This window comes from Mya arenaria, chromosome 9 (genome assembly GCF_026914265.1).
Source record: "Mya arenaria isolate MELC-2E11 chromosome 9, ASM2691426v1".
Classification (NCBI taxonomy): Eukaryota; Metazoa; Mollusca; class Bivalvia; order Myida; family Myidae; genus Mya; species Mya arenaria.
This window is the reverse complement of record NC_069130.1, coordinates 6288172-6360260: the sequence shown is the minus strand read 5'-3', so window position 1 is coordinate 6360260 and position 72089 is coordinate 6288172. Positions and strand designations below refer to the sequence as shown.

The 72089-nt window shown below is 33.0% G+C and overlaps 1 protein-coding gene across 1 annotated transcript; it reads left to right on the top strand.

The window, feature by feature from the left end:
• Positions 1 to 21670: 21670 nt before the first annotated feature.
• On the top strand, positions 21671 to 47044 carry LOC128203640 (uncharacterized). The gene is made up of 2 exons (XM_052905144.1): positions 21671 to 22143; positions 46604 to 47044. Exons 1-2 carry the CDS (start codon positions 22006 to 22008, stop codon positions 46805 to 46807), a joined length of 342 nt encoding a protein of 113 aa, XP_052761104.1. The 5' UTR covers positions 21671 to 22005; the 3' UTR covers positions 46808 to 47044.
• Positions 47045 to 72089: the final 25045 nt, after the last annotated feature.

The window sequence follows — 72089 nt, the reverse complement described above, 5'->3', positions numbered from 1 at the left end:
TAATGTTTTGATAGCTGCCTTGCAGTAGAGAAAAGCATGGAAGTTTCTTCCAATTGGTTTAAACCGTGTTAATTGTTTATTTGTTTAAACAGATATAGCTGCATACTATGATCTCACATAAGGTATAACAAAATTACCTGATATTGACAAACGGCAAAAGGACGATGCTGACTCTTGAGCTTATTTCCTCCCTTGCCTTCGAGTATAATTCATTCGGCGAGCACGTAACAGTTAAAGTAGCAAGGACTGGTGCGGATCCAATACCCCTTTCCTTTTGTTCGGACCCATTTGACAAGCACGCATTTATTCAAGTTGCAAGGGCGGTTGCCGTCTGGTTAGAATCATTTGGTGAACACTTTAGTTAGGTAGCAAAGACATGTAGTGAGCTTATTTACTTTTTTGTGTAAGTCCCATTCTGCGAACACACAACTTTTACAGCTGCAAAGGCGGGTACTGAGCTTTTTTCCCCTAACCATTAGGTTGGAAACGAACTAACAATAGTTAAAAATAAAGGGGGTGTTGCGCTGTTTATCCTATCTTCTGGTTAGACACATTTAGTGAGCAAGCAACAGTTAAACTAGCAAATACGGGTTCGGAACTTAATACTCTTTCCTTCTATAAAGACCCATTTTGCGACCACGCAGCTGTTCAATCAGCTGTTATCATAATAATCGGCGAACATGGTACAGTATAAAAATCAAACCTCTCTGTCCCATTTTTATTGATCACCATACATGTGGTATTTTGATCACTCTTAAGCTACAAAGTACTTAAAGCCAAAAACCACATGGCAGAAAATTAATCGGTCCTTTGATTTTATTAAGGGTTATTGATAAGGGTTATTATTTTTATGTATGTTTGAGTTTTCTAGGATCCCGCGCTCAGTGTCTTTTAGGCTTTAATTTTGCGCTTTAACACAGGTTCGTTGTTATATTGCTTCTAATGTGAGTGTCACTGTAGTTATCATTGCATGAGTGCATTACTATACCAAAATTATACAAATCCCAATTTGGTTGCTACATATTCTTTCAAATCCAAACTTTTTTTGCGTTGCTTGAATGAGAGGCCCAACAAAGTAACGTATTCTTTGGACATTCAAGTTTGGCTTGTTTCATTTATGTTACATGTAATGTTGTGCTTGCCTTTTTTCGTTGTCAGCAATTGCAAAAAGACCTTAACCACTTATTATTAGGTTCAAGTGGTGGTTTCATCTATTTAAAGGCAAACCTAACACGTTATAAAAGAGAACATTACAGATTAGATAGTGACAGAATATGTATTATGTTTTGTGTTTTAACTACAAAATCGATTTTTCCAACAGTTTTAAAACAGGTGTGATTTTCAATAATTTATTGTGAAGAGGATACGAAACGAAAGGTGTAGGTTTGAGATGTTTTTGCACACGTCATCTAGGGATTTGTACTTTATACACGTTTTAAGTCGATATTGATGACTCATTTTATGGATTCTATGTAACACAGGTGTGAATAGGAGTGGAATTTAAAGAGTAAGGATAAGTGATCAGAGATCACACCACTTCACGTCGAAAGAGGTATATCCCCAACAACTCAATTACAACGTTTACTTTAAATATGGGTAGCCACAAGTGCAAGAAGAGTTTAGCAGCTTCTTTTATATTGTATATAAAAGCCGACTCATTCATTTCAAACACACATAAACCCCATGTTTCGATCCTTATAATATACTTAAAACATATGAAACTTTTCTAAATGTCAATATCCGATTCACACAAAAGCCGTCCCGAGTGCATGCCGAGGCGTTTGGTCTGTGGTCATCAACCCGGACAAGTGGGTTTCCTCCTGGTACTGTCAAATCAATCTTTATCAATACAAACTTGAATCCGTCTGAAAGATTAAATGTTTCAATCATCTAATTTCAATATATTCGACAAATATTGTTAAAAGTGTTTACTCTCCCGAACCCTTTGCGATCTCTTCCTCCGCTATCAAATCAACTCCACTGTTTTCTGTAAAATGTCAGTTGTGTTGAGCACATAAAAAGCAGTGATATAATCACAAATAATAACTTTACACTCGTGAACATTTCTGATTACTTGACGGACGGCTTGTACTCTTCAGTTGTCTAGCTTAGAAATATATTGGATTGCCAACATAATATATTTTTCTTTTTGCCAAGGACATACTTTAATGAAACATTAAATCAAAATCAAGTGGATCCAGGTGCATAAAAAACGCAAATTATAATTGTTCATTGCTACGAAGAATGACGCGTGAACAGTAATGCACGAATACATTACGTAGTCATATAAACACAAACAGCATGGGTTACTTGTCATTTATTTTCACAATTCAGTGAATTAACATATATAGAACCATTTACTCACATTCAGTATATAAACAACCATGCTCTCAAAATTTGAATCTTGACAAAACCAGTGATGCTGTTCGAATATCATTAAAATACTCTAGAATGAGCTTTTTCAATAACCGCCAAAAAACGGCCCAAAAACGAGAGCTTCGATTTTTCTTATCTTTCAACAATATGGTTACACAGATTACATGCAAATATTCTTAGCATAATTAATACATAGAACAAAAGTTGCAAACTTTCGACTTCAAAAAAATTACTTACCCTGTAGTGGTAATGCAACTGAGTCATCAGTGTGTAAGATCAATGCTATATCTTACCTTCTAGTATTGATAAAACTGATACATCAATGTTTAATATCAATGTATAACTTGCTCTCAAGCAATAATGATAATAATAATAATAATAATAATAATAATAATAATAATAATAATAATAATAATAATAAATGATAATAATAAATAATAATAAATAAAATAATACTTAAAATTGGTGTACTTCGTCGAAACGACCAAAGACATTGAGACATTGATTGATTGATTGAAATTCAAATGACTAACACTCTCAGGATTGGAACGAAACACATTAAAAACAAGCCATGCATACTTTATTGCACATTTAGTATAGAATAGACAAATGGAAATTTCATGGCTAATTTCAAAATCACGCCCACTAACGTGCTACGCATCTATAATTAATTATTCCGGTCTTTGATTAAAGTCTTTTTACAGATTCAGTTGACATTTATCATATCCCAAGAGGCCTTGACATGGTATTTCAATAGCCTTTATGATGCAATATAGTTTAAGCATTGTGTATTGATCCGGGAGAGGGAGGGGTGTGTCATCGACTTGCGTGGATTTTGTTGATTCGGATTACAAAAAATAAAATGGCAAAAGACCACGAGAGTCAAAAACGATCTCCCATATCACAACGCAACGCGATACCAGAAGCCTTTATAATTATATGCATTATTGACACAGCATTACCTAATAACATGCATTGTGATGATACCCTATTTTTATGACGACATTTTGTTGCACGATGATATTTGTTACGAAGTCACGTCCGCAGAGTAGAATTCAGCTGAAAAGCATTATATAAAATACGGACAAATGTATTTGGTGGTATTTATTGCTTCCAGAGATATGATGCGTATATAAAAATAATGTCGTTATTATGTTTCTGCTGATTATTTGATGTATTGTTAATCTCTGGGCTCGGGCGGACATCAGATCAGATAGGTTTCATTCTAATACTGAATTTCACCGGTTACAACATTTCACTGACTTTTTTCTGGTGTCAACCCAACACTTTTGATATTTTGGCTTTCGGGCAGGGTGAAATAAAGGAAAATCGTACAATGTAAAATCTAATAATATCTTTTCTTTCTTTACCTAATTTCTGTCATTTTTCACGGGCTATTCTTTTTCTCTTATATAAGGCCTTTTAAAGAGCTTTTTTGCATAAATTACTTGAAAGTCACTACATGGTCTTCAAATAGCACAGCCAAAACGGGAATGTTCTTAATTATAATTTTAATAATCGACCATCCAAATTAGAGACTCCACAAATATGTGATCAAATTAATGATTATCAGAGTTTAAACTAGAAACCGAGATTCATAAACGTCAAAAAATATTTAAATAAATGGCATTCACTTTTTATCTCACCACTTTTGATCGATGCCAAGTTCGCAAATAATCATAAGGATTGGTTTTATGAAGAAATCGTTGCTTTTTAAGTCGTTGAATAAATCTCGGTCAATTCATCGCAATGATCGCGACAAAATATGAGTATAGCATCATGAGTTGCTAAAACACTAACAAATTGACAAAATAACCTCAGTCGGCTGTGCATCTTTATACTACGGGCCCCAAACATTCTATTACATGTTTGTTGTTTAAATATGACACCCAAATTGTGTTTGCAGAAGCTATAAGTACACAAGTTGTCAAAATTAGGGTAACTGCAAAGAATATTTATTTTTTGTGAGGGTTTATAACAATTGAGAGGAACCTTGTTCATATATATACGTATTTTTAACTTATTCTAATACTTTTGTGTGATACTTAAGTAACAATAGCAACGCAAACATCTATTTGGCAGTATTGTATTCGTATGACACATAGGGGATACTATGACGCTTTTCTGACGTTCTGTATGACGTCGAGTTCGGTGTGTAAGACCTCTTGGCGGTCTAGGAGGGTGCATGTTTATACTCTGAATTTCACTGAATTAGACGTAAGTCAGGTCGTCATATCTTAGTAGTCATCGTATCATATATCTCCTTGGATTATTTTAGTGTTTAAACACATTGCACTTGGTTTAAATCAACAAAACATTACTTTGATCGTTCATATTCCCAGTCATTTCCACTCCGGAATTGACGCCCAAAATCTATCGCATAAATAGTGTTGGTCATTTTCTTTAAAATAAACCACAATCATCAATTAAATTCATCTGAAATAATTACTTTATGAACTATTATAATTTCCTGAAAATATGTTATTAAAAAGTGAATAATCAGGGTGAGGAATCACGTGACTTCAACATGGTTCTCACATGTTACCGCAGTTCAAAACTGATGTAAACAAACAAAAAAGTGACAGTTATTCCTAAATAACTTTTTTAGAGCAAAGATAGGAAAATATTTCTATATTACCTTTAAAAGACTATGCTATTTTCTACTTCTACAAGTGTGAAATATTTTGGATTTGCTTGCACTTTAACGATCTAATCCATGGCAAAATTTTTCAACTCGATGGAATTTTGTAGAACGATGCAACGCTGTGTGCGCCGTGATTTTATTTTTGCAAAAAACTGTCTATCAGTAATAGTACAGCTTCAACATTATATATACATGTACACCAAATGGAACGATGAAAACTAGAGGGAAAAGCCCAGCAGTCGAAAAAAAAATATAAACCCTGTTAAGATGCACAAGGCTAGGAACCAAACGACAATTAAAGAAAAAACACAAACATCTTAACACGCATCAAAAGAGCTTTACCGATAAATGATTACATTGCACCTAGACATGGTACTGTGTATGCGAAAAGCTATAGAAACAAGCTCAGTAGCAATTGTTTTAAACATAAACCCGGTTTAATAGCACTGGGTAAACGCCAAAGACATAGAACATGAAATCACAATCAAGAAACATGGAAGAACAGCACAAAACTCCACAAACAGCACAGTGCTAACATTTTTTTTCTCATTTATTTTTTACACAGAATACAAAAGAATACACTTACATTAAAGCATTAATAGCATTATAACTATTTTATATTTTTTTATTTATTTATAAGCCCTAATCCCCCCTCCTACACACACGCACGCCTACACACAAATGCACACAAACACACACGCATCCATTCACACGTACAAATTCTTCCAGTCTCTCAAGCTTTTCCCCCTTATGGATTTTACAAGCTACGTATTGTACGTACAGTGCATACATACTATATATAAAAAACTAGCTATGTTCATCAAGAAGTGTTAGGCACCGCCATTGAACGGTCAGTAAAATGTAAATTTACTGAACCATGATATAGCAACCTTGGCTTTCTAAGTCCATCATGTTTCATGATCAATCAAATGACAGTGAAATTGAAAGTGAAAATATTCGTTATTTTTCATGAGCGATGGGTTAATAGTGAAACTGAATGAAAAAAGATGATTATTTATTAAAAACGGTCAAATCTTTAAAATGTGACCTCTTAAAACGGTCTTCTACTAACCGGAACTCTTTTAAGTATAAAATAAGTCAACTACAAACAGTGCTCAGAACAAGATTTAAAATCGCTTACTTCAAAGTTGTATGATGTGGCACCTTACAAGATTTATGTCAGTTATTATCAATTGAGTTCGCTATTTTTTTCAAAAATGTATATCCAAAGAAATAACTTGAATTGAAATAATGAAGGTTGACGTGATTGACTTAAAGCAAATGCCAACCTTTCCAGAATATATTCTTGAGAATTTTCTGTATAATAAACTGCATTTTTATTACCTTAGTTCTGCACTAAATCTGATAATAATGCAATTTTTCATCACTGATAATCTGAGTGTGAGTGTAATGGCTGTATGAGATATCGTAACATCTTACTGAAAGAAAGAAAATATAAAAACAAAACGATGAATAATGCGGAACTAGGACAAAACGGACCTTTAAGACAAACTTTGAATGTGAATATTAAGAAACAAAAGAAGTTGAAAGGTTCTGACCACCATTCATATCATTTAAGCTTTTCTGATACATTAAAAAAAGTTATAGACAGTTGAATAAATTATAGTCAGTGTTTTAAGAATCAACGTTAATATTACTGTAAATAGTTGATGTTTAAATGCAAATTGAAATATGTGAATTGCACGAAATCATAATAGACACGGCTGTTATCTAAAATTTTCTCACTATATAAAAAAAAACAATAATTTCTCAAAATCCGTTCATGTAATTGATAGGAAATTTTGGATGCCAGTTCATCTGTTTTGTGTATATCAAACTAAAATCTGAAAGTGGTGTAATTTTACCAAAAACAATTTTATAATTATTCCAATATTTTGCTTAAAGTGTATGTTCATAAACAACAAAGTTTCAACAGCTCTGGCACAACTATATCTGTGCAAATTACCTTAAAACCCCATAACTAGCCGTCCAGTTAATTGACCTATACCACCATGTGCTGCAAATTTAAATATATTGTTTTAATTGGAATATTTGAAATATCTTTGAAATATTGCTTTGAGCCTCATTGTTCCGTTAAATGAATATACAATTAAATTTTGTTATTAATACGACATGTAATTTGATTTACTTGAGAAAATGTTAAAAAAGACACTGTTTCAAATGATACTGTTGTTGATCATGGATATCGATAATAATTCATGACGTTTCTACCCATTGAAATAATGGCTCGTCTCATCCTAGACAGGTCCATCGGTCAGCTTGGTAAACCGAGTGGACAGTAAACAATACAGGCTCGTTTCTGAACCTTGTTATAAAGTGATGCTATTAACAAACTTATATTTATATTCCGGAATGAGCAAGACATTTGCGATACCAATAGCACAAAAAAGAAATACCTAGTAACGTAACAAAGTTCGTAGCGTCATTTTCAATAACACAAAGATTAACAGTTAATAGGCTAAGAAGAGTCACAAAAGGCGCACAATCATCACAATCCTCATTACTAAAATATTGGGTAATATTTTTTTGTGAAATCAGAATTTATTGCAACTAATTAAGGGTTAAAATTATAATTAGGCAGCTGATCTCACTTATCAGTTTATCATTTATGCAAAAAACAACAACAATAGAATACTTAGAATGACCGTATGGTTCCTTTTCATTCAGTATATAAATTAATACTGTAAAAGTCCTCGTCGAGGCCAACATTATGCACAAAATGGCCTTAAAGCCTCTTTCCTTCACTGTATAATATCAATGCCATAACTTGCATTGTTGAGGCTAACATCATTCTCAGAATGACTGTAAGGTTCCGTTCCGTTTCGAGGTTTTTTTATTCAGTGTATAAGATCAATGGTTTACCTTGCAAACTTGCTCTGTTGAGGCCAGCATTATATACAGAATGGCCGTATGCTGTAACTTACCCGCTAGTTTTAATTCAATTCAGATTTCAGTGTAATACACAATGCTGTAACATGCCTTCTAGTATTGATACAAATTAGCCATCAGTATCATGATCAATGCTATAACTAGCCTGCTTAAATTCATACAATGTAGACTTAATTGTATACTATAAATATTATTACTTGCCATCTAGTTGTAATCAATTTAGACTTTAATGTATAAGATCAATGCTACTACTTGCCATCTAGTTTTCATACAGTTAATACTACGTCCTCATGGTAATTACACACTATTTACCTCGAATTGTTGCGATTATTTTGTGTATTATCATCTGCTATGTAAAGCCTGTACAAATAGGCAACATATTTATCATTGCAATTGAAAACATCAATTTTTAAAAGAACACACTAGTGGCCAATATGTGTTGTATTTATGATGTAAAGTTGCACCATTAAATATAAATAAGTTTAATACACAGTTAAATGGAACTCTTTATATGGTACGCTGAACCTATATTCACAATATATTTTTTACTTCTATCTTCCCCAAATGCTTGTTCATAAATGCTGTACCTCGTCGAAGCCATCGATTGCATTTTAATTGAGTAAATGTTAATTTTCGAAAACTATCATGATATACTGGACCTTTGGCATTTTGTGCATTGGCTATTTTGAGCACCAAAACTAAATCAATACAAACCATTAGCGCAACGTGCATTATTGACTGCACACTTTACATTAAACATAGAACAGACAAATAGAAATGGCATGGCATATTTCACAATCACGCCCATCACTTGAATTTAACTATTGAATTTGAACAGTACTAAATTAGTAATTTTTAATCATACGCTTATGCGGCCATGGTAGTTCATGTGCAACACATCTATTTTTTTATCATTACGATCGATGATCAGTCATTTGATATAAAAACAATCCAAGCGGTAAAAACTATCTTTCTTTAACAATAGGGTAATAAGCATTGCGTTTAAATAGATTGGAGTGTATTTTTGCTGATTTGAATTGCAAAATTCTAATTGTCAAAAGTCCGTGAGAGTCAAATACGACCTTCCGAATCAAAACTCAGTACTTATACTCCTTTAATTATATAAATCACTAGTATAATCAATTAAAAGAGACGATATCAAATACTGAAATGCATTTTGATGACGCACTATTTTTTATTACAACATTTTAACATCGCGCATTGATAAATGTTATGAAGTGACGTCGGCAGAGTTAAATACAGCTGTATTGTATATGATGGACCCCGGACAAATGTATTTTTAGGTATATATTGCTGAAGATTTATGGTGCGTAGATAATAGATGTAGTTTTAATGTTACTGTTCTAGCTATTTATCAGCTGAAATGCCTATTTTATATTTAGGGCTTTCGTAATATAGTTTGTTAGAAAGGTATTAAAGGCCATTGTTGATCAGTTCATGTATTTTTAATCTCTGATCTCTGGCGGACATGAGTTACGATATGTTTTATTCCTAAATTAAATTTCTCCCATCACAACGTTACATTTAGAGTTTCATTTCCTTCTTGGTGCCATCATCAAAAAGAATAAAATATTGGATTTTGATCACAGTGCCGTTATATAAATCACATAATTTGTGGTTTAATTTTGTGGTCTTTTCATTTTGTTTTTACAGTAATCATAAAATTGTTATTGCTCACTGGCTATTCTTTGCTCATACACGGTCTTTAATAGAGCTCTTTTGTGGCATACAATTTTAAAGCCAACTAATTGTCTTAAAATAGCACAGCTAAAACGAGAATATTCTTAAATCATAATTTAAATAATCGACCAACCAGTTTTGAGACACCTCAAAAGCGTGTTCAAATTATTTATTATGAGAGTTTAACCTAAAAAATAGATGCATTAACGTCTAAAATTGTTCCAATAAATGACATTCACACTTAGTCTCACCATAATTGGCCGATGCCTAGTTCACAAAATAACTGATTTATTTGCTAAGCCGATATCGCTCGTATTTTTAATCGTTTAAGAATTATAATCTTGCGATTACACTTTAAAGTTATAAAATTAGTTTAGTTGGCAGCGCACCTATATAATTCAAGCCCAAAACTTATTGTATTACATGTTTACTGTCACAAAACTACATGTGTATTACAAAACTGGTCAAAAGCAGTGACATTGGAAAGTTGTTTGTGTAAATATGGATATACAATCAGGTTTCGTACTGGCTTATTCAAATCAACATGAACCCTGGAATTCAATGCATATTTTTAACGTATTCCAATACTTTTGTTGGAAGATTACTTTCAGTTGCAGTAAAACCTTTAACATTTTTTGTCAGTTGACAAACAGGGGATTATCATATCCCCTGTTTGTCAACTGACAAAACAATGTTAAAGGTTTGACTGCAACGCTTTTAACACGTCTCGTATCGTGTCGAGTTCTTTGTTTAAATGCGTATCCGTCGCGACCGCATAGCGGCCGAGATTGATGCATGTTTATACGCCGAAATATATGCGATACACTTAATATAGATAAATGTTCTTTGTTAAATCCAACGAAACTACACTCTGGTTTTTCATAATCCCCGTAATTTCAATTCCAGAGATGACCTCATAAATCAATCGCATTCATAATTTAGTCGTTTTCTTTATTTCAACCCTGAATTAGCAATTGAATAAATCCAGAATAGTTTCTTATGGATCTAAAGTACGTTTCTGAAAGAAATTGTTATTGATAAGAGTATAAGTTATATTCATGCGAAAAGCTACAGAAACAAGCTCAGCAGCAAAAAGTTATAAACTTATGTCAAACTCCTCAAGAAACCTGTGTATGTTAAAGGTAGCACATGCTACTTATATTATTCGGGTTTGGGAAACGACAATTTTATTGTTTCTCCAAATAAAATAATATCAATAATACAGAACATTTCCTTTATAAAATACTTCTTTCTATGTATAAGAGAAAACACAGTGTTTCAGCAAAATATTTCAGATTTTATTTTTTTAAAAGGAACACGCGATATATAAGAATATTGCGAATTGCTGGTATTTTAGAAAAATGACAAAGCTATAATGTGAAATATCGTATAACATCATAACAAATTGAACTATTTAAGACAAACAAATAATGGATTGCTATGTCATGAGAGTATTGAAAATAATGTTTTAAAACACAATTATGTCAACATAGTATGCATTTATGACAAATTAAAAAATATATATTCACAACATGGTATTTTTTAGTATTTGTATATATTCATGTTATTGTTATACCGTTTCAAGGCTAGCTTGGAGATATAATTTTAAATACGGTTTGCCCATAAATATTTTAAAAAAATATGTTTTCCAAACGGTCTTGATATGGTTTCTCAATTATATTTCATTTACAATGTGGAAATTGGTACTGCATTTTTATTAGATTAGAGTTTATTTTTGCAGATTTGGATTGCAAAAAAACTTAATTTTAAAAAACGAAAGTCAAATAATACCCCCGGATCAAAACGCAATACTAATATTCATTTAACTGTATACATCATTAGTTAAATAATTTAAAACAGACCATATCACATAATAAAATGCATCTTGCTGACACACTTTTTGTTTTGACAGCAATTTAACATCGCTTATTGATACTTGTTATGAAGTGACGCCAGCAGAGATGAATACAGCTGTATTGCATTAGATGGACTCCGGATAAATGTATTTTTGGGTATGTATTGCTCGAAGATTTATGGTGCGTAGATAATAAATGTCGTTTCAATGTTACAGTTTTAGCTATTTATTAGCTGAAATGCCTGTTTTAGATATAGGGCTTACGTAAAATAGTTTGTTAGTAAGGTATCAAAGGTCATTGCTGATTATTTCAATTGGACATGTATTATTAATCTGGGATCTCAGGCGGACATGGGTTATAATATGTTTCATTATTATATTGAATTACTCCCATCACAATATTTCATTTCGTTTTTGCAGTAATCATATTATTGTCATTGTTCATTGGCTTTATTTTGCCACACAAGGCCTCTCATAAAGCTCTTCCGAGGCATACAATTTTAAATTCAATATTTTGTTTTAAAATAGCACCACTTAAACGGGTTTGTTCTTACATCATAATCTTAATAATCAGCCAACCAATTTTTGAACACCTCAAAAGCGTGTTCAAATTAATAATTATGAGAGTTTAACCTAAAATGTTTTAATAAATGGCATCCACTCTTTGCCTCCTCATAATGTGTCGTAGCCTTGTTCGCCAAATAACTGATTTATTTGCAAGGCAGATTTTGCTTGTACTTTTAATCGTTTAAGCATTATATCCTTGCGATTACACTAAAAAGTAACAAATTAGTTCAGTTGGCAGCGCACCGATATAATTCAAGCCCCAAATTATTGTATTACATGTTTACTGTCAAAAGATTACACGTTAGCTGTGTTGCCATGGGCTATTTCAAAACTGGTTTAAAGCAGTGACATTGGAAGTGAAAATATGCATACAAAATCAGGTTTCGTACTCTTTTATTTAAATCAACATGAACATTTTTCAATCATTCACATTAATAATTTATTCCATTACTTTTGAGGGACGTTTACGTTAAGCAGCATTAAAGACGTTAATTTTTTTGGCTAGAAGTTGAGTCGTATGACAGGGGATATTATGAAAGGACGCTTTTCCGACGTTGTATTACGTCGAGTTTTGTGTGCAAATGAGGTCCAGATAGACCAGATGCGATACATTTAGTCTACATAAAGTGTTTAGTTTTAAACCAACGAATTTACACCCTGTTTGGTTACACTCCCCGCAATTTCAATTCCAGAAATTACTTCATAAATCAATCGCATTTATGATGTAGTCGTTTTCATGAATATAACCCAAAATTAGCAATTATAATTTTCAGAACAATAGTACGCTTTGATGGTACGTTGAAAGTCAAAATTTTGCTAAAAATGAGAATTTAAAACCAACATTTCCTTATTCTTCACAATTTTAAATAAAGGGCACTCTATGACGCTTAAAGAGCTCCGCCTTCGTTTAATTACCGCATCTACACCAACTATTATTCAATCTCTACAAAAACATATATTCAATTAAATATAATGCATCCATATATGTTTCGTTAATATGTCTAAAACCATTAGAAAACATATGATGTAAAAGCTAATAAGTTCTACAATTATGATTAGTTTGCACCTAAAATACTATAGATGCCAAATTGATTAAAACCAATGTTTATAAAATCGAGATTCCCGAAAGATTGTTTAATAGTCCTTCTGACTCTGAAACCACTGGCATTAAACTACCAAAAGTCCTCAAGCGGCGGAGAAGTAACACAATCTATAATTTTGCATAAAATTTTACCGGTGTAATCAAATGAAAATAATAATTAACCATAACTTTAAGAATTATGAAAACTGCATTTATATATATTAAATGATCTACATATTATCGATTGCAGCAAAATTTTTGTAGGAATTTTTATTGACAATTATTTACATTAGACGACCTATTGTTTGACGTAGTCAGTAGCGCCAGCTAGTGGCGGCCTTCTTAAATGTTACAAAAACATGTTTCAAACTTCGATCATGTTAAACAGACATTTCTGTGTAACAAAAGGAATAATCAGATCTTAGGTATTCAAACATGGTAAAACATTGATAAACTTAACTTCCGTAAAACTTGCATTTATTGACAAATAAGTGACAATGAATTAACCACTTGAAAATACAACTGTAAACAATCACACCCCCACAGCAATACATAGATACACACTATCAACTCTAATAGCATAATATAAGTATGATAATATTATATCTACTGTTTTAATTATGCAATTACCCAAGGGGTTACATTTTGTATTAATATCATGTCCGAAAACAAATTTATTAGACTTAATGGTTATAAAGTTCATCGATATATATATATATATATATATATATATATATATATATATATATATATATATATATATATATATATATATATATATATTATACAGAGAAAAGTGAAAATGTGAATCTTTCAAACATATTTGGCTGTTATTTGTCAAGCTTTTGTATTGATAGCAACTCTCCTTACTGATTCTATCAGAAATTACCGTTTTGACGTGTATTCTTTAAAAAGCACTTCTTCGCATCAGATCTTTCGCTGATATAAGCGGCCGCTCCTATTAGGCTAATTGAACGTTTCAATATTTTCTGGACAAAACCCTGTATTTATGAATAGAAACTGGGTGGCGCAGACAAACTAAATGTCATGGGATTAATGCTGGAAAGAACCTTAAAACTACATTCTCACAGGTTTGACACATTTTTGTCGTTGAATGAGACAGTGGTTGTTTTGGATATAAGATTGGCGGCAATATATTAGACCTCAAGTTTTTATATTAACGTTCGAAAATTGATGTTTCATGGCCAAAAGCGTTCCAAACGCTTTAAGAAAAATGAAGTTTCCGCCAGTTTTCTTAACAATTAAGATATGTTCGTTTGTTAGTCATCTTATATAACTAAATTTTAAATATCCCTGTCAATCTGTATATTTAACATTTTCATACACATGTACATCCAAAAATACATTGAAAACTACAGGGGAAAGCCCAGTAGTCGAAATTTCAAAAAGAAAACCGTTTTTAAAGGAGGTCAAAACGACAATGAACCAGAGATATAAACAACACACATACACAAACTACAAACACATCAAAAATTCTTAATAGATAAATGATGTAATTTCTGTCCAGTCATTGAATACTCTGCAAGGGCTTGTTTTCTTTCATGCATATAGGTGAAAGAATGATAAAATTGGTTAATGATAATTTGATCATTTCACTTTGGCTCGAGTGAAATGATAACATGTGATCATTTGACTCTGCAGCCAACTCGGGACTACTTTTTCCATATTTATAAGATTTGCTTCTCTTGACATGAAAAAGTACATGTATGTAACAAGTAGAGTACATGTTTGTTGTCGTCTGTAGTGCAGTAATAGACACATTGGCCGGATCGTATAGATTTGTCAATATCAAATTATGCAATAGTTTTAATAAAACAAACATTTTTGCGATTGATTATAACTATTAAAACCGATTTAACCTACCGTTTTATGTATGAACTATTTCATGGAACATACTGTTACAATGAACCCGCTTGGTAGGTATCGGTTGACTTTTTACTTGGCCACGTGTGCAAGTAATATAGTTGATGGATCCTCTATTTGCTTTCTTACTCCATCTAGATAATGTCTCATTATCAGTCAAATGACAGCGAGACAGAAAATAAAATTAAGTATATTGTTACAGGATCAGTCAAATACCAGTGACACTGAAAGTAAGCATGATCATAGTGAAAATAAATATATACTCAGAAGTGTCAAATCTATTATATGTGATGCCTTGACACGTTCTTGTACAAACCGGCAACATTTTAGGTATTACATGTTGCAGCTTCAAATAATACTCAAAACAAAATTTTGACATGTTCCATTGTATTGCATTGATTTGATCACGGGTCATGTTGGTCAATTTCAAATATGTATTGAGTAATATATTTCTTTGAATGAACTTACTTCTTTCGTTTTCTTGATACAAGATTAATACCATTTATTACGAATAGAGATCTCTTAATTTTATCAATAAAGTCTAGTCAACAAAATTCATTGAATTAAAATAATGAAGGGTGTAAATTTAAGCAAATGTCATTATGTCATTTTTATTTCTTGAGAAATTAAGCATGCATCTTTATCTCTTCACTTTTGCATTAAATCTTCTGACTGTCTGGCTTTGAGTGAAATAACTACATATTAATATATTGTTAAATCTCACTGAAAGAAAGAAAATATGAAAGAGATGAATACCAATGGGGAAAAGGACAAAACCAACCGTGAAGAAATTAACAGACTACCAAGCCTACGACAAATTAATGTCCTGTTTATCGGATTTAGCGCAGCAAATGTTAAGAATTGAAAAATAAATGAAACACGTTTGCGCACGCATTAAGAATATATTTTTTTGCTCAAATTCGAAGAACAAAACATAAATACATATACAAAGGAGTAACAACATAATTCAAACTATGGATTTTTGCAATTTTCATGTATATATTGAGATAATAACTACGTAGTAGTGTCAACATACAATAATATTAAAAATTTGAATCAGTATTAAAGCAGCTTTGTTAAATTTTCATTTTAGTCATGTTGTCTAGTCTTGTTATATTGAAAGGGTTGAAACTGATGCCAAAGTAGCATGATTGTTGCAATTAAAAGGTTATTCCATTATACCATAGTGTGTGCTTTACATTTTGTTTTTGATAGGAAAACCGTGCTGTTTTGGGTGTTTTATAACAGGTGGTTACTTGTGCGTCTAGGTTTTTTTGTGAAAATGTTCTTATTTTGTGAACAATAACACTTGTTGAGCATCCTTTGTTTAAGTTATTATTGCCGCTATGACATATTTCAATTCTGTAGGTGCTCTAAAGCTAACTAAAATGAATACTTAACTAGAGGAGAAATGCCACAGGGTGAAAAAGTGTGCAGCCAGACCGGGGCTCGAACCTGAAATTTCAGGGCGGGTCCTCTACCGACTTAGCTACCGGACCGCTTACATACCTCCTCACCACATGTGTAGGTATCGGTACCGTGGCATACTTCCCCGCAAAAAAGACATTCGTCTTCGAATTTGAGGAACACCAGTGCTAAGGAATTCACATAATTAACACTGAGCGCGCGTTATGCTGCCAAACAGTGCTGCCACGGCCCCTCGTTGGGCGCCAAATGTCACAGGGTGCATCCAGATCGGGGCTCGAACCCGGGACCCCTCGCTATCAGAGCTAGTGCTCTACCGACTGAGCTACCGGACCCATACACACCTCCTCACCACATGTGTTGGTATCGGTACCGTGACATAAATTAATCTAGAGTGAATTTATTTGTGTCTAGAAGTTTATACAAGGCACGATGCAAATTTTATTTGTGACCATGTTCTTAGAAAGTTAACCTGCCCTTTATTTGATAATATTGATAAATACAACATTGAATCTTGTTGTGTATATGGAATAGCTTTAAAAAAATGAAAAAGATCTAAACATTATTGTTCACATATTAACATCTTCATTACTCCGAATAAAAAAAAAAAATAAAAAAAAAAAAAAACATTTTCGCACGCTTGCTCTATTCTTTTTAAAAGATCCGATGACAAAGACACCAAATAGGTGTGGACTAAAGTATACATAATGACAATAATTACAATAATTAGTTAGAAAGTAATGACAGTCATTAACATTATTTGAGTATTTCCATGTGGCATATTTATAAAAACGTATGAACAGTTGAATGTGCTGTTAGAAATAGAATTCAAGTAAGATTTTTTTTGAAAATATATAAAGGAGGATTAAAAATAGAAATAGAATGCCATAACGATTGTTAAGATATACAATATTGGTGTAAATAGCTGATCTTTGAATGCGTATTCCGATACGTACTCAAGGGAGACAATGTGGACAAAATCAAAAGTATCTTTCCATATTTAATCAAAGCGAGTAAAGCCTTGAAAGGCTGTCGGCCGGCTTCGTTTCGTGAGTATAGTTATATTATGCCAAATGGAACGGAAAGAGTTTGAATATTTCCTAATTTTATGTGTGTATAATCACATTATGGCTAATGGAACAGAAAGTGTGTGAATATTTCTCAACTTGCCTTAGTACGTTCAACTTAGTGTTTTCCATCAAATTTCATATGCAATATTTATAAACCACTGATATAAATATGTCCGTTGTGTCGGTAACATTGGTTTAGGGCAATATTTAGATACCTTAATACATATAGGGAATAAATAGTGTGTGGATGATTCTATCCCGATATATTTTGCATGAGGAACCTCTCATTGTAGATAGAATCATTCAACATTATCTACATGTCAAAAGAATTTGGTTTGATGGGAATAGTAAATTATTTACGTTTTATGTTTGAAGTATATAGTAGATTTCAACATTGGAATACTACAACATGCATAAATGCTTTATCTGTTGAAGTGCCTTGTTAATGGTGCCATTGTGCGAGAATAGATAAAGAACAACACCTTATATTTGGGAATAGTTTTTATAACCCATCTAGGCGAAGTAGTATATATGTATATATTGCATAAAAAACAAAATTGCGTACGTCTTTCCGTCAGCACTTTTAACCGCATATTCATTGCAGCACTACTTTAGCAGCTACACATGCATGCCGCATCTATAAGAGAAGAACTGAGGTTGATATGCCGGTAGGCGAATTCAAACATCCGATGTTTAGAATGTGATTTCGATTTCACGATGGTAAATACTGATATACGGTTATAAAAGTATGTAGACCAAAAGCGAAAAAACAAACCACTATCCCAAAATACGGCGAAAAATTTGATGCAAACTTTAAAAAAAAAAATATCTTTGTTTTAAAAAAGCTTTTTGTTAGAATGTTCTGTTTTGATCAATGTTCCAGCAAAAAAACCCCGACTTTATGGAGTTTTGTGCTGTTCTTCCATTTTTCTTGTTTGTGATTTTATGTTTATGTCTTTGGCGTTTACCCAGTGCCATTAAACCGGGTTTATGTTTAAACTTTTTGCTACTAAGTTTGTTTCTGTAGCTTTTCGTATAAATATTCATTATGAAACACTCCTTTCTCGCTTGCTTTTGGATCTCTTTAATGTAAAAGTATTCTTTTTCAGCAATAATTATGTTCCATATTTATATTTTTTCTGAAATTAAAAAGCACACAAGTTCTGCAGAGTATCACCACAAAATAAGAACATCTTAACACTAGTCTAAGAAAATAATATAATTACCCGAACATTTTACTTAAACGCTGTTTCCATGATTTTTTGAACAACTATATTTGTGCCCGACACCTACCTTCAAATCCATAACAAATGGAACTTAAACGGTTCGGCCACACTGCGTGTTTGTAATCATTATATTTCGAGTGTAGTTTGAACTTGTTGACATGGATCGAATGCAAAATGATGATTTAAAAAATCACAGCATATATATATGAGAATATGTAAGACATATCTTTGTAAAATAAGAAATAACACAAGTGTTGTCAGGTCTTGCAATTAAACTAATACGCCTAAGCAAGGTTGGGTTGTTGATTTTCTGTATTACTTTTTTTATTTATCGATTTCAGTGCAAAAGTTTTAATAGCCCATTAATGATTCAAATTTAATAATTAATTCACACAATCTATATGTTGGCATCGACCGTTATGGGGACTTCTTAAAATGTTACAGTGACAACATAAACAAACTTTTTCATATACGTGCAATCAAGCTAGAGTTTGTTTTTCGCATGCCCAAGCTTTATGTAATTATATTTGGTCATTTAGCTTTTGAATTAACTTATGGGCCTTCCACAGCGCAAAAGTCTTAAAAACAGTTTTTGTTTAATTTTGAGGTTCAGTATTTAGTAAGCATAATACATAGATCCGTTACGACATGTACAGCTGTAATTAGGAGTTGAGCACATTTTATGAAGGAAAGTTAGATTTCTGATAAAAGCTATTTGCATTTTTCCGGAAATGTCTTAAAAACAAAATGAATAAGTGTTTGTGTTAAAATAGTAAGTACTACCCAATCAACAATGATTAGAGGCTTTGTGGTGGTTGCAGCTACTTTAACACAAATACTTTCATTTTTGTTACCAGGAAATGAATTAAATCCATTTTTTCAATACCTTATCAAACAGCTTTCTTATTTGAAATTATATCATCAATAACTCTCAAGATATTGTTTATATGGTAGTTTGGGATGATGCAATTACTTTTTGGTTCAAAATCTGATAAGATTTTATTTCGTAAAACCTGATCAACAACTTATTACACCAAAACATGTCACAAAGGATGTTTGTTTTACTCCCTAAACAATTTGTTCCTCAAAAATAAATAAAACCAACTTTTTTGGCCATTCCAACCTACTTAAGCAATGTGGAAGGCCCTTTAACTCAATAGGAAAAACATATATAGGCTAATGTGAATTAAATTTTACCTGGATAGAAACTAAAACATATACGTATAGTACATGTAGGACAAATTGAACGCATTTATTATAGTCAAAGGAAGTAGGAATATGTTTGTATATTTTTTATTACATGAAGTATATACGCCTTATAGTTTACAAGTACATCTCAGTAAGGTTGGTCGTTAACATAACATAACACCCCATACCATACATTTCACATAAAAGAACGTGCCATAAATTTAATTAAGGAATAAATTGCGGGATTGATGTCATTATCATATTAAGTGTGTGGAGTCCGTACTTTGACCAGCCCAAATGCGTTCATATCCCCGACAATGACATCAATCCCGCAATTCATTACTTATATTTACACAAATAGTTCATTATTTAATTCAAGAAATGTTAAAAAATACTTCATTTCGTTTAAGAAAACCTTTCAGTTACCCTTCCTTATCCATTCCATAAATAGAACGACCCGACTGTAACCGAAAACACTTTATCAAATGACATCACAATAACGCGGGAAAAGATCATCTACTTGAAATAACTTTTAAACGTCAAATTAAAACACTTATGGCAGTAAAACATTTATTAAATCATACATTAACACTTTCTAAAATGTTGTTTTTTACTTTACTGGACCTGCTGACACAATACAAATACTAACAAGATCAACAACTTTCATGAACGTTGTTATGCGATCCGAACATATCCAAAGATGTTGCATTCATCGGATGATAACAGCAATTGCCGAAAGGCAGATCATTTAAGGAAAGTGACGTTGTGGTGTTAATATCATAACATAACGAACCATATATTTAACATAACACAACATATTGTAGTTTTAACTATTCATAACGTACCATTGATATAACATATAACATAGTTTTATTGTAGTAAAAGGCTCTCTAGCCTAATATTAAAAAAAAAACTGAGCATACTACAAACAAAATACAAATTATATAAAATAGTTAAGTTGAGGCATAATAGAAGCTATGATTGTAGGTATATTATTCATATTTCAACATGCATAAGGTTTTTTTTCAAATACACTTAATATCAAGTCACTGTCCAATATATGAATAGATTTAACCACGTTAAACAATTGAACGAAATACTTGGAACTGATTGACCTGTTTAAAGCAATTAAAACATGTTGGTGTTTCATGAGGGCCATGGGAGAGTGGTCTTGTTTTGATGTGAGACGTTCACCTCTATTACCAGAGTTCTATTTCAATTAGAGTTGAGTGGAAGTTTGGTTTTCGTAAAACGACACAAATGTAAATCCAAAACAATGTGTTGACACGCATACTCCGATGACACACGGATGTATTTCTTTGTAATTATTTCATTATATCATAAAACTAATAATAGCTTGTACGCCAACACAACCCTAAGCGACTCATTTAGTAATTGTCTAATAAATATTTTGAAATTAACGTCAATTCCATTACACTCTTTCTCCCGGTTTCATCTAACACGATCAAATTTCTTAATTGTTTCATTCATGACGATTTAAGCGATGAAAGACGCATTTACGTTCCTAACAAACGAGTTAAATGTGATTTATGCTCTGATAAAACAAACACGAGAATTACCAGAGTATCGCTAATAGCTTGTGAGATGTGTGTGGCCAAGTTTTTGTGCGACTCCAGCACTTTTATCTGATTTTGTGACGTTCACGGTTGGCTTCGGGAGGCTCTATATAAAGTCCAGCTTCTACTATCTCCACCAGCGAAAAACCAATGTAAGAGACATCGTTATCTTGTTACTTATTTAAAGGCTAATCCAATAACAGAGCATAGCAGAAATTATGTCTAATGTAATTTAAAATATCTAGATAAAAAGAATCAAATGAAAATATTTGCGTGGTTAATATCATTTCTTTAAGGAGAAGGATTTTTTTACTTCTAAAATCAAGCAGAGAATATTTTTTGAATTAGTCGGATGTGAAGTCAGTTTAAGAAAAAATGTGATAGGAGCATAAAAAGAGAATACAATAATAGAACACATTTTTTTAACATTTGAATCTTAAATAATAAAGACAATACTTTTGTTTAACAGTTTCCAGAGAGGAACATAGAAGAAACCTTAAAATGGAAAGCATGAAGACCAAGACGTCCTGCCTTTACGTGTATGTTTGGCTTCTGGTATTTATCGGGGTGTGTACACGATATTCACGTGCGCTCGTTACAGACAACAGAATAGCGTCAACGAAATGGACAGAAGATGACGTAAGTTTGTCACTGAATAGTTGAGAAAGTTCTTAAAATTAAGAAATTGATTTTTTCATTTTTCAAAATCTCGAGACATAAATCACGTACTTTATGAATTATTAGAAGATATAATAATTAACACATATCTTCAAAAAGCATCTGGCTCAAACATTATAAATTTCAATATGAAAAGTAACAAAATATATTTACGTTTATTTGAACTCTTAATGAATTTTTACCACTTTAAATAAAAAGGGATCCATTTTTAAAATTACAATAATGTATTTCCTTCTTGTTTAAATCGGTTTAATGGAACATTGTTTGACAGTTTTGAACAAAAAAAAATATTTAAAATAATATACGTAATGGTCATGCAAAAAACGTGATTCCTGAATAAAACAGTATAACAAAAACACGCAACGTTTTAAATGTTTCAACATTTGTACTCATAATTCATAATTGGGTAAAATATTTTAAGCATAACACTAGCCGATTTAACAGTAATATTTTCAAATTAAAATGTCATCCCTAATTATGTATCAATGCATGACAATCTATAATACAATATTCGAATATTTAATGTTCCTCTGAGACATAATCAATTGACAGAAAGCTATCTTCACTTGTCATATTGGACTGTAACCCGTTACAAAATGTTATCAAAGTAGAACAAATACCTTTGATAAATAAACCTGTTTCTAAAAGTACGGGGTTTGTTTCCCGCATTGACCGAGCACGAGGACAATTATGGAAACAAGTTAGATGCCTTGAATTTAGTTCAACTGTTTCCCTCTTGCGAAAATGTATGTAATGTCAATTTATTACAGAGTTTTCTTCTATCAATTTTGTGAATAGGTCGTTTACTGTTATTTCTGAAATATCACGAATTCTCTGTTACTGCGTTTAATGTGACAAATTTCCGAGATGGTATTAATGTAACGTCTATATTACAAACATTATTCTTGTTTCGTGATACTTAGCATTAATGGATAACACAATAACTCGTTCTACTTATTCCTCTTGAAATATTTAGACGGTAATAGACTGAACTCCTCAACTTTATTGCAAACAAAGTTGTTTCCAATAGCTAAACAAAGCTTATTTTAACAAACACAGCCACCTTTTAAACACGACTGGATCAATATATTTGTAATCAACGTTGATTCATAGATTTATTTTCGTACTTGACATGGCTTCAATTTCTTAATTCGTTTCTGAAATAAAACACAATGAGGCATACCCTTCAGGACTATCCAAACAAACACAGCTAATGAATTTACATGTTGACATTTGAATGATAAATTCACTTAGTAAATTAAAACTGTATTTATTGAAAGAAAACTGAATGGTTGTTTAAAAATCCATATTTTCAACTTTTAATGATCGAAATGGAAGAAATTATTATAATAAATATATATATTTGATCGTTACGTGTCAGTTAGTCATTCAACCTTTTTGTCTTTAAACAACGGGCCCCAATTTCTCGAAACTTCTTAAGTCCCTTATAACAGGATTAAGCTAATCACACTATTTTTGTTGTTATTTAAAATATGTTATATTTACTTCTTCAAGAATTTTTAGAAATTATGTAGTAATAATCTGTATGATTATCAGAATAAACCATTTTTCATCTACCAAAATCCATTTTCAGTATGTATTTTGACTAATTGAAATAAGCGACTTAAGCCTGTTAAGCTTAAGAAGTTTCGAGAAATTGGGGCCGGAATGTTAAAATATTAAAGTTCAATCGGAGCACCTTGGCCGTTTATCCTTCGAAAACAACCTCGGATGTATATGTACTTTTTTACAATTTCAGAATTATTGTCATTTAAATACGCTTCAAGTAGATCAGTTAGAAGTTATGCATAAGGATTATACTCTTAGGAATCTTAATTATTAATGCAATAATACACTTCAATTGGAATCAGTCTGAACTTGATTTATATAAATTAGTATTCACTTATAAATAATAACACAATATTAAAGAAGGCGACAGCTTGAGGACAGTATGCGTTAAAGATTTATGTGTTCAAATATAGTCTACTAATACTAGTAATATAACACATTTTGTAACATGAAAGCATAATTAAGTTTTCAACATCCGTGAACGACCGAAATCTACAAATTAACGAACAACCGCTACCAGCTTTTACAACGTTAAAATATAATTCGTAGAATGGAGTTAAAACAGAACAGAACAAAATGAATTACATGATATTACATGGTCTCTACGCTAGAAAAAAAATAAGCACCTTCAGCGAACTAATGGCAAATAAAAAAGGTGGCACGCTTGATCCATTTTAAATAATACATTTGAGCCGCTGTCTGGAAATTATAACCTAGATGACAACATTTCAAATAAAATAATATGTATTGTTTGAAGTTTCCTGTTTGGGACAAATAATCTTTACAATTATAGAGAAGAACTCCTATTGTAGACAGGACTATTATATTCATCGAAACGATCATAATGTCAGTGAAATCGTTCTGTTACACTGATCAGCTGCTAGATTATACAACGTCCATAACATTTCATGTTAATTACACGTTACATTTTATTCCGTTTTGTATCTCACATGGGCAAGCCGTCTGCGAATAACTTTTCTGACACTGTAAAATATGTCTTTAAAAGGTAATACTTAATCTGGTTTATAGGTTTACTTTATAAGAGCGGTTCTTGGGTGATGTTGTTGACAAAAATGTAGAAATATAAAAGTATACCATTTTTATCGTATTGGCAAATTAAAACCGGACAAAAACCTAAACGTGTATGTCAGTAGAATGAACCTCGTTATCCTGTAAAGGATACTTACGTGCTTTAGAATATCTATTCCACTATAAGATGCATCCTGTCCTATGTTGAAAGCACTCTTGCCTGCATTGTTGACCAGCATGTGAGACCTTCTGCTTTCTTAGAATAAAACATAAACATAATAAGCCTTTAAAAATGTTTTATTTTTCAATAAATAGCCACGTGGCAACATATCTCCCCTGTGAAAAGGCGCCAAAATATCGCTTATACTTTTATATCTTTACACAAATAAACTGCTTATTTTTGTTATGATCATCGACTTCAAATGAATTAAACATAAACTTGCATTATAATTGCTGCGTAGCACATAACGAAACCGCGTTACCTGGCAACGCAGGTGCCCTCGGGTCGAAATTTTCTAACCGGACCGGGCATGCATAATTGATATTTTTTTCTAGTATACTTTAAATTATTTTTTTTGTGAAATAAATGACATAGAAAACTTTTTTTTTTTTGCATTTCACCACAAAGTGTGTGCGATGATGGTTAATGCGCAGTTGTATTCATTGCATAAATTATGAAGTTCCTTTAATATAACGCGTTTTAAAGGTTACTTGTATTTGTTTTGAAGCTTTATTTTTGTAAAGTAAATGTTTATTGAAATCATCCGTTGAAATAATTGTGCTCACGTTAGTGCATAATAAAAGAAATAAAAAGTATTGGGTCACAGCATGTGATTCATCTAGCATGGCGGTGCCAGATAGAATTTAAAGGACAGCTGAATTCACCGAAAATGCCTAACCTGTGTGCTAGAATATATTTTTGCAATGTATTTCAATATTCCAATTAGACTTACCAGACAGTTTTACCCACTTGTGAAGGCTTTCTTGTAATGTTAACCTCTCTATAAGTGTTATCCTGACGACCTCCGATTCGCCGAAAGGGCACCTTCATTGAATACTTTAACTGTATGTGCCATCGAAAATCTGGGAGAGCATCTGTAATGTAATGTTAACGTCATTGTCAAACAACAGACATTTTGAGATTAAATTTCTGAAATGTTTTAAAGTATTGTTGACTGAAATTATATTCTTGTCAATCTACGTAAATACCTGTGTCATGCGATGCAATGATGACAATGTTAGTAAGAGATGATGTCTGCAATTCCTAGTAACAATTGGTAATAATCTAAAGGGACCGATAAACCACGGAAAACGTGTTTCCAAAGTAAAATAACACTTTGCAGTCTAATAAGGCCATGTGAACATTACAGAGGCGAGACAAATGATTGGAGAGATACCTGCAGAAGTACAAATAAACAAACTTGCTATTTGCAGAACGTGTGAATAATAGATTTTTCGGGAAATGGGGTGGACTATTCATTAGTCACGTGGCCTATTACCGGCCCGAGCAAACTGTAGCTGAATTAAACTCCGTTCTTAACACATTTTCGTGAACAATATATTGAATAAACCCACCATCAATTATAAAAGCGTCACACATCCTAGTACAATTGTTACTTGAGCTTTTACATTTCCGAAGGATAAAATCCTTGTTATTCGGATTTATAGTTGGAAATTTTGTTCAAAATGATGGATTGTCCACAACCGGATTTTCACTAGGATCCGCTGTTGTTGATAATTGTATCCCATCCTTTAATCTAAACATTGATTATTATTTCTAGAGTACATGGTCGATGCGTGCATTGGCATTAGTATTAAAACCGTTTATAATAAACGTGTGTTTCTGTTTCAACAGACAATTATATTACAGTATGATATTGCCAATTTGCGAAATTAAACCATTTTTGAAGGAAACCGGAAATTAATTGACTTAATATGTTAATCGTAAATGCCTTTTTATCGGCTCCTGATTTGTCGCCTGGCTTTATAATGAGTGCGTCGAACCGACATATATATTAATTATATTGTTTGACATTTTTTTCTTAACACGCAAGCCGTTTCATATAGGGATAATTCACCCTTTAAAGGTCGTTACAAAGACGCCAATGGGATGCTTTAACCTGCTATAACTAATGAATGTTGAGACAAGTTACTGGTCGGTAATGCCATTATCCATTGTCTGTCCTCGTTATATGTTGCCTTGTGTGTTTCTCGCTAAGGGTCTGTGGACCCTGAATAATGGGACATTGTAATCGTTAAATGTGTGGCCATTTAAATTTCCATTGTATAACTCCCCTTCTTAATTGAACACTTACGTTTCGTCAATTGCTGTTTACGTCAAAACATTTTGGTAAAGAGTTTGAAGTTAAATGAAAAAGATCTTTCTGAATGTCTGTCATGTCGATGTGTTATGTAAACTGTAAAAAAAACAACATGTGTTTATTTCGACTATTGTTGGTTCTATATGTATTTCAAAGCTGATCCAGGGTGAAAAGGGGGTACCAGCCGCGTGCCCCAACAACCTTAAACTTTCCAAAAGAATCGTTCGTTTCAACATGGTGGGAAAATGCGTTAATTACACCAGAATGCAGCGTTTAAGACTAAATCTAGCAGGCAACCACCAATCATAGAGCCCAGATAACTTTGGTTCCTTGGAAAGGGTTTGCACGTCTTAACAAAACTTTCAAGTACAGCCTCTAAAATGGCAAATCCTAGAACCTTGAAAAGAAAATATGTTTTTATCTAAATTGTTGTTTCATTTTGTATATCACAAATCATATCCATGTGTATCTTAACTATTGGTCATGGAGCAATATATTAGCCAAGATCAAAATGTGATCCAAGATCATTATTGGTCACATTGCGCATCCGTTAGCATAATGTATACAAATATATCAAACGTTAAACAATACAGATTTAATTTTTAAAAAGTTGTCAATACTCTTGATTGACAGTTAAAATTAAACGAGGTGAATAACACTTTATTAAGGATGATCCTGAAGGACCTCAAAAATTAAAACGTAAATTATTTAGTTTTCCTTTGTTTTTACTTTCTTGTCTTAGTATCATTACGTTTGTAAGGTTTTATTTGTTAAAGATTGTTATAAAAGAAAAACGCTTAGATCTTATAAATCTATCAGTCTTAGTCTGTAACATTGCAAATGATTTTACAAGGACATTCCATATTTTACCTTGTGGCTGGGTGGGCACTCGGTAAACTGTTGAGAAGTGTAAATATGCAGTGGACAGGTATTTGATTATTAATGTTGATTCAAATGAAATCTTGACGATAACACGCTGATTTATGGGGTGATATCAAGAAGATTAACTTAATCTTCATCTCAAAGTCTTTATGCAGTGTCGGGCCAACATCTGGTCGAGACTGGAACGTAATATGTAGCTCAAAAATCGAAATAACCGTATGCCCTTTCGATATAAAGTACATCGTTTGATTAAACTTTTGATAGTATTAATGTTAAAGCTTAAACAATCTTTCGCAAGAAATGAACGCTAAAGCATGTCAGTTGTATTTCAGATGAAAAAGGGACATAACTTTAAAACGTTTAAAGCTAGAGTTATGAACATGGTCATTGGCAACGTTAGAACGAAGTGTCATTTCAATATAGTTTACTCTTTTTTAAGATATGGCCAAGGTTAATTATTTGCACAACAACACCGACGACTTCAACATCTACATCAAAGCCATTTTGATTAGTCGTCTTTTTATCGAAAGCATACGATCGATCTATAGTTCAAAAAGTAAATAACGAATCATTAGTGTTAAGAAGTATTGGTCGTTACTTTAAATACTGTAAAGGCAGCAAATAATAATTGAAATTATGGTTATCTATATGTATCGATGGTGAAAAGATGTGACTACAATTTGTCTAGTTTCACAATGATAATAATGAGTGTTGAACAATTTACTACCGTACTCGCTGACCGATTAACATCCTTACATCTGTTCGCGTAAAGTAATAAAGAGTTGGTATTTGATATCCATAGATATACATCCATTAAGTAACGCCTTTACAGCGCAAAAGGTAATGCGTTAGATATACTTTAATAATTAAGTATGGTCTCAAATGACCATATTAATGTTTATAACCTATAATGTTGTTTCAAGTGTCGCATTTACTCATCTGCTGCAACCATAACATTAAATTAAATATGTTCAGAGCATAAAGCAAATCCATTTTCCTAAAGCTCTGAAGGAGTTTAATGTATTTGTTTCTTATTAAACATTCTTATTAAGCCATTCATGATCATTTAAAGATATACAAACACATTGCGAAGGCAAATGTATTATGTAAAATCGGCCCACATTTTACCCTCTATTTTAAATTATGTTGAGTAATAGGACATACGTACTATATAACATTTCCATTTCAAGAAGAAAAGTAGGATTTACGTATGTGGTTACCCTTTTATAACAGTCTCATTTTCGTCGTGTTAAATATCAGATTTCTTTCCACTTCGAGTACTGTAGGTATGATATTAAAGAAAGGTGTCAATAGTTTGCATGTTACTATGTTTATAGAAGATGTTGTACTCGCCTACATTTAACGATGTAACATGATGCACCACAATGTACACCATTAACAGGTCGAGTGTATTTTAACGCTAAGCGTCTTTTCAAGGGTTACCATATCCAAAGTTATAGGCCTACTACCAATATGCGTGTTGTTGTACAGAAAGTCGAATTTGACGATAGCGCTAAGTCAATGATTATATCTCGAAAAAATCTGAATAAGTTATTTCTAGTACGCGATAATGATATTTCGTTTTAAACACAGCTGGCAATATTGTCAAGAAATAAATTGATTGAGGTCAAATTATTCCAAGTTGATTGCATCCGTTTCATGATTACTTACACAATATAATAACGCAGATGGCCTGAAATGAGTTCCAAACTATGTGCTCAATTACTCGGACAATGAAATGGTCTGAAATTGTATCTGTTTCGAGTTAAGAATGTTTACGTTTTATGGACGTTATTATGATGTAGAGACCAGAAACTTACAGGCACGCAACGTATTTCTTTTAAATTCGTTTAAATCGATAATGTGCAATTGCAAGCAATGGGATACATCCCTAGAAAATGCTTAAAGTGGTATGCTTGTTTTTGAAATGGCCACTCAGTAAGCCAGTCGTCTTACAATGGATACAGCTTTAATGACGAAGTCTTCGACAAATTATTCGCTTTTAATAGTAATAGTTTCCATCCCATGATACTTTAATTATTTATGTCACGTTCTTTTGTGTGAGTGTCTCCTGCGCCAGACTATTCTTAATTTTGTGCCTGACCATTGTGCTTTTAACACTATCATATAATGCAAACTATGAACTATTTTGCATTTTAAGATACTTGCCCAAATATGTGTTCAAAGCATATAATAATTTCATTTTTGTAAACCTATGCGGGTGTTAACAACCTTTGTTTTTTATTATACATTCTTATAAAACCAGGCAGGTTTATTTAAAGATAAACAAATACGTTGAAAAGCAAATGAATGATGCACAAAACTCGAGTCCAATCGACCCACATTGCCCTTACTACAAATATAGATATCGTGTTCTGGCTTAATATTTAATATAGGTTATGTCATTAGTAGTACATACGTATAATATTGCAATTCCATTCTAAAAAGACAACTAGGTATTATGTATGTAGTTTATTTTGAAAATATATCTTATTTTCGTCGTGTTAAATATCAGGGGTTTTCAACTTTAAGTACTTTTAGTATGTTATACAATGTACAGTTCAAGAAATGTGTCAATAGTTTGCTTGTTACTATGGGTATAGAAGCAGTTGCACGTGTTTGAAATTGTCAATTTCCGTCGAGTGCGTTAGCAATACAGCAGTTTACCAGTCGAAGAAGGCAGTTGGTAGAATATAACTTTAATGACAAAATCATGCCATCTTTGTGATAATGACTGTTTGGGTAACAAATGTCATTATATTATTAAATAAAAATTGACGGCCTTTTTTATAACTATGCCAATCCTATAAACCATAAACATTGTCATTTGAATATGTTATGAAAAAATATCCATGTACTTAAATGGTTTTAAAAATTGTGTAAATTGATAAAGTTTTTTGTTAGCAAAGGTAAAGTTAAAATGTATTTCTCTTAATTTATGCTAAGTACTAGGACAATTGTATATGCTTAAAACTCATTTTTCGATGCCCGCTATTCAAATAATATGTTCACTGCTACGCTTACTTTGGCATGAATGTAAGACATAATTTTACCGAATAAACCAGTGTACAAGCAAAAGTGTAATTATCAAGTTTGTTCAAATGTCAACATTATCTTAAAGATATCGCCTTTAAGATTAAGAAAAAATCAACAGCTTCACGCCACATGGGTCTTCGAGTATTTGTTTTTTATTATTTTCAGTCTTTGTCATTACATCAAATAACACCAAGGGAACCGCAGATCTGTCTTAGTATCTAGAATCAACGATATCATATTACTTGGAAACGTCAAATTTACTATAAGACGTGCCACATCCTAAGTCTCATACAGAAATGTTCATTTCAGAAGCCTAAAACAGTTTCTTGACAAAAACATATAGATCGATTAAACAATAAATTAATTAACATTGCCACAATGAAACATGGCATTTACATAATATAGCAAAATAGTTATTTGATATAAAACACACCCATACCCCCCCCCCACACACACACACACATCCCCCCGAAACAACACATCACAATGCACAGAGATACAAATCAACTTAGATTTATTATACTGCTTTTGATTCTACAATTCATCAATCCAACTATTTATACTATCTCTTGTTTCTAATATAGTAAGGTTTTATTAAATCCTTTCTAGTGTGTAACCACATTGCTATTAAGATGCAAGAATCTGTTATATCACATTGCTTAGTAACGTCTTGGTTTACCATAATACCTGCCACAATTTTCTCTAAGTCCCTAAGAAACAGGACCAAGAACTGTACTCTATTTTATTTTATTTTTTATTAATTGTTTAATATTCTAATTCTTAGAGGTTTGAGGTTTTTAAAGAAATAATTTTAGAGATAAGTAAGATAAACTACATTTTTGTTTTATGAACTTATATTAAAGAAAGTCATTTTTACGATGCATAAAACGATATAATAATGCGATGCATAACTGAGATACCCTTTATATTTTGTTCAGAAATCGGAGCTAATTTCAGCTTGACGCATTTCATTTATTTGCCCTGATCTAAAAGCTAAACGAAAAAGTATCGTCATCATCAAAATAATCATCATAATGCCAATTTTGACAAAAAGATAATGTAAATAATATATTTCAAGTTTGAAATTGACTCAAGCTAAACTTAGCTTTAACAATAATTTCGTATTAACTGAAATTGTGGATTGCTTTATTTTAGCGATATTTAAAAAAACACCAACAGCTTAATAATAAACATATGAAATGTTCCAAACAAGCCAATATTCCAATTAAACATTTTTTTTAATTTTTATATAGATTTCTTGTTGCGTCAACTTCTCGATAAATGTTTCCCTGTCGAAGTCTAAGAGGCTCAAAAGAGCGATTGTTTTAGAATATTGTTTATTGAAATCATATTTTGTCAATCTACGTAAAGACCTGTTTCATTTGATGCAATGATGGCAATGTTATACTAAGATAAAGATAAAGTCTGCAATTGCCTGGATAAATTGGTAATAATCTAAAGGGACCGATAAACTACGAAACCCTGCTATTTAGAAATATTTCAAAAAATAAAATAACACTTTACAGTCTAATATGGCAAATTTCACATTACAGAGGCGAGACAAATTATTGGAGAGATACCTAAAGAAGTACGAATTAATCTTACTAGTTATTTGCGGAACGTGTGAATAATAGATATTAGGGAAATTGTGTAGGCTACATTCATAACATAAGTCACGTTGCCTCTTCCCTGCCAGAGTTAACTACAGCTTATTAAGACCATTATTGGCAAATGTCCTTATTAATCTATTGAATACACTATCCGTAAATGAAACAGGCGCCATATACCCTATTGAATGTGTTACTTGAACTTAGGTAAATAATACATTTTTTTAAATTTCTGACAAATTAATACCTTGTTATCACGTGAGTGTGTTGCCGTGTGGAAATGTCGTTCTTAAAAAAGTTTGTTCACAGGTGGACGCCCAAGTTTTCGCGTGGTCAGTTTTAGTGCTTTCGCTTGAGGCCACAAGAAAATGCTTTTTACTCTAGTTTTCGCCTTGTCGCCGTGGGAGTATCCGTGGGTGTCGAGTTCTTAACCTCAATCTTTTATCCTAGTAGATTATAATTCCATGAGTATAATTCGACGCAAGTATTGACATTAGTACCGGAACACGTATATTCTAAACTCGTAATTCTATTTCAAAAGACAATTACATTAAAATCTGCTTTGGCCAAAATCGCGAAATTACAACGATTTTTTTTCTATAAACCGGAAATTAATTGACTTATGTGACCGGCGATGCCTTTTCATTGGCTCCTGATTTGTGTTTTGGCTTAAAAATGAGAGCGCCGATCCTACATAGTTATTCGTTTCATTGTTTGACATTATTTCTGAACACGCAAACCAGTTCATTGATGTCGTTAGCGCGACATCAGCGGTACGTTTTAAGTATGTTATTTCTCATTTTGGAACAAGTGTGAGACTTGGTTTACCTTATCTAGTGTATATCCGCAGTTATCTCCTTTTTTCGTTGACTGTATGAAGTCGGTAACGTCAACATGTATTATCCGTCCTTGTTTATTATGACGTTGTGTGTTAAGATGATTTACATTGTTAATTGGATGTAACACGTGATTATTCCGACCACTGTTTGTATGATATGTATTTATTCAGGTGGGATTAGAGAATCAGGCACATGCCCTCAAACTTTAACACTTCCAGATTAATTTGTTCGTTACAATATGGTGAAAAAATGCGATAGTTACACCAATATACACCGTGTCAAACTAATTCTTATTAAAAAGGATCCAGCGCCCCGAAAACAAAAGAAGAAGAAACTTTACAGCCCATATAATTTATTTTCCTTTGAAAGGGAGCGCGAATCCTAAGTTAAGTCCCTTAGCATGTCCCCTCTTAAATCAAATCCTAAATGATCCGCTTTTTCTATAATATTTGTTTCAAATTTAAATGTCATTTATGTTCTTTTACCAAAAACACTCTGGAAAGTACCTGAATAGTGCTTAATACATTGTTCAATGTCCTTGTATGTCCCACTATTCATCATAGCTTTATGTTTACCAATGTCAAAAGGTTATCCATGATCAGTATATGTAGCGTTGCGCACGCGTTAATACACTATGTACGTACGTGTTAAACGTTACGGAACACCAGTAACGGTTTGATTGGTACTGTTCATAAACAGTACAACTAGTGACACTATGTGAATAACTCTTACTTCGTAATGGATGCTCACAAAGAACCACAAAATGAAAATCACAATGTTATAATGAAGCTTTCCTTTGCAGTGGTTTTATTTTCTGAGTATCATGACTTTTCTAGGGTTTTGCCACGTGATGTTCGCTATAATGCAAGTTGCCTTAGCTTGTTATGATAGAGAAACTCTTGGACATTGTAACACTATCAGTCTATAACACTGCAATTGATTCAACAAGGACATTCCATATTTCAAAATATGGCTGGAACGGCACTCAGCAAAATGTTGAGAAGTGTAAATAAACAAAGGACAGTTAGTTGATAATCAAATGAATCTAGATGATTACATGCTGATATATGAATCGTTCAATCCCTTCTCGTACATCTTTTGATATTATGGCCACATTTCAAAGCTTGGCAAATTACACGAACTATTTACACACCTGTTAGACAAAAGCGCCACGTAATGAACACTAATGCACTGCTGTATTTCAGTCGAAAACGGGGCATAACTCAAATTTTTAAAAGCAAGAGTGAAGGGCCTTCGTATGCATGTGTGCATTGTATCAGCCAACATTTGAACCAAGTTTCAATTCAAAATACTGAACTTTCTTTTCAGATAAGGCCAATTTTAGCGTTTTTACAAGATGACACGGCAAAGTGGACAACGACACTAAGTCTATTACTATAACTTGACTTTTTTATTGAAAATAGACAACCTAAAATAAATTAAATAATAGAAAAGACACACTTCTGTTTAAAATTTGTCCAAAACTATTGTTAAGACGGTAATCAATACCTAATAAAATGGTTGGGTTCGAAAAGTTTCTTTATAATATCTTTCGATTGAATAAATTTCTTAATGAGTTTGTAACTGTTTCTTGACAGAGCAACACCTACATATTTGCACTTGTGTAGTAATTACAAAGTTATAATTTATCAAGTGTCTTTGATGATAATTTGTAGACATCCATTAAGGAGCGCATTTACAGCGCTTTAGATATTGTTTATAAGATACTTCAGTAATAAAGTATGCTCTCAAAGGAACGTTTTTATTTTTTTAATCCATTATGTTGTTTCATCTTGAATGTGTTCAGAGTACACATTTATTCTGTTTTACTCTGCAGGAATTTAATATACTTGTTTTATTGATCATTCTTTTGCAGCCATTCGAGTTCATTTAAACATATAAAACTACCTATGATGAGATGAGGCAAATGTCTGGCGCACAAACATTATCAAGTTCTGGCAAAACTCGAAATGCCCTATTTCAAGTTATACTTAGTTGAAGTACATACGGATTATATTTCATTTTTATTATTGAAAGAAATAGGTATAATGAATGGTGATAATCTTTTAAAATGTGTTTTATTTTCTTTGTGTTAAATTTCATATTTTGTTTCAACTTTAGTTCTCCGTTTATATGTTATCAAATGTACAGTTCAAGAAGGGTGCCACAAGATGATATAGCTTTGTGTTTATAAAATCAATTGAACATGGCTGCCTTTAACGATGTAATATGATACACCCATATATGCACAAATAACACTGCGAGTGGATTTTAACGCTGAGCGTATTTTAAGGTTAACCCCTCACCCCCCAGAGTTATGGGCCTTACCAATATATGACGCCACTGGTTAAAAAGGCAACTTTGACTTCAGCACCAAGGTAATGACAATATCTCAAAAGAACTACAATCTAAATGAATTATCTTTAGTGCGCAATAATGGCATTGCGTTTCAAAGAAGATGACAATGACATGACTACTTACACAATGAAATCACACAGGTGGCATGAAATGTGTTCTCAATCTATGTACTCCATTAATCGGGCACAGAAATGGTTTGATACTGTATCTGTTTCGAGTGTTCTAATAGTATGTTACAAACCAGAATATGAAAGGGTCTAGGCACCATATTGTCCATAAATCGGCAAATACACTATTTCCTCAAATCAAGCCTAGAAATGTCAACGTGAACTAGTAAGAGGCCGATTATATGCCACATTACATCGCTAAAATAATAAACGCAACAATGAGGTTGCTGTCTCATCTGTTGTCCCCGTTAAAAATAACGCATAACGGTTCTCCAGTTTAATCATATCCGTGTATTTATACAAGTAAATATACCGACGTTATTTTTAAACTTGCTTTGATTGACTTGGCAGACAACCCTAGTAAATTTGGAATGAAGTGGAAAATATGCAAAAATAATTGCCTTTGAAATGGTAACTCTGCCAGAATTTCATTTCTTAAAAGGATACAGCTTTAATGACGATGTCAAAAATGATACGCTTTTATTGTTGGCAATGTTAGTTATTATATGTTATGAGTCTTCGGTGTCTGTCTGTTTGTGAATTTAGTGCCTGATCTTTGTGCTTTTAACAAGATGACATTAGGACTTAAATATTGCGCATTTCAAGTTATTAAGTGTCTATCTAACTTACATTAATTGATTTATCGGACCAGCGTCAACTTGCAACACATTGACGTGTATCAAAATAATAAATTATTTATTAAAGTCACTTTCGGGGTTGTCGCTGTAGCTTCCTTTGCATTAACGATAATCGTGTTGATGACAAATTTCACTGAAGTTATCTCAGTAACGAATGACAACGTCTCCTTGGTAACTAGAACAGGATGCAACCATTTTCCGGTATAATTTAAATTATTTAAATTCATAAACAAAGCAAAGTCAACTTTTATATAGAATGTATTTATCTTAATGTTTATGCTCTATATATATGCTTGAAACGGATTCTTCGATGCCTTCGATTGCTACACTCATGAGTTTACTGAATAAACTTGTAAACAAACATTTTACTTATCATCAAGTTTCCTTAAATGTCAATATTTTTTTTTGATAAGATATCGCATTTATTATATTTAAACCGCTACAAGTAAAAAAGTCTTACATTATATGATTTCGGCGATAGCTGTTTAACAGCAGTTGAAACCTACATATAAGACAAATGACCTGGATAGTAGATCAATCAAATTTTATTTTTTAAATAATGTCGGAGAAATAAAGAAAAAGTAAACGGTTTCATTGGTTTAAAGTTAGGTCGTCCGGCCAACGAGAGGCACTAATAATATGAAGTTTTGAAATGGAATTTTCTTTTGCATACTCACTTCTTATTGCTTTCCTTATATATATTTTGAAACACATCAAATGTAACATTCAAGTGCAAATTAAGATTGTTTTTAAATATTCTTTCTATTTGTTATATTTACGTTAGTAAATTAGTCATAGAAAACAAACGACGGACTGAAACATTTTCCCCAAAAAGCCTCTGACATTTTCCATTTAAAACACAATCATACCAAAAGCAATATATTTTTTAAAGTCCTAAACAAAATCAAACAGTTTCAATTCTACTGCTTTCTTCTTTATAAACAAAGGGAATATGTGAATTCTTGCCGAGAGAAAAGTAGCTGATATACAATAATTGGCAATACCTCGCAGCCTCGCTCTGGGATTGACATGAGTATAACATTTGGAAAAACCAGACCGACTCAGGAACTAGAATAACATTATATGTTCGATATAAGATAGTATAGTCTAGTGCATCTAATTGGTATTCTGTTTCAGAGATAACGCATAACGAGTTCAGGTTGTTAGGTTAGCGCAGTGGTTAACGCACTCGCTCCTCAAGGCGACCCGGGTTCGATTACCGGCCTGAGCCCAATAAGAGTTTGGTTAGTGGTCACCAAGCCGAACAAGTGGCTTATCTCCCGGAAATCCGGTCCCCCCCCCCCAAAAAAAAAAATAAGAAAAACACAAGACCACACTCTCGCGCAACATCGCGCCAAGGAGAGTGACTTTGTAAAAGATTATAATTTTCTTCACACTTGTTGTAATTTTTATATTGTTAAAACTAAAGATTTCAAAATGTCAGAAAGATGTAACGTTCAGCTCTCTGCGCGTAATTATTATTTAAGCTTACCATATTCAGCCACATGAATATTCTAGTTAAAACAATTGTACGTAATGACCCAATTGCTTCATACTGTTTAAGTTTGTACTCATTGCTACATCATTTTAAGTTTGAACTCAACTTGGTATAGCATGTTGACCTTAAGTAGTCATTTTAAATACCTGCATGATGCAACCTCCGTTAAACTTTCTTTTCACTTTCAACGACAGTTATGTCTGCAGAACAACACATGTTTTATGACATTTTAAGTGAGGACAAACATGTATTTCCCTTGTGCAAAGTTTCAACATTTAGACACGGAAATAGTTTTGGAATAGTAATAGAATAGTAATGGAATAGACTTTAATGGACTTTAATATTCATTTACATCAATTAAGGATGAGGACAATGCTCGTTAGAGCAATTTGCTCTACCAAACAAAACATATGATCTCGTCGCATATGTTGCTAGTGCGGACAATTAAAATGTTATGCTGACACCAGTTCTTTTTTCATTAATAAAAATGGAACCCAACAATTATAGAACCACATAAAGGACCGGTTGATTTGACATGATACATGCGAGTTTTGCATAGTGATATTATAAGTATAGCCTTTAAATTGATTGTTTTCAATAATATAATTGATGAATACGGCCCCTGTTCTGTTCTTAAATATATATATATATATATATATATATATATATATATATATATATATATATATATATATATATATATATATATATATATAAATGCCACAAACGACAAGAAGTTGATTTGTTTTTATTTCATCATCTATGTTATCACATTAAATACTGGTTAAAGTTCACTTTATGCAAATATGGAGACAATACAATACTCCTTTAAAAATATATAAATTAAAACGGGCCCAAACATGAGCAGATATACAATGATTTAATTTTAACAGCACATGACTCAAAGCTTGATAAAAATTCAACGAAAAAAACACAACACCAACGAACAACAGACACAGATAACAGAAAATGGAAATTATCATACATGGTGGGACTATCGCTTTTGAACTACACGGGGTATTTACTGTGCGTGTTCACCGCTTAACACGATCTCAACCACGCTTTCTCCTTATAACTATTCAAAATTAGTAAACTTGAAAAATCATTTTAGCCATATCACACTATTAATGCCATGGAACCACGGGGACAAGTCGGGGTTTCGGTGTATAGTTTCAAACATTCCATACGTTGCGATTATTTTACATAAGGATCAGATAAATAGTTTAATACATTCAAATTGTTACAAGTCAAATGTAAAATTTCCTTCGTAGACAAATAAGCAGATTTCACAAGACAGTGCAAGCTTCATTACAGTGAATGATTGACAAACGTACATTTTACAACAATATGCATTTGTCAATGTCCAGCTGTAGGTCTGCTGAATAGGATTGCACTTACAAAATCGCACAGGCAAAGAAATTAAGACAGGCCTTAAATATACACCGTTCCATTACGCTGTGGCTATTCTGTCAATGTTTCATTGGCCATGTGGCCTAAGTCCATTGTATAATTGAAAATAGATTGCTGAACGGCATGTTGTCTTGTGGTGTTGTGTATATCTCGCTAGGAGTCAGGCCCCAATTTCTCTACAGTTCTGAGGTCCCATCATTATGCCAGGGTAAGACTAAGCACCTTATTTTAATCCTGGTATAATTTGTGTTATAATATCATTCTTGTTAGCTTTTTTGAGACTGAGAGGACAATTTCTCTTTGATAATCACAATACATTGGTTTTATTTAGTCACAATTGAGTCAGATCATTATCTTAATCAATATTAAATAATCTCTCTATGGTAATCTTAGTTTATTGCGCTTAAGAAATTTCGAGAAATTGTTTCATGGTTAGTTTTACCAATAAAAGAGTTATACTTTGCTGGTATTTGCCCCGAAGTCTTCATTTTGTTACCCAATGGTCGGAATAGAATCTATAATTCATACGACACGTAGTAAACGTAAACGTCACGCTTAGTTTTATTTTTTTTAAATATATTGTATTTGGCTGAGCACTGACGATTGACTTAGAATATGGAACGTTTTATATTTAAAACGTGCTGTCGATCTATTCTAACTTTACGTTCAATTTTTATTTGGCATATCACTGGAAGTAACCCATAACATACCTAGGTCAAAGGCTATGGTACCTTGGCATTTCTTATACTTGAAAACGTGAAACATGGTTTATTTTAATAAATCGTTACAACAATATGCACATTAATGTTCTAAACACAGAAAAATATATGTTTATTTGATTTTGAAATATTTAAGATCTCGATATATATGTCAACGATTAACTTGACTTCGTTTGTATCAATTTTTTTTAAAAAACAGTGTGTAAATGTTACTTATTCGAGTCACGCGAGTTAAGCCAATTTTGCTCAGTCTGCATTTGTTTTGCGATCGGATTTATTGATTCCCTGTTTCTTTTACATTAATTGCAGGACACATATTCCAAAACGGTCAAGTATTTTGACCACATACACATTGATTATTAGGAATTTATGGCATTGGTGATTGTCTTATTTTCTGTTCTTGTCATTGCTATCTTTCTATGCCTCTCTTGGGGACACAGCTGTCATTTTTTACTAATACGTCAATGCCAAGATCGCTAGGGTTTTCTTTATTTTCATCACATCTTCGAATGACAGTCGTGCCATTTACAGTCCTCATATTTCATTATAGTGTTTGCGAGTGTTTGTCCATTTACAGACTTATGCCATTTAAGTGATTTAGGGCGGAGTGTAGTTAGCTAGTTTTTGAACCGTGTAGTTCATAAGTAGTTCAAGACCGCACTTAGGCGGTAATAAAAAAAGGAACTTGACAACCATAGACCAATGATATATTGTTATTCGTAAAATATATCTTTTTAATAATAACAACTCGGCAAGGTCAATCTCCGGTTAGCTTCGAGAGATACCTCGTAAAAAGGATTTAAGTTATACGAAAATGTGATGAGGCTGCTCACGATTAACCCAATTATCATTACGCTATTTATAACTTAGACTTATTGTTTGCTGAACAATATCAAAACCATTTAACAAGACAAAATGTTTTCTACATGACTTGTCGCTGTATTTTAAGCGATTTCAACAATTCAGAAAAGTTTTCTATTTCCTAAAATATATTTTCAAAACACAAAAACATACATGTGGGCCGATTAGGAGTTTCTGAAGGCTAATTCAATTTAATATAGTTAAAGGTTAAGCCTGTTTTCATACGGGATTTTCGGGATTTTCTTCTGAAATAGGATACTATTAGGCTAGAACTAAATGCACGGCATGTTAGCCCATTGAGATAATCATATTGGCTTGAAGGTCCCCTTAAATCACTGATAATGACTCAGTAACTGACTTTCTAGATTTGGAAATTGCATGTGTCAATGCTTTCTCTGTGATAATGCAACCATAAACATGGCAAGCAAATGATAGATTTAGGCGACCATAATATTGGCATGAAAACAAAGATTTATGAGATTAATGCTCGTAGAGGGACAATTTCAATGCTTTGTGAAACGGAAGTAGTTGAAAATTGTTACTTTAAACTGAGATCAATAAAAACCGTTCCGATTAATAGTTTTTGCTATGAAAGCTAATAACTTTGCTAAAAGGGCACGTTTAAAAGGTTTAAGTGTTCAGCAGAACAACATGTTTTGATTTTTACGTTTTCGCACATTGTTTTCCTCCAAGTTTTTAAACTACAGTCAGTTAGCTTGAAGATGCACTGTTAATCCTAAATCAGAACTACCACAATAGTACTATTGTTTTTAATATTCCAAAAAGGATGAATAAATGTCGAAAACAATGGTTCTTATGAAGGATACGGAATTGAATTCGAAAGAAATGCGCATAAAACACTTTATTTCTACCTTATGAGACTTAAGTAGACCATAGTATATATTTTAGCATTCAACAATCATTTCATTATGCGTTTCTGCTATTAAATACACGATGACAATCTTGCTATCAGTATCTAATATTTTTATCATAAATGCATAATTTAGTAAGTAATTTAAGGTTTCATTTAAAGGAAAATTGCGTTAAGTTTATATTTTTCAGAAACAATTTGTTACCGACTGACTCTAGATGTTAATAGTACGCGAGGCAAAAATGGTTCTAAACGTCATTTATTTAATTTTTCTTCAGGTTAAAGCTGCACTCTGACAAAATAAACATTTTGACAACTTTTTTTCGTATTGAAATTAACATTAAAATTAACTTTATTTGCGTTAATGTCTTGTGGTATAAGACTGGTGAACAATATAAGATCGCAATTTTTCAATATTTAAGTTCGAAAATTTGGTTCCAAAGTTTCAAAGTTTATTCATACACTGAATGCAGACAGAGTTTACAAGGATATTATAAGTGCTAAGTATAACGAGGCTTTATGCAGGCACATAGTAGATACAAATTTGAAAACAAAGTGTACAATGAGGTTAATGTTGTCTGAAAGGAATGATACATTGAGTTTCAAATTACAAATAGAATTACAATTATCAATAATCTGAATCAAAATTATGTCAAGTTTAATAATTTTAAAACAGAAAAATCAACAGTATGACAGTTGTTCCACGTTTTGTTGCTAAAAGCGTTCTTAACAAAAAACAAGGAAAATTAGATTTTCGGCATAAACCATCAATTTTCGAACGTTGATTTGGAAACTGCGATCTGAGTCTTTGTCAACGGTACTATATCACTAGTTCTCTGACATTTACATTAAAAAAATGTGTCTAAACGGTCTATCTGTGAAAGTGCAGCTTTGAGGTACTTTCCATCCTTTAATATCCCATGATATTAAGGTTGCCGGAACCACCCAGTTCATTACCCATAAATACCGGGCTCTGTCCGAAAGTTTTTAAACGTTCAATTAGCCTAATAGAAGCGTCCGTTTATATCAGCGAGGGATCTGATAGGAAGAAAGGTTTTTTAAAGAATAAATGTTTTCAGTTGTATTCGATTAGCATTATATATGACTATGCCTCATGAATAGTTTTAAGAATATGACATTATAATACATTCAATACAACAACGTCGGAACCGAGACGTCATCGTGGTAATGGATAATTTAAAGATTAAAGAAATTATTCTGATCTGTGTAAATGATAGGTGACGGCTTCAAACAAGGCCTACATTAATTCTACGTAGTCTTGTCGTCAACTATAATGATAAGGAACCTTGTTAATGGAACAAAAAAACACTTCCTATGTTATTTTGATATTTTATATTATATTAATTATCAATTTTCATATCATTTGTTTGAAGATGGTTTGAAAAGTATTAACAAATACAATATGATAGCATCGTTATATATGATCCGTGTTTGGCCTTTACCTCCGTTTTCTTCAAAGGTTTATCTAAATTGTATCAATTAGCTTTCTATGAACATAATAGGTGATCTTCTCAATTTCTCGTGCCCACACAATGCAATTGTTTCTAGGTGGTTAACCAGGGCTTTGGTTGATATCTTACTTCAGAGTTTCCCTCTACTTTTCATTTGCTATCATCTAGAAGCTTGTGTTACATAAGATGTTAGTCGTAAACTGTAAGATAGCAGACAACAAATTTCATTTATCACTTACTCTTTTTCACATGGCTAGTTCTGATTAAGGCTAAGCCTGTTGGCTGATTTATGGCAGTCCTTGAATGCAAATTTTATTGTAAAACAAGCTCCTGACAGTCCATGAACACAGAATGCATCGCAAAACAAATTCCTGGCAGTCCATGAACAAACGTTGAATTTTTATAAGTCTCCCGGCTGTCCTTGAACAGACACTGTATTGTAAAACAGGCAACTGGCGGTACACAAACGTATATTGTATCATAAAACTGGCTCCTGGTGAAAAATGGACACAGATTACATTGTAAAAAAGGCTTCTGGCATTCCATGAACATACATTGTGTTGTAATACAGGCTCCTGACCGTCCATGATTACATATTGTGTTGTAAAACAGGTTGCTGACAGTCAATGAACACATATTGTCTTGTAAAACAGGCTCCTGACAGTCCATGAACACAAACGGCATTAAAAGCAGATGTTGACCATAACCTCGTAACTGTTTGGTGGTGATACATGGACTAGGATTTTATTGTAAAACAATCTCTTTGCGGTATTTTTTATTCCATGTTTTGTGACAGTTGTGTTACTCCGAACTGAAGATTTTATTTGCGTGCACATCATAAAACGGCAGTATGTTATATTTGTATTAGATTGTTTGGTAAATATTTTTGATATTCAAATTGCTTTACATCATATGTTAGACAACCATGTCGAAACTAACTCACTCATGGAAAAGGCGATTTACTCTTTTTTCTAGATTTTTTAATATTTTAAAAAGACGACGCAAGTGGGTTTCTTCTAGATGTTTCTGTTCCCCAACCTAGAGTATGTTTGGATAGAAAATCACGGCATTGAGTACTTCAAGGGAAACTGTCAAAATACAAAAAAATAAAATATTGTTAAAAGTCCACACATAATAAAAACCCAACGAGACGCAAATCGTTACAAAAATAAAAAAAACACACATAACATACAATTTAAAAACATCTTTTTAACATATTTTGAACGGTATTTAAGACAAATTAGTCTCCTGTGTGTTTTTACTACAATCTCAGACTGGTGCCAACATGTACGGATAAGAGTAAAATCAAATCAGAAAGCCTCATCGGAGCCAGCTTCAATTTGATGAAAAGAATGGCATACTATAAATACACTCCAAGTGCTAAAAACGAGATCATAACACATGATTTCATTTGATGCATTTTTGATGTTATGATAATATTGTTTTTGCCTTTTGGGTTATAAGTTCTGGCGTAACTTTACGAACTAATATCGCATTAGTGTCGATTTGAGTTGCCAATCGACAAATCGATGTCCGTTTCTTTTCTGCTTTTTTAGTTGGTCAAAATAACATCAAGACATCACATGGCGTGTGTAACTGCTTCATGCAAAGGGAATTACGGAGAGCATGATGTTTTATAAATTGAGCCTTAGAAACCTTCAGTAAACATTCAGTAAAAACTCGGTTATAGTAATTGCTTCTTTTGCGGGAATCATTTCAACAATGAACTCATTTATTTGGTCATAGAATAAATTGCAACCAATATCCGTATTTACTATATTGTTATATATTTCTTCCTGACAGTCATAAAACAGAAATTATTTCGAAAAATAAAAGCAAAGTCTTGTTTCTTTTGTCTGGAAGTGGTTTAAGCCGTGCAGTCTAGCCTTCTGAAATTGTTTTTCTGATGCAACTACGTTTTAATATTGTTATTAAAATACTAGTTTCCATTGGAATTAGTGAAACAATTTAATTTACATTTTTCTTTTGAAGCACACAATGCAGTTTTATTAAAATGTTATGACAGTATTCAATTAGATAATCAAAAAATAAACTTTTCATTTTTATGGCTCAAGGCGAGGAAGTCGTCACTTCTTCTATGATGTATGGAAATACGACTGTCTTCGTTGAGCGTTGATAGTAAGTAGGGCACGCACAACAGGTTAGCCGTATAAAATGAAATCACATTGAAGTCACTTCCTTTCTATGACTGTTTATTTATTTGCTGATAAAGGCGTAATGCCGAGGTGTTTAAATAAAAAAAGGCTTTTAAAAACATAACGTGTTTGTGTATTTATATGTATATATTATTCAATGGATATGATAATAACAATAACATTCCGGTTAATCTGATCCGGAATGCACTAAATCGTATTATAAAGTATATCTTAAACTATTGTTTATGTATTGTGCTTCGAAATGGTAACTAAGTTACAGTAAGCGTGTACCAATTAGCTTTATTCGAATGACTATCTCCTTAAAGAAACGACATGTGTAGTGCCAGACACACATGATCATGTATGTCTATTTATTGTTTTTTCATGCAATTGGCCGACAAATGAAAATGACGATGACTAACAGCTGTTCTATCATTTTTGTTGGTTTGTGTTTTAAGAGCAATGACAGAAGTTTTCATGGTATTGCTTTTCTAAAAACAACCTGCTCATTATCTCGAGTTTACTTGTTTTGACGCACATTGCTTAAAACCAAAGAATAACCTAAGTTCCGTAGGGATCACACACACTACAGATGTTTTTTGTCACTATAAAAACAAAGTCTTTCTGACGATTCAAGATATTTAGTAATAAAAAAATAACAGAAGCTTTTGCTTTCTTTAATTTAATTTCTCGCACGAGGGTCATTTTAATATTTTACAGGTGTTTAATTTGAAATATAAAGATATACAATTGGTGTTTGCGTTTTCCTTAGCAACAGATATCATTTTATTTTCAGATATGTTCTTTAATTTATGGTTTGGATTAATTGTTAATGAGCTGGATGGGCAACTGCATTCATGAGTACTAGGCAACTGCGTGTTCTTGATCAGGTCCAGAAATTCTTCCACACAACTGACCTGACTTATCTTATAATTACTAGTGTGCTGATACTTTTATAAAAAAAAAATCGTTTTTTTTCTGTTTTCAGGGAGACATAACCGAATCATTACCATGGCAACTGAACGATAAATACGACCTTTTACAAGAATTGGGTCGTCTAGCTCAGGCAGAAGAAGATATTGTCGGCAAGATACATGCGTTAACAGCAGACCGAGAAAATCTTAGAGCACAGAAAAGGGGACATGTCCAGTGTTTTTTAAATCTAGTATCTTGTTATAGGAAAAGGAAATAATAGACTTAAAATTAGACAAACGAACAAGCGTCAGCTATCAGCTGGCCCATAACAATGAGTTTATTTTTTTACACACATTATGATTGAATTTTATTAGCAGCTACCCTTTAAGTCCCTATCGAACATTGGTTTAACACATTTAAATTGGTATCTATGAACAAATTACAACATTCTAATATATCGTACTAACTACAATGTCCAATTCTTATACATGTTAATATGAAATAAAAAAGAGGGAAAACATGGTTGTGTTTTAGTTTACATCCGTTAAAGAAACATTATTTTGTAATTGATGCCAAAATAAAACGCTTTGGTTGTAATTATGCCTCTGACTTCCTTTACATAAAACAATGCAGACTATCTGCATTTTAATATGTTAATTCATATGCTCCTCACAGCAGGGACTGCATGTTTACTTTATTTGGGGTTGTATGGTCATATCTCTCACATTAAACACCAAAACATTATAATATAATGTTTAACAATAAATACAATATGGAACATATCAGGTCACCTCTGAATTAAATCATAAAAACCTACTAGAAGCGGCCTATAAAGAGATTGTTCAGAACTTTTTCAAAGTAAACAACCTTGTTAACGACATCGTTGTGAACTTCCAAACAATTACTGCAATGGTAGATTTTATACAACTGTTACAGTTGTATATACATTAGGCGATGTAAGATAGTGGTTGAACTGGCGTTGTTAGCGTTCATCGGCGCTGCATACGGCGCTGCATAATATCAATTTGATATTTTCACTGCAACATAAGGAGTGAAAATATCAACTTTCAGAACTACTTTTAAAATCCTTTGTAGTTACTTCCCCTTGATCAAAACAGAACACTTCACTTTGAACCAGAAAATGTTGGAAAAATTAAAGAAATGTTTTATAAACTTAAATAAATATAAATTTGGAAATTAACAACTAACCGTTTATTACCGGTTATCCCGTTTTTCAAACGTTTTCTTGATCTTGAAGCTAAATGTTCGAACATTTGCTTTCATACCAAACAAATTACAGACGAAAACAACTGTTCGAACATAAAAAGAATGTTATATTATCGTTCAAATGTATTTTGAACTGTTTGTCGTTGTAATACGTAGAACGAGATTCCCCGAAAATTCACACAACAATTTACAGATAATCTGATATTTTACGCCTCAGATTATGTCAACAAATTAGCGTTGTCCTCATCATAACCTTGAAAACGACCTGTCTTCAAGCAGAACAGACTGGTCTCTGACAGTAAGATGACTGAATATCCATGTATCATGAAACACACTCTAAAATTAAGAAAAATGTTTAAAATCAAATGATTATCCGCATTTGTTCTGCTAACACATTTGACCTTCCAAATATTCATTCATAAAATCGCGGCGTAGTATTTTGGTTATGTATTCATGCCCCGCTTAAAATAAAAGTGTTTTCGTTATTTTTTTTGGAACATATGTGCACTTAAATTTCATTGATTACTGTTTATAAAAGCTCTGCACTAAATAAACGAGCGAATAATAAATTATAAGAATAAATAGCAGAGAACTTTTTCTCAACAAACCGGAAATAGAAAAGTTGACAGCTATGAGGGGCGCCCCACGGGTAGCGGCGTAAATAACACCCTTTTTAAAAAGGGGGTAATTAAGAAATAAATTAAAAAAAAAACAACTAATAAAACTAGCATAAAAGAAACAGAAAATCAATTATTTCAGTGTAAGATCGTATTTAATTTTACTCGTGATCATAGAAAAACATATTTTCATGAGTAAAAGTGCATTGCATCATATATAAAACAACCATGTCGAAAATATCTCATTCATGGACAAGGTGTTTAACCTTTTTTTTTAGTTTTTTTTATATATTTTAAAAAGACGGCAAAAGTGGGTTTCCTCTAGATGCTTCGGCCCCAAACCAGAAAAGGTTTGGATAGAAAGCGATGTGAGTAAATCAAGGGAAACTGCTTAAGGACAAAGCTTTAAGATAATGTTCAAAGTCAAAAACAAAAGGCGTCGCACATCGTTTTAAACAAGACAAACACAAACTACATACAACTTAAAAACATCTTATGGATACGTTTGAAACGGTTTTTGAGACGAAATGATCGCCAGCGTTCATTTACTACAATCACAGACTAGTGATTTCATGTATGGATAAGCGTATAATAAAATAATTATAAAGCCTCATCGGTGCCAATATTGATTTGATGAAGAAATAAAAACGAGATACTATAAATAAGCTACAAGTGCTAAAAAAACATGTCGAGATCATCACACAGCATTTCATTTGCTACATTTTTGTTGTAATACAATTGTTGCTCCTGACTTCTGGGTTTATAGGTGCATTGTAACTCCACAAAATAATCTCGCATTAATGTAAATTCGAATGGCAAATCGACAAATCGATGAGAATAGGGGAAAATGCAGTATCGGCGTCTGAAATAAATAACACGTAGAACTGTTTCTTGTCTTGCCAGAAAAAGACTTGTCCTTTTTTCAGTCGGTCAAATAACATCTAGACATCATATGGCGTGTTTAACTCCTTGATTAAAATTACAGAGAGCATGATGGTTTATGTATTGTACCTTAGGACCATTCAGCAAACTTTCAGTAATTACTCAGTTATAGTAATTTCTGCTTTGTTATAATAATTTCAACAAAGTGCTCGTCTATTTGGTCATAAAATAAATTGCAACCAATATCCGCATTTAAAAATAGTGTTATAAATTTGAAGTCTTGTTCTTTTTGTTTGAGATTGATTTCTACACAACTGAAAATGTTTTCCTGATGCAACTGTGTTGGAATATTGTCATCTGAATTAGTGAAACAGTTTAGTTTACATTATTCCTTTGATACACATAGTGGAGTTTCATGAATATTTATGACAATATTCAATAAGATAATGACATAATAAACGAAACATTTCTCGGCATTCGTAGCCCCCCTAAATTATGTCTTGGAATTGTCATGCGTTGAACGTTGACAAGAAGCATGGAACGCTCTACAACAGTTCAGCCAAAGGCCAAGAAATCACCTTGTCGTCACTTCTTTTCTACCATTGTTTATTTATCTGCTGATGAAGGCGTAACGCAAAAACGTTTAGAAAGAAAAGTTGTTGTTTTTTAAAAAATGACGTGTTTGTGTATTTTATATATACATATATTATTCATTAAATCAATCGCTGAGGTATGGAGTATCGATTTGCAAGGAAAGCTGGGAGTACAATTCAAAAGGTTTAACCTCATCTTTTCGCATTTTGGCTTGACCTCAAGCATTTTTCCGTACATTTTAAAAATAAGGAGCCAAGGGGGAAATAACATTCATACTCGACTGAGGTATACATACAGAAAGTTAGCCCCGTAAAGGTTGTTCTTTATGAAGGACTTTTAAATTTTACAACACCGAATCAAGAAAGAAATGTCATCCTTGGTTACAAGGAAATTGACATGGTTCTATGCGCGTCACCTTGGTACGGTTGTAATGCATCGCCGACAAAGAAGGCTCAGAGCCTCAACTTAGACTATCATCATATAGAAACAATAATAAGAAGATAATCAGAGCTTTTATCGCATTCGTTTTAGACTAGATTATTTAAGAGTTTTCATTTATTATTACAAGAGGACGACTCAGTTTTCCAATTGTAGTGTTAAAAAGGCATCCCGGCAGTCAATAAACATAAAGTGCATTGCGAAACAGGCTCCTTGCAGTTCATGACTAGATATTGTATCGTAAAACAGGCTCCTGGCAGTCAATGAACACACTTTCTAAGGTCAAACAGGCACTCGGCAGTCCATGAACCAGATTAAATTGTACAACCGGCTTCTGGCAGGCCATGAACACAGATTGTATTGCAAAACAGGCTCCTGGAAGTCCATGAACACAAATTGTACTCTTAAACCGGATTTTGTTATTCCATGAACACATATTGCATTGTAAAACAGCTTCCTAGATGTCCTTTAACACAGATTGTATCGTAAAACAGGCTCCTCGATTTCCATGAACAAAGATTGTATAATAAAGCAGGCTCCTGACAATTTATGAACACAAATTGTATTTAAAGCAGGATCCTTGTGGCATTATATACGTTTCATTAATTGTTTCAGTTTTGTAAAGCTTCTGTTATTCTGAACTATGTTGACCAATTTTGTATTGCAAAACAGTATCCCAGTGGTACCGTTCATTCCACGTTTTGTGACAGCTTTGCTACTCCAAATTTCTTGTTACGTGCAGATGTTATTTACGTGCACAGCAAAAAACATTCTATTAGTGTATGTTCCCTAACAATCCTTGATCAACGTACCTAGTGTTTTATATACTCGTAGCTTATATGCAGAGTACTGTTTGTGGAGTTTTGTGCTGTTGTTCCATGTTCCTTGTTTGTGATTATTTTGTTTTTGTGGTCGATATCTTTGGCGTTTACCTTTGGCCATTAAACGGAGTTTATGATTATTTTTTGGCTTTTAAGCGTGTTTCTGTAGTTTTGTACATAAGTATTAGTAAATTTTGTAATAAATAAATATATATTTAAAAGACTTAGCATCATATATAAGACAACCATGTCGAAAATATCGCACTCATGAACAAGGTGATTAACCTTTTTTTAGTTATTTTTTAAATTTTAAAAAGAAAACGCAAGAGGGACTCCTCTGGGTGCTTCGGTCAACGAAACAGAAACTTTTTGGATAGAAAACCACATGAGTACTTCAAAGGAAGTTGCTTAAGGACAAATATTTAAGATATTGTTCAAAGTCAGTACGTACAATGACAAATTTTAAACGCTTATCGATACAAAAAGACAATCACACATGGCATACAATTTGAAAACTTTTTTTTTCAGTATATTTGGAACGGTATTTGAGACGAATTAGTCCCCTGTGTGCTTTAACATCGACCTCGGACTTTGGTCAACATGTGTGGATAAGAGTAAAATAAAATTAGAAAGCCTCATCGGTGCCTGCATCATTTGGATAAAAAATAAAAATAGCATACTATTAATTAGCTCCAAATTAAAAAAAAAAACATGTCATAACACAACATTTCATTTGTTGCACTTTTGTTGTTATTATATTGTCGTTTCTGCATTTGTTTTTAGGTTCGTTTTAACTTCACAAAATAATCTCGCATTAAAGTGTATTGGAGTGGCAAATCGACAAATATATGCGAGTAGGTGAAAATGCTCTATCAGCATCTGAAATTAATTCCACTTATAACCTTTTCGCTCGATCTGTTTCTTGTCTTGCCAGCAAAACTCTTCTCCTTTTTCGGTCGGTCAAAATAGCATCAAGACAACGCAGGCGTGTTTAAATTCTAAATTCAAAGAGAATTACAGAGAGCATTGTGTTTTATAAATTGAGCCTGAGTAACCTTAAGTTAACATTCGGTAAATACTCCGTTACAGTAATGGCTTCTTTCTCAGAAATAATTTCAACAAAGAGTTCGTCGATTTGGTCATAAAATAAATCGTTACCAATATCGCTACTCATTAGATTGTTTTATAACATAACTTACGGCGCAAGAGTGATATAGCCCCATGCAATAACTCTCATATATAACCAGTGTAATAACTATGCAAATTAGGTAACCGCATCACTTAACATGTATTCATACGCGCTGTAAAACAATGTAAACAAACATTTGAAACAATGTTTCAAACGAAATCATGTCGGTGTCAACAAACTCAGCATCACGATGAAACGAATGTTGAAGAAGGTTGGGCTTTATCCAAACAAACACCTCCCTGATCACAGCGCAAGAAAATACATAGTCCAAAAATTAAATGACAACAATTCTCCTGCGAACCAGATTATGCAAACATCGGTTCACAAGAACATTGCATCTATAAACAACTATAGCCTAATAAAATCCAAAAAGGAAATGTCCATCATCCTGTATTCCAGTGAAAATTCTTCGTCTACTTCCTCGCAAAATGTTCATTCTGCGCAGTTTGCCAGCAATGCTCAAGTTCACACACTGTCACAGTCACTAATTCCACATGAAATCCCACATTTTCTGGTGGATTTTACAACATGTATGTAGCTCCAAATCACGGAGGTACATCCATTGAAAAGAAAAAAATCCATGCTGTAATCGACCAGATACAAAGCGAATTCGCACTATTGAAAGCGACTGTGACGCTGACTTCTGTTCTTTTTAAACTTCAACCCCCAAATGACATGTACATACTCGCATGATTACTTATGACGTCACGCAGTTATGACATTGCTCTTATAATTGATTTGCTTGATTGAAATGGGTTGAAATAATACGATTGTTTTAAAGTGAAACCTTTGAAAATTGGTTGATAATTCAGACATAATTTATGTTGTTTTATTGTTAATAAAATGATTTAATGTCGGGCTATTTTCTTTCCTGCGGATGAATTATCCTTATAACACACAAAGTAAAGTCGTCGCACTTTGACAAGAAGAGTATCGAAGAAATTTTGACCTAGATTTCGACCGTAAATCAATTATGTTATAAATAGAATCTCAAATTTGTGTTTATTTAGTATTAAATTTAATAAGCTCGTCATTTAAAACGATAATAACCCAGCAGAGCCTCGTTTTTATCGTTTTAAAATGAACTCGTTTAATAATTCCTGAGAGCCATTAAACAGATTTTTTTCTTTTTCAAATGATTAAAGCAAAGTCTTGTTTAGTTCCGTTTGGAAATGATTATAATTCACATTATTCTTGAAGCACGCAATGCAGTTTCATTGAAATTTTATGACAATATTCTATAACATAATGATATAATAAACTACTTATTTCTATTGCTCAATGCGATACAGTCGTAACTATTTCTTTGATGTATGGAAATACGACTGTCGTCGTTGAGCGTTGTTAATAAGAAGGGCACGCTCTACAACAGGTCAACTGAAGAAAATGAAATCACATTGTAATCACTTCCTTGCTATGATTGTTTATTTATTTGCTGATGAAGGCACAACGCCGGAATGTATACGTAAACAAGGCTTTCAAAAACATAACGTGTTTGTGTATTTGTATATATGTTTTATTCAAAGGATATGATATAAGCAATAACATTCTGGTGAATCTGATCGGGAATGCACTTAATCGAAAGTATATCTAATACCGTTGTCAATGTTTAGTGCTTCAAAATGCGCATTATTCGAATTATTATTACTTTAATAAAACGGAACATTTAGTGTCACTCGCACGCATTTTTTATGTCTTTTTATTGTACTTTCATACGATTGGCCGACAAATGGATATGCCGCTGACAAACAGTAGTTTTAATATATTTGTTGGTTTGTGTTTTAAGAGCAATGACAACAAAAAGCTCATTCTCAAACTTATTTCGTCTTGCTAAAACGCACACTGCTTACAACCAAAGAATAACATAAGCTCCGTAGGATTAATTCTTGGGCTTGAGTGCCATTACATACACTTCAGATGTATTTTGTCAATATGAAAACGAAGCTGAATTTTCTATCTAGATATTTAGTAATAACAAAAATATCAGAAGCTTTTTTATTCAACTTAGTATCTAGTACGAGGGGCATTTTCTTCAAGTGTTTGAAATTTAAACATATATAATTTGTGATTGCGTTTTCTTTAGTGACACGTATAATTTAAGTGACAGATATGTTCTTAACTAGGCAACTGCGTGATCATGAGCAGGTCAAGACATTCTTCCACACAATTGACCCGATTTATCTTGTAACAACTAGTTTGTTGATACTTTGATAACAATTTCATTTTTTTCTGTTTCCAAGGAGACATGACTGAATCATTAACATGGCAAATGAACGATAAATACGACCTTTTACAAGAATTGGGTCGTCTAGCTCAGGCAGAAGAAGAAATTGTCGGAAAGATAAACGCGTTAACAGTGGATCGAGAAAACCTTAGAGCATAGAAAAGGGGACATGCCAAGTGTTATATTAAATCTTGTATCTTGTTATAGGAAAAGGAAACCATATGCTTAAAAATAGGTAAGCGCACAATCGTCAGCTCTCAGCTGGCCCATAACAATGAGTTTATTTTGTTACATAAATTATGTTTGAATACCCTTTAAGTGTCTATCGAACATTGGCTTAACACATTTAAATCGGTATCATCTATGTACAATATACAACATGTTGCATTCTAGTATATCTTACTAATAACAATGTCAAATCAATATACATGTTACCAGGAAAAAATAGAGGTAAAACATAGTTGTGCTTTTGTTTGCATCCGTTGAAGAAATAATATTTTGTTAACGAGGCCAAAATAGAAAAGATTCAGTTCTGTTTATGCCTCTGACTTTTATAAAAAAAATAATGTAGTTCTTCAGAGCAAAGGAACCTACAGGGACTGCCTGTTTACTTTATGTTAATCTGTATGGCCATATTTCTTACCTAGAACACCAATTGTATTAATGGGACATTCAGTACACTTCGGGTATATCGCATTGAAGTGGCCAATGTATTCATTATCGACCACACCCGGGCACATAGAATTATATTAAATAACCGACCAAAAGCGGCTAATGAAGAGATTGTTTAGAACTTTGTCCAAGTAAACAACTTTGTTTACGACATCGTTGTGAACTTCCAAAAACATACATCTAGGGAAGTTTTTTGGAAACACTTGTAGTTTGCAGAGTTACTTACAATATTTGGGACAACTGTTTAAGTTGTATATCTATTCGGCGATGTAAGATAGAGCTGGTTTTGGCGTTAATAACGTCCACCGGCGTTGCAAACATGAAAGGCTGCCCCCCCCAAAAAACTGCTTTTGAAGAGTTTTATTTCTAAAAGCATAAAAGGGTAACTTTACACCTATTGTTTGAGTGAAAATAGCAGTCAGATTCTGTGGATATCTTATTATCCCTCTTGCATATTTTTGCAAGTTAATCCTAAGAGTGATTCGTCGTCCAGTGCAAGTTCTGTTTCGTCCCTTTAATAAAAGCGAAATTGACCTTGTGTCAGAAAAAAAATGTATTACTCTTTGCAACAATAGGAGTTGTCCTTAATTCAATTCTAATTAAACTATCAGACTTTAATTATCGTTCTGCTGAACTCTTTATCAACCGAATCGATGAGGGAATATAATTTAATCCGTGTTAAGCGATTAACTTGTTCGAACCTTTCAAGACTGTAAAATGAGACGTGTTCATCGTTAAGTAATTACTTAGATTTTCTCGAGAAACTTGGGAACGATAACACAAAGACAAGGCTCTATCAGACGAATGGGGCAATATTAAACAAATACATACCACATAATTATATGTATCATGGACGCTCGCTATTTTTTTTAGAAAATGGCTCTTAACTTTATTTTTATCTAAATTATTGACGCATTAAAAAGACAATCGGACACAGGAGTCATATCAGTTGTGAAACGCGACGAAGAATTAAGCCCTATTATAAACAGCTGTAATATTTCCTACTTCGAGGAAAACAAAAGGGATATCTAAAGAATTTTTTTTCTAAAAACCATTATGTGCACGGAATGTGCGGATATTAGTCAATCGGTACCTTTTCGGGTGCTGGAGTCAGTAGGTCCTGAAAGTCGACAACAGTGTCTTGATAATGAAACAAATGAAGCAATAAAAGAAGTAGAATTAACGCACCGAGCCAAGAAACAGTTGCTTCATTGTGGACATAATGGCACGATTCACAGCAGTAAAATATAATTTTAAGTTTTAATAATGCGGTTCCGTGTGAGGAATAATAATAATTAAGATAATTACAAAATATAGTTTAAAAAAATACTGACCTGTCCCGCGTTAATCTGATCACTACGGCTTGACTCAGCATCGTGAGTAAGCTGAGACATTTAAAATAATAACAAACAGGACATATCTTATATAAGATAATCATACGTGTGTATAGGTATACAATTTAGATGATGATTAAAGTGAAAAAAGGTATTCGAGACTACCGCTATACTGACGCAAGAAATGACAAGATAATTAAGATAGCTAGTTAAGAACAGGTTGGGCAGATATTTCAAGACCGATATTTCCAGATAAAAACATACAGAAATTTACTAAAATATGACGTTTTTTATTAAACCTTACATATAAATATATAAACAAATCAATTTACCCCCCAAAAATATAACCATTTACAAAATCACGTTCAAATAAATCAAAGGCTAAAACGGCATAGATGTTAACGGAGAGATATGATAAATAAAATGCCCAAATAACATTCATTGATAAAGAAGAAAACTAAAAGTTATACATGGCTAATTGTGTTCACTGAAAAAATATAACAAAACGAGTACTAGTGTGCCGTGTTTAATAAAGTACACAATCTGTAATTTCCTTTTTTAAATGATTTTCCATCCGATCTCGTGAAGAAGGATATTTTGATGATTAAATGATGGTGTTTAGAGAGTTCATCGAAATACAGTCGTTACTCATATTCGTTATACTGTGACGACTGTCGTGCGTTTGAAATACAAGACAAACAGCACAGAACAGAAATTTTATTCAGACTTGTACAGTGAGCATCGTCTTCATATACATAGATGTTTTCATATAGCAATAACATATATAACAATTTATACCGTTAAAGGAAAACAAGAGAACAAAATGCACTTTAAGAAAAATAGATTAAAACAAATTGTTATGTTTTTGTCATTGAGCTTTTCAAGGTACTTATTTGTTCTCATCAAGTTTTTTTTTCAAGTCTTCCACCAACCTTAAAGAGACTAGCTCATGCTTTTGGACCCAACAATAGCTATCCTGGTAATGCATCTAAAACACTATTGTATCGTTTAAGCTATGATATCGAAATAACAGAAAAAAATACAATCCAAGAATAAAAAAGGATATTTTGACTTTTAAACACTACATTGATAACAGCTCGTGATAAATTCAATCAACCAATAACGCAACAACGAATCAGTCATAGCCCTTATAAACGTCAATGGACATTATGGTCTTTAAATACGATGTTTGAGCCAATATCATCATTTGCCGAAGGGTTCCTTCTTTTAGTATCTTAGTTAAAACTCCTAATAAGTAGACACATTTTATTTTGGCTTACAACAAAAGTGTATTTAAAAAAAACAACAAACACTAGCGAGGCCCTTTAAACTGGTTGCTCTAAACATACCTCAAGTTCCGTTGACACGACATCTTTTTCTTAAACAAACAAACTCAAATGCTGATGTAACTGAGTGCGACTTTTTTATATTACATATATTATTATTAATAAAAAACGAAAATAGCACCGACATTATGTACGTATTTGTTTGGTGCTGCGTTGAAAGAGCAGAAACCGTCTACGTATTTTGTTTTGACGAAATCACCATATTATATTCTAAAGATCCTTCTAGTTGTATAAAACGCACGTTGCTTCCTTTTAAGAAAAAGAACAGAAGGTCCTCAGGGACCAATTTTAGAGTTAAGTGTCATCATACACACTATAGCTGTATAAGTTCATTATAAAATCGAGATAGATCCTGTTTTACAATTATGGATATTTAGTTGTGAAGTAACAGACGTGTAATTGTGGTTTGTTGTTCAATAAAAACGTTTTGTTTGTAGTTTCGGTGAGTCCAAACATCAATACAACACAACAGCGGCGTAGCTTCAGCATGGCACGAATGCTCCGGCCTGAGCAACTTGTTCCTTTTTAATCGAGAATCACCTATCTATTTCACAGGGCTAGTCAAGGTTTAGTCTGTTGACTGTTCTATGGCAGTCCATGAACAACGAAAACAGTTGAATGGAATCTCATGAACAACAAAAGACTCATTTCGGTCTATGATCAACAACTGGTTTCTGGCGGTCCACGAACACACATTGTGTAAAAAACGGACTCCTGGCAGTCCATAAACACATAGTATTGTAAAACAGTCTCCATGACGTCCATTAACCACATTATATTATAAATCAGGCAGTCAATGAACACATTTTGTATTGTAAAACTGTCCCCTGGTAATCCATGACCACAAATTGTATTGTAAAACAGGCTCCTTGCAGTTCATGACCGAATATTGTATCGTAAAACAGGCTCCTCCTCAATGAACACGGCTTTTCATGTCAAAGAGGGATCTGGCAGTCCATGAACACAACTTTATTGTACAAAAGGCTCCTTGTAGTCGGTGAACGCAGATTGTATTGTTACACAGGATAATGGAATTCTAGGAACACAAATTGTATTGTAAAACAGGTTTCTGGATGTCCATAAACAGAGATTGTATCGTAAAAATGGCACCTCGATTGCCAATAGCAAAGTTTGATTATAAAGCAAGCTCCTGACAGTTCATGAACACAAATTGTATTTAAAGCAAGATATTTGTGGCAATATATACGTTTCATTAATTGTTTCAATTTTGTAAAGGTTCTGTTATTGTGAATTATGTTGACAAACAGAATGTATTGCTAAACAGTATCGGTATCTTTCAATCCATGTTTTGTGACAGATTTACTACTCTGAATTTCTTGTTACGTGCAGATGTTTTCGTGCACAACATAAAAACGTCAGTCTATTTGTGCAGGTAACCTAGCAATCCTTGATAAACATACCTAGTTTTTTGTGTAGTATATATGCACAGTGGTGTTTGTGGAGTTTTGTGCTGTGGTTCCACGTTCATTGTTTGTGATTGTTTTGGTTTTATGATTGGCCCTGCTTTTAAATGGGGTTTATGTTTGAACTTTTGGCTACTGAGCTTGTTTCTGTAGTTTTTCAGAACATAAAAAAATAACCATATTTAAATTGACGACGCAAAAGGGCTTCCTCTGGATGCTTCGGTCCCCCGAACAGAAAATATTTGGATGGAAGACCACATGAGTTCTTAAAAGGAAACTGCTAAAAATTTAAGATATTTTTCAAAGTCAACACGTGCAAAAAGAAACAAAATGCACACCGCTACAAAAAGACAATCACACATGGCATATAATTTGAAAACTTCTTTTTTAATATATTTGTAACGGCATTTGGGACGAAATAGTCCTCTGTGTGACTTGTGCCAACATGTATGGATAAGAGTAAATACAATTAGAAAGTCTCATCCGTGCCAGCATCTATTTGATGAAAAAAATTAAGGCACATTATAAATAAACTCTAAGTGCCAAAAAACATGTCAAGGCTGAATCTTCCTCATGATTCTAGATTTGTAGTTATAAAAAAAATAACATACGCAATCTCAGAAGGTCTTCCTATCCCAACTGACATATGTTTATAGTTTTCTGAAAACAATGAAAAGAGTTAACCTTATTGTTATTTAATTGCTCTTTCGAGGGGCATTTTTACTATTTTACAGCTTCTTTTTACAAGAGTTTAATTCGAAAGAAAAACCTCAGAAATGCGATTTGTATAAAAACTTACTTTCAATGCAAGAAAATTAAATTTCAAAATACGATTGGCATGAATCAGGAAATATTTGGCTATGAATCGGTTTGCATTTTTATTAATACTATAATGAGGCCAATTGTGTGCGCCCTTATAACTTTTTTTGTTTCGTGGGATCGATATTATGATAGCAGGTTGCTCTTGTAACTAATGGCATTAGATTATTATCCAAAATAGTTATAGTTATGAAAATAACTAGGAAACATGCTTAAGCTATCTCTTAAGCACTAAGGTCCCCTCAGGGTAACTCGAACCATTAAATCAAGGTCTAAGTTGATTATTCACAGCAATTGCTGCAGTTGTAGAGAGAATGTTCCTCCAAGATGTTCAGTGACATGAATTTGTCTTCCATTTGCAGCGATTATCGGCACGATATAATGATAACTAATCACTGGAATGAGTTCATTAATTACATTTAAGTATGAGCATCGAGTTGCGAGGGGAGCTTGAATTAATCTTTTTAAGGTTTGCCTGTATCTTTTGGCATTTTGGTTTGACCTTAAGGTATATTTTGTGCATTTTTAAATGGTCTTATAAGCCAAGGGTGAAATAACCCTCTTGCTTGACTGAGGTATAAAGACAAAAGGAATAAGTTATCCCCCAAAAGATGTTTCTTCATGAAGGGCTTCTTAATGTTACAACACCAAATAAAGAAAGTGTGGTCATCCTTCGTTAAAAGTAGGCAAACCGGGTTATATGCGCGTCACCTTGATACTGTTGTAATGCATCGTCGACAAGGAACGCCCAGAGTCTCAACTAAGACTATCATCCTATAGATACAATAATGAGAAGATAATCAGAGCTTTTATCGCATTGTTTTTAGACTAGCGTATCAAAACGTTTTCATTAAATTAAAAGAAGCGAACGGGACAGTTTCCTAACCATTACACAATAAACTTGTTATCAATTCGAGTCAAGTATCTAACTTCCAAGAACCAAATTATTTCCTTAAACTTGAGTTTTAAATAAGAAAACTTAATTTTGATTGGATTCGATGCTTAAATCATGCTTTGTGAAAAGTTTACACGTAAAGAGGATTCAGTAGGAACACCTCGGAATCTATACGATTCTGCTCTAATAAACTCTGAACAACTCTGATTTTTTTTCCAAAGTACCACTAATATGGTCATGACTGACTTTAGCTGTTAATAGTACGCGAGGCAAAAATGGTTCCACACGTCATTTCATATTATCGTGTTAAAGATGTATTCTGACGCATTGACCGTTTCGACATCTTTGTTTGGCCGTAGAATTAACCAAAATTTGCGTTAATATCTGGTAATATAAATTGGTGAAAATATCTGATCGCAGTATTTAATTTTCACTTTCGAAAATTTAGTTCGAAGTTTTCTGGCTTAAAGCGTTCCTAACAAACATGAAGAAAAATAAATTTTCCACATAAACCATCAATTTTCGAACGTTAATTTGAAAACTGCGATCTGCTTTTTGTCAGCGGTCTTATATCACTGGTTCTCTGACATTTACGCAATACTTTGCTCATTCTAAGACAAAAAATGAAAAGGCGTCTTAACGGTTCTTTGTGATAGTGTAGCTTTTAGGTACTTTCTAAAATAAAATTAGAAAGCCTCATCATTGCCTTTATCAATTTGATGAAAAAATAAAAATGCATACTATGAATTAATTCAAAGTGCTAAAAAACATGTCGAGATCATAACACAGCATTTTAATTGTTGCCTTTGTATTGTTATAATAGGGTTGTTTATGCCTTTTGGGTTTTTACGTGGGACGTAACTTTACAAAATAATCTTGCATTAATTTAGATTCTAGTTGCAAATCGGCAAATCGATGTCATTTTCTTTCTTGCTTTTTCAGTCAGTCAAATATTCTCAAGACATCGCATGGCGTGTTTAACTACTTGATTCAAGGAAAATTACAAAGACCTTGATGTTTTATAAATTGAGCTTTCATTAAACAATCAGTAAAACCTCGGTTATATTAATTGCTTCTTTTGCGGGAATCATTTCAGCCAATAACTCGTTTATTTGGTCATCAAATAAATTGCAACCAATATCCGTATTAATTATATTGTTATATATTTCTTCCTGACAGCCATTAAACATAATTTATTTCGAATGATAAAAGCAAAGTCTTGTTTCTTTTGTTTGGAAGTGGTTTAAGCAATGCAGTCAAGCCTTCTGAAATTGTTTTCCTTATGCAACTGCGTTTGATTATCGTTATCCAAATAGTAGTTTCCATTGGAATTAGTGAAACAATTTACATTATTCTTTTGAAGCACACAATGCCTTTTTATTAAAATGTTATGACAGTATTCAATTAAATAATGAAATAATAACTTTTTCATTTCTATGGCTCAATTCGAGGCAGTCGTAACTCCTTCTATGATGTATCGAAATACGACTGTCTGCGTTGAGCGTTGATAATAAGAAGGGCACGCACTGCAGGTCAGCCGAAGCACATGAACTCACATTGTTGTCACTTCTTTTCTATAATTATTTATTGATTTGCTGATAAAGGCACAACGCCGGAATGTTTAAATAAAAAAGGCTTTTAAAAACAAAATGTTTTTGTGTATTTTTATATATGTATTATTGGGCATGATGATAGCAATTCCATTCTGGTGAATCTGATCTGGAATGTACTAAATTTAAAGCATATTTTTAATCATTGTTAAGGTTCTGTGCTTCGAAATTGTAACATAGTTACAATACGCATGTACCAATGAGCATAATTCGAATGACTATATCTTCAATAAAACGGCACGTGTAGTGTCAGACACAAGCGATCTCGTATGTCTATATATTGCATATTCATACAATTGGTCGACCAATGGAAATGACGCTGAAAAACGGTTGTTTTAATATAGTTGTTGGGTTGTGTTTAAAGAGCAATGAGAAAAGTGATTATGCTATTGCTAAAAACAACACCAGTCATTTTCTCGAGCTTATTTCGTCTTGCTATAACGCACATTTCTTATAATCAAAGAATAACATCTCCTTAAAGATCAATCACTTTTCTTAAGTGCCATTTCATACAAAACAGATGTATTTTGTCAATATGAAAACGAGGCTGTGTCTTTCCGATGATTCTACATATTTCGTAATAACAAAAATTACATAAGCTTTTTCTTTCTTTAATTTAATATCTCGCACGAGGGGCATTTATTTCTATTTTACAGCCTTTTTTACAAGTGTTAATTTCAAAATGTAAACATATAGAATTCGTGTTTGTGTTTTCTTTAGCAACAGATATCATTCAAGTGCCAGATATGTTCTTAAGGTATGATATGAATTAATCGTTCATGCGTTCGGATAAGATGGGCAACTGCGTTCATGAGTACTAGGCGAGTAGTAGGCATATGGGTGATCTTGAGCAGGTCCAGACATTCTTCTACACAACTGACCAGACTTCTCTCATAATAACTGGTTTGTTGATACTTTGTGAAGATTTTTCCAGTGATAGATGGCCGAACCATTACCATGGCAACTGAACGATAAATACGACCTTTTACAAGAATTGGGTCGTCTAGCTCAGAAAGAAGAAAATATTGTCGGCAAGATACACGCGTAAACAGCAGATCGAGAAAACCTTAGAGCATAGAAAAAGGGACATATCCAGTGTTGTTTTTTGTATCTAGTATCTTGTTATAGGAAAAGGAAGTAATAGACTTAAAATTAGGTAAACGAACAAGCATCAGCTGGCCCTTAACAATGAATATATTTTTTACACAAATTATGTTTGAATTTTATTAGCAGTTACCCTTTAAGTCCCCAATCGAACATTGGTTTAAGACATTTGAATCTGTATCATCTATGAACAAATTTCATTCTAGTATATCGTATTAACAACAATGTCCAGTTCTTATACATGTTACCATGAACTAAAATAGAATCGAAAACATGGTTGTGCTTTAGTTTACATCCGTTTAAAAAATAGTTTTTTTTTGTTAATTGGCCAAAAGAGAAACGATTGAGTTCTAGTTATGTCCCTGACTTCTATTCATGAAAAAATGCAGTCCATCTGCATTTCATATATACTCCTCAAAATAATATAAGGACCATTAAAGGGCTATAATTTCTTCAATTTAGTTATAACAAACAAAACAATATATTATATGAACTACATGATATCTGTAGTTAACAATTGTAAAAGTACGTAATAGCGAATAACAATGGTAAACACATGTGAGATCAAAAGGTGTGGTCACTACTGAATTTTGAACGTTTGCATATCGAAGGGTGGGGCATAAAATTTTACAAACAATAATGTTACATGTTGAAAGTCACACACAAAGTAAAGTTTATATCGCGTGTAGCCACCTCTAGCGTCAATCACAGCCCTACACCTGAAATTGAAGATGCGAATCAGTTCCCTGATTGCAGGACGAGAAATTCTTGTCCACTCCTCAATGAGCACTTGTGCTAGGTCCTCCCGGGTCTGTGGTTGAGCTGGCTTCGCACTGATCCGTCGATTGAGTATGTCCCATGCATGCTCTATTGGATTAAGATCAGGAGAGCGGGCAGGCCAGTCCATACGCTCTATTCCTTCGCGTTCAATGTAGTCATTGACAACACGAGCCCGGTGCGGACGGGCGTTATCGATCATAAGCACAAAGTCCTGGCCCACAGCACCAGCATAAGGTCGCACAAATGCATCAAGGATCTCATCTCGATAGCGAACATCGGTAAAATAACCGTTTTAGATGACGTACAAGTCAGTAGAACCATTATAGGAGACCCAACCCCAAACAAGTACTGACGGGCCACCGAACCTATCGTGTTCCTGGATGCAACAGTCCTTGAATCGCTCATTTTTCTGCCGCCACACACGTCTCCTGCCGTCATTTAAGGCAACACAAAACTTCGACTCATCAGTGAACAAGATTGACCGGAGTTTAGCTAGTGGAATGTTATGGTGGTCTTGAGAAAAAGTCAACCTTAACCTCCTGTGGCCTGGTTTCAATGGAGGGCGGACAGCTGGCCTCCGAGCACGAATATTGGCAGCGTGAAGTCTGTTTCTTACAGTTTGTTCACAGATACGAATCCCAGATGCCACATGGAGGTTTGCATTCGACGTTTTAGCGGATTCGAACCTCCCACGTCTATCCATATTAACAATATAACGGCCATCACGGTCCGTTGTTTTCCTCGGACGACCTCTTCCTGCTCGTTCAACAACAGATCCAGTATCCAGGTACCTCTGCCACACACGACCGACCACAGTATGGCAAACTTTAACTGACGTCCAACATGACGTTGAGTCTGGCCGGCCAACAACATTCCAACCATTCGTTCCGTTCCATATCACCAAGCCCTTAGGGGCATAATTGCAGTATAATTACTGTTCAAGTCAAAAACTATCCAAACTTTACACAAAAATGTGTTTAATCAGTAACACTACAAAACCGACTGTTTTAAAGAATGGTAAGAAACACTCAATATCGCAGGGTGACCCAAACAAAATCAAAATCCTCAATTTACCCGTGCAGTTATGCACGACTAACTGTGTTCTACATGTACCCTATACACCCATGTATACTTGTACTTCAATGGATAAATTATCCACACGTATACTGTTTCGAAATAATGGTATGAAATAGTGGTCCTTAAATTATTTTGAAGGTTATATTAATGAATGTGTTCCTCATAACAAAGGACTGCCTGTATGGTCATATCTCTTATATATAGCACAAAAAATGTATTAATTGGGCATTAAGAACACGTCGGGTATATTGCATTAAAGTGGCCAATGTATTCATTATTGACAACACCCAGGCACATGGAATTATATCATAAAAATCCACCAGCAAACGGCCAATGAAGAGATTGTTCAGATTGCTATCAAAGTAAACAACGTTATCAACTGCAATGAAGGTTCTTGGAAACAATTGTGGTTTACAGAGTTACTTACAAGATTTGAGACAACTGTTACAGTTGTTTATCTATTCGGTGATGTAAAATAGAGGTAATTTTGGCGTTGTAATCGTCCATCGGCGTTGTTTAGATTATCGGTTGCCCTCACAAGACTGCTTTTAAAGTCCTTTATTTTTAAAAGCATAAATGGGAAACTTTAAACCCATTGTTTAAGTAAAAATACCAGTCAGAATCTGTGGATATCTCATTATCTCGGCTTGCATATTATTTGCAAGTTAATCCTTAGAGTGCTTTGCCGTTTTAAAGCCAAATTGACCTTGTGTCAGAAACCAGATGTATTACTCTTTGAACCAATAGGAGTTGTTCTTGAAATTCAATTATTATACTGAAACTATCAGACTTTAATTAAGGTTGTGCAAAACTCTATATCAACCGAATCGACGACGGAACACAATTCCAACAGTGTTAAGCAATTAACTTGTTCGAACTTTTCAAGACCTGTAAAATGAGACTTGTTATCGTTAAGTAATTACTTAGGTTTTCTCGAGAAACTTAGGGCAGATGACACAAAAATAAGTCTCAATCTGACGTATGGGTCAATATTAAGAAGAATACTTAACACATGATTCTATATATCATGGTTGTTTGATATTGTTTTTAAAAATGACTTACTACGTCTTAAAAATTGACGCATATGACAGGCAATCGGACAAAGGAGTCATAAAAAATCTATTAGAAACGCGACAAAGAATCTAGCCCTATTATTAACGGCTATTATACTTCGAGGAAAAATATGGCATTTAAAAAAAATCCAAACACTATAATGTGAACGGAATGTGGGTTTATTTAATCTGTCAATCAGTAACATTTTCGCTGGGAATGGAGTCGTTAGGTCCTGAAAGTCAAAACAGTGTCTTACTATTAAAAAATGAAGGGGTACAATTCACTCACCGATTCAAGGAGCAGCTGCGCCTTTGTTGACCTAATGACACGATTCACGGCTACACAAAAAAAAACATTATGTTTTAATAATGCGTTTCCGTGAAAATATATATGCAAACAGACACATGTTCAGAAGCAAAAAGGTTTAAACATAAACCCGGTTTAGTGGCAATGGGCAACGCCAAAGACATAGAACACAAATTCACAAACAAGTAACATAGAACAGCACACAACTTTACAAACAGCACAGTGCATAAATACTATATATATATATATATATATATATATATATATATATATATATATATATATATATATATATATATATATATATATATATATATATATATATAATTGGTATGTTTATCAAGAATTGTTAGGTACCGCCTTGGAACGGTCAGTAAAATGTAAATTTACTAGTACGAGTACTAGAGTGCCGTGTTTTATATAGTATACAATCTGTAATTTCCTTTTCTTTCATGATGTTCAATCTGAATTCGTTAAGAAGTATATTTTGATGCATTAACGAGTTTTATGTCAATATGCAAATTAAATGATGGTCTTTCGAGGGTTCATCGAAATACAGTCGTTACTCATATTCGTTAGAGAGTGATGGCTGTCTAGCGTTTGAATTTAAGAAAAACAGAACAGAACAGACATTTTCAGACCAGTACAGTGAACATCGTCTACATATACAAACATGTTTTCATTTAACAAGAACATATATGACATTTAATACTATTTAAGGGAACCAGACAAAAATGCACTTTTTACAAAAATAGATCCAAACAAATTGTTATGTAATTGTCATTTTGCTTTAAAGTACATATTTATTCTCATCAAGGGTTTTTTCCAAGTCTTCCACCAGCCTTAAAGAGACTCTCTCATGTTTTTGGTCTTAACGATGGCTATCCTGGTAATGCATCTAAAACAAGTATTGTATCGTTATTTCGCACTATGATATCGAACTTGCAGAACCAATACAATCATAGTATACAAAAGGATTTTAGTTTTGGTGGGACGCGAACCCAAGCCGGTAAAGAAAAGATTGTTTAAATACTACGGAAACAGAACTTATCCAACAGTGATGGAAATTTGGCCTTTGTACAATATATTAATAAAGGATAAAGGTCGTGTTAATGTCAATAAACCAATCACGCAACAAAGAATCGCTCATAGCCGTTATAAACGCGAATATACAAGTGTGAACTTCGAAGACGATATTTGAGCAAATATCAATATTTGTTGAAGGGTTCCATTGGTATCTTAGTTAAATATTTTTATGACTTGACACAATTTATTTCGACAGACAAAAAAAATGCTTTTTAAAAAAAAAATAAGCAAGTCTCTTTAAACTGGTTGCTATAAACATATCTCAAGGAATTTTAACTAAGCATATATCTCTTAAACAAACAACCACAAATGGTTATGTAATTGACAGTGACTTTTTATAGTACTTTTTTAATCATTATTAGCAACAAATAAAAATAGCACCGTCTTTATGTACGTATTTGTTGAGTGTTTTGTTTCAAGAGCTAAACCGTCTTAGTATTTTGTATTGACGAAGTCACCATATCACATGCTTCCGTATCATTATGTTGTTAAAACGCACGTTGCTTCCTTCAAAGAAAAAAAAACACATGGTCCGTAGCCTGGATCAATTTTAGGGTAAAATATCATCACACACACTATTAGCGTATAAGTTCATTATAAATCGAGACTCTTCCTTCTAAACAATTATAGATATTTAGTTGTAAAAAAAAACAGACGGGAAACTGTGTTTCGTTGCCCAATAAAAATGTTTTTTTGTTGTTCCGTTGAGTCAAAACATCAAAACAACATACCAGCGGCGCAGCTTCCGCAAGGCCAAAATGCCCCGGTCTAAATATATTTTTCCTTTTTTCTAAAAGGAAGTACAAAAAAGTTCAAAGATATGTTCAGTGTTTTAACAAAATAATTCTCTGAACAATCCTCAAAATCAGACCTTTTGTACCTTTTCGTTGAATTCGTTTCTGGATAAACGTCAAAAATCACAAGTAGCCCTATTTGCTGTTTGCATAGCAGTAAATATCTTGCTATGTACCTGCAGCAAACTTGTGGCGATTGTTGAAACCTTTGTTTATCTTAACAACGTTGCTAACCTTCAAATATTTACTGCTCGGGAAGATAGATAGATACACGTGTGATAAGCAGTTTTATTTTGAAACAAGCTTTGAGACAGCTGTTATAGCTTTACTAGGCTTCACTAGGTTTATATAAATATAAGCACATCATAGACTATTTGACATCTAAAAGTTATCAAAAATGGTGTAAATCACGTTATTAACTGAAACAAATTTCTAAACAATCGGTCAACATTTTTTATCTGACTACAAAGCGGTAAAACTCCTGTAGATTTATAGATCAAAATATTGTTTTCATTAGCTTTCGCTTAGTAGCAACCATCACAAAGAAACGTGAAAGCTCTGTTAAACTTGAATACGTCTCATTCGTGTGATGAAAATGTCAGCTTTTGTACACAATACAAAAGGACACGTTTACTCAACCGACGGTGAAAGAGTAATAGTACAAATATAAAGGAAACATGTATTTGGAAACAATTATTAGATAAAGTATGGTACTTTTAAGTTCTTCCTTGAGGGTATGTTATAAAGTTTTCTTTAGCAAACCGTGACAGGTGTGTAAACTTGTCATTGTGCTTTACATGTACATATTAGTTTTCATCAGTGAGTTTTGACCAGTCTTCTAGCATTGTTACAGGGACTCGCTCATGTTTTAGTCCGAAATAAGTTTTGTTCGGAAATTGATCTAAAAACACTTAAGTAATCATTTTCAACTAAATGATATCGATATTGCAGAATAGAATATGAAAGTAGTACAAAAACTATTTTTTTTTTTTTAATAAGTGCATTGGGAACCCACGCCGGTTTTATTTAGAAAACAGACGCCTCAAACACAAGGCCACCAGGACATATACAATAGTGATGGATATTTTGACATTTTAATAATACGTTGATATCAGCAGGTGGTAATGTCACTCATCCAATTTCGCAACTACGATTCACTCATAGCCGTTATTTGCTCGGATACAAGTTGTGGTCTTTAAAGGGACTGTGTCACAGATTGGCACCAAAAAAGGTTTTTTCTGTAACGAATCTCAGGACAATTATCTAATAGAATGTGTTACGCTTTGATATCATAATTGTAAAAAAAAGTACCAAAATGTAAAAAAAAATTGTGTCGGAGACCGGGTTCGAACCCGCGTCGCCAAAATCGGAGTCCAACGTCTTACTCACTGAGCTACTAAGGCTTATCATAATCGGGTGACATAATTAAGCTATACACCTAACTCGGTAATATCACGTGATAACACCGACTAGCCAATCACGCATGAGGAATGAATTCTACCTGGTAGACATACCCAGTAATCTTTTTTAATGGAAAAATACGAAATAACTGCTAAACATAAATAGATTGTAAACTATGTGATACTTCAGTTAGTAAGTTTCAATGCATTGTACACATCGATGCCAAGTTTATGTCAGTTTTCGACAATTTTCTTTTTTTTCGCTATTTTATAATTCGTGAGACAGCTCCTTTAAAGATGATTTTGGGGCAATTTATCAACATTTGCCGAAGGGTTCCATCTAGTTGTTATTTTAGTTTTTAACCTCCAAATGATTTGTCACACTTAATTCGGTCATACAATAACGTGCATTTTGATTCAAAAAACATGTGCTAGTCCCTTTAAACTTGTTTGATATAAGCATATCTGAAGGAACGTTTACTAGACAACTTTCTCTTAAACAGACAAACAAAAATGTTAATGTAATTTAAGGTGACGTTTTATATCACATATATCGCCATTATTAACAACAAACGAAAATAGCACCGACACTATGTACATATTTGTTGTTAAGTGCTGTGTTTAAATAGTATAAACCGTCTAAGTATTGTGTTGTGACGAGCTCGCCATATCATATGCCTCCGAACCATTTTGTTGTTATAATGCCAGTTGCATCCTTCCAAGAAAAAAACAGAAGCTCCGTAGGGATCAATTTTAGGGTTATGTGTCATCACACACTGTAGCCTTATTAGTTTATTATAAAATCGAGGCTGATTCCTTTTGACAATTATGGATATTTAGCTGTGAAACAGTGTTTGTTGTCCAATTAATATGTCTTTGTAATTTCGGTGCGTATGAGTCAAAATATCAAAACAACAAACCATCGTCGTAGCTTCCGCATGATAAAGTTCCCCGAGCCTAAGCATCTTGCTCCTATTTATATCACAAAATACAAAAACGTTCAAAGAATAGTTTTTGTGAATAAACAATGACTCTTTAACGAAAAGAATACCTCTAAATCAGGCTTTTTGTACCTTTTTGTCAATTCTTATCTTGGTTTAAGTCCAAATAAATCATGAGTAGGCCAGTTTGATGCTTGCAACAAACAATTGGCGATTTTCCAGGTGATTTTACTTAAAGCTGCACTCTCACAGATTTACCCTATTACAAGTTTGTTTTTTTTGTCTTAGAATGAGCTATTTGTTTGCGTAGATATCTGCAAACAGTTACTAACGGTTCAAGAAAAATGTATAAAACATCACTTTTTGAACTTAATTATAAAAATCTACAATCTTATGTTTTATCCACAGTCTTATACGACTGATTTATATGCATTTTTGCATAAATTGGCTTGTTCCAAGACAAAAAATAAAAAAAAGTTTTTAAAACGTTCAAACTCCGAGAGTGCAGCTTTAAAAACGTTGCTATTGTTGTAAACCTTCACATCTTTACTGCTCTGGAAGTTCAATAGACAAACATGTGATAATCTGTATTATTTTGAAGCAATCTTTGAGACGGCTTGTTCAGCTCTACTTGTTTTATTTAAATAAATGAGCACATAATCAACTATATGAGGTCTAAAATTTATGAACGATGTTGTTTACCACGTTGTTAACTTTGAAAAAGTTCTGAACAATCGGTCCACAGTGTTTTATCAGACCATGTGAAGACAGTGCATCTTGTATCGTTGATAAAGTTCAATTATATCTAAATTTTGTTTTCATTAGCAATTGCTGATTAGTAACCATTTCAAAGAAACATAATAGCTCTGTTATAGATGAATACGTTCCATTCATTATATGGTAAACGTGTCAGCTTTTGTACACAA

Coding starts and splice junctions, on each gene's coding strand:
- LOC128203640 (XM_052905144.1), top strand. CDS start 22,006: ATGGAAAGCATGAAGACCAAGACGTCCTGCCTTTACGTGTATGTTTGG. Junction 22,144..46,603: donor CGAAATGGACAGAAGATGAC/GTAAGTTTGTCA, acceptor TTCTGTTTTCAG/GGAGACATAACCGAATCATT.